Below are 70,116 nucleotides of genomic sequence, written 5' to 3'. Positions count from 1 at the left end.
AGGAGGCCAGAGGGACTGGGTGGAAAAGAAAGGGGACGGCAGAAATATGGGAAATGGAGAGAGAGGAGGGGGGAGTAAAGAGGGAAAGGGTGACAGAAAGCATGAGAGAGAGAGGCATGGTTTAGGAAATCCTGTGCATACTTATCTATGAGCAATTCAGAGGACATCACTTCCAAGTTAACCTGCACAGGATCAGGCAGTAATAAAGTGTTATTAATAAATAATAAAGATCACTTCGCTATAATAATAATAATAATAATAATAATAATAATAATAATAATAATATAAATCTTGATGTGCCTCTTCCAGGTCATTCACACATGTAAATGTACCCACATGCCTATGGAGGGGTAATAGCCAGTCATCAAATCATATCTTTGGCTGATATCATCTGCTTCAAGACGCCTTCTTTAGGTGACCTCCAATACTACTGTGCGTGACAAAAATTATGTATGCAGCTTTGGACAAAACTGCTAGTGGGGTGTCAGTATTAATAGACATGGATAACTAGTAAAAGCCACATGGGAAGGGGAAAAGCCAAATGAAAGATGTATGTCCATTTTAATTTATCATCATGCGTTAACTTGCTTATATGCAATCTGGGACCAAGATCATTTGTTTTAACCTAAGGACAGAAGTAAGAGGTTAACAAATGTGAATTTTTATACATTTGGAGGGGAAAGGCACTTCTTTTCTTTCTTTCTTTTAAAACTGTTTTAAAATTTGTGTATAGTTTCCTTGTCAAACAATATGAGGTTCTGTCTTGTGGTGTTACTCAGCCGTGATCTTACAATGTGTTCTCTGCCTCCTGGCAGACATATGATACTTTGTCCCATAATAGACCAAAGTATCTCACAACCAGCTGAGCTCAGGGTCATTCCCAGGTCAGACTGGTTAAAGATGGCTGTCAACTCATTGCCAGAGTCACAAATGCACTTTAAATCACCTTTATCTCACTTAAAACATTGATGCTTTCCAGCGATGACTATAGCCATAATCATAACATCAAGATGCAATTTAGGAGAACGTTTTGTGGAACTACTGAAAACCTATCCCCGTGTATGTTTATGCAAGGTCCAGCATAGTTAATGTTAGGGTAAAAACATGATATTATAAGTCTCTATATCATTAATAAAACAGCTAAAGTATTTGCAATATGCCCCCACCCCCACCACCAAAAAACCCATTATGGTTTCCAGCTACATTACAAATGGTAGAGATGATCTTAAGAGAGAACAATGAGTGAAATCCATCTTTTTAAAAGTAGAACACTAATTATTATTCTGACAAACGTATGCAATGGAAAGAGTAATGACAACAAAAGACATTATAATCACGGGTCCATGTCACCTGGTGTTTTTATTGTGATAGATAGTCTCTTTAGATCCTTGTGCCTATCGAACTTCTCCATGTTTTTCGCCAGTCTCAGTGGTATACCAGAAAGACAAGCCTTAATTATAAATTTGCACATGCTTTATTAGTGTGAAGACATTTCTCTGGCCTGTCATTCCTGTTAGCTACATTTATGTTGACATGCACCAATCACACACACACACATATATATAGCCCAGAGTCTTTAGAACAATCACATTACAAATATATAAGAAGCTTGCAAACAAAGAATTGGCTGGTTAGTTCAAATGGACATGTGAATTTCAGGCTCCCCATCTGCCCCTGCACTGCTCAGCACATACACAACACATACCGCCCCCCTTGCTATTTTATTATAAGAAGCTGTTTTCGTTCCATTATTATTAGAAGAAGCCCTATGTAACTGGCAGAATTTCTTTGTCATACTTCAGTCTTTCCCAAGCTGGTGCACTCCTTGTATTGGAAAAATCTGTACCCACTGCCTTGCAATACATCTTTGGGAGTAAACCCTACAGAAATCCAGAATGGAGTCCCTAAGATGGTTGGATGGTGCCTCGTATGCCTCCTTCTGGCAACTCCTGTAGCCAAGCTGGTGCCAGCTCTGCTTTCCTTTGGACCACATCAGCAAGGCCGAGAGAGGGGTCTTCCCAACCGGGCAGCCCAGGAACTCCATACACACTGCCCAGGCTTTCACCCTGGGGAGGTCACTTCAGTGCTGCTAACATGTAACATGACAAGTGAGGCAGCAGTTACAAGTTACTAGTCTCTGCAGCCATAGCAGTTTGACTTCACCCCCAGAGGTGTACTCGGTTGTCTCTCAAGACAGATGGATGCTAACAACAGTTCCCATCACCTACGACCATTGGCCAAGCTTGGTGGCACTTAATAAGATTTCAACCATGTCTGGCAGGCACCCAGTTGGAGGTGGGCCTCTCTAGACTGTAAACTAGCAGCCGTGTGCCCCCTTAGCTACCTTACCTATAGCACTCCCAAACATCACTTACCTTGCCCATTTTCTTCTTACCAATAGTGCACAATCCTGGTCTTGGGTTTGTTTGTTTGTTTTGGTTAGTTGGTTGGTTGGTTGGTTGGTTGGTTTTTTAAGTCAGAGTGACATAGTGGTTAGAATGCCAGACTAGGACCAAGGAGACTGGGTTCAAGTGCCCACTCAGCCCATGAAGCTGACGGGGTGACCTTGGGCCAGCCACTCTTTTGTGGCCTAGCCCTAGCTCATGGGTTTATTGTGAAGATAAAGGGGAGAGAAACCCATATAAAGCCACCCTCAGTTCTTTAAAGGACGATTGGGATAAGCATGTAATTAACAATGCCCTTATTTTACTTCTAATTTTGCTTCATTCCTAATTTCTCCGGGGCTTCTCATTTTCTACATTTCCATCACCCCGGGGTCCTCTCTTTAGGCCAGTGCCTAATGCGGTCATCAGCAATGCCTCCCCCTGACTTCCCTACTTATCTCTTAATTAGGTTGTGTTTTATACTCAGAAGTTCAACTAATGGTGTTCCACCCCGAGGGCACTCAGTTCCAGCCCTCCTGCTTCTCACTTCTTTTCAGAGACTTACCCTCATGATGGTGGACAGCAGCAGGGACGACTGGTGTGGAGAGCTTGTAGCAAACATCTCACCTTGAAGGCATGAGTACTCATGTGAGACTTCCATTGCTGCCAAGGAGGCAGGGAATAGTGGTGACTGGCTCGGTCCATTATACTGAGAGACACAGGGAACTCAGCTTCTAAGATTCTCTGAGAGCAATGGATGCCCACATAAATCTTTTAATTTCTGTTGGTGCCATAGGCCACCCCATGCTGCTGGACCCCTTTCTCTATAAGTTTTGAGAGAAATAAAATAAATAAAACATGGGGGGAGTTCAGAAAAGAGGAAGGTTCACTGCCATTAGCTCATAAAATAAAGTACAGTGAATTAGATGTTGCAAAGAAACAAAAACAAACCTGATCTGATACAGAAAAAATAGAAAACAAATGTTATGAATATCAAATAAAGCTATATTTCATTGGAACTTGCCAGCAACTTGGAAGGCTTTAAAAGAGGATAAGACAGATTCATGGAAGAGAGGTCTATCGATAGCTACTAGCTTCCACAATTGGAGGCAGCAAGGCTTCTGAATACCAGTTGCTGGAAAACACAGGAGAAGAAAGTGCTGTTGTGCTCAAATCCTGCTTGTAGGTTTCCCACAGGCATCTGGTTGGCCACGGTGACAACAGGATGCTGAACTAGATTGGCCATTGGCCTGATCCAGCAGGTTCTTGTTATGTTCTTAGAATATGAACAATCATAAAACCTTGAAACTTTCCATTCATCATCCATCCAAATCTACCTCTGTCTATTTTTATTTATCTATCACTAATAGATGGATGTAAGGGACGCGGGTAGCACTGTGGCTTAAACCACAGAGCCTAGGGCTTGCTGATCAGAAGGTCGGCAGTTCGAATCCCCGTAATGGGGTGAGCTCCCGTTGCTCGGTCCCTGTTCCTGCCAACCTAGCAATTCTAAAGAACGTCAGAAGTGCAAGTAGATAAATAAGTACCGCTCCGGCGGGAAGGTAAACAGTGTTTCCGTGCACTGCTCTGGTTTAGTCATGCTGGCCACATGACCTGGAAGCTGTACGCCAGCTCCCTCAGCCAATAAAGCGAGATGAGCGCTGCAACCCCAGAGTTGTCCACAACTGGACCTAATGGTCAGGGGTCCCTTTGGCTTTAATAGATGGATATCCCATAACCTCCATAACATATTTCCAAACTGCTTCTGGCATTGCAGCCCAAATTTGCATTGTGACTTTAGGCTGAAAGAGCAGAAGCCATTTGAAAATACAGTAGGGGCCAAAAACCCCAGAGTGTCGCCCAGTATCAGCATTCCCTACCAGTGGATATGTTAATGTTTACAGAATACATCACCATGCGTCCTAAGGCACATGTTATGCTACTGCACAGGTTCTCTGCTTGGATATTAGCGTAGAGAATTGCTGCTATGTCCCAAAAGCATTGTTTATAGTCAAACGATCTGGGGGGGGGGGGAACCAAGGGTCACACAGAGGTTTACCAATCTTCATACAGGCCAATGATTTCCCTTCAGGGAGCCTCTCTAGCTAGTCTGACACTAGAAACACAGCGGCTTGTTGACTGAGAAAGTTAGCTCTTCTCAATTTCATGAAGTCTAAACAACAAACTCAGTTTTGCGTCTCAAACAAGGGATGCTTTTGAAGGAAACCACCAAGTATTCAGAAACACATCAAAGAATCAAATGCAATCGCATTCAGTTTCCAGGTTCTGATAGTGAAATAAGCAATTTAAGGAGCAAAAGAGGGGGAGGGCTGAGAGTTCCTTCAGTTTTACCCCACAGGCTTCTGAGTCCATCTCTCAGATCCCTCTGCAGAAGCCTGTCAGCTCTCATTCCAACCCCAGCATTTCTATATCTGTGTCTTGACCTCTGCCAGCACAAGCGTGTCTCTAGGGTTTGTGCCCCAAACAGAAATCAAACCCTGTAATCTGTTTACATGCCTAGGAAGTGTTTCTTTCTCAAACTGAAATCCCCAAAGATTCAGAACCTCGAGTCTCCTTGGAGACGTATCAAGGTGTCATGCCCTGCGCCGGGGTGGGTGGGGGTGAGGTAAAAAACAGTAGACCCATGTCCAGATCCATTAATTGCTTATTAGCTGGCTTTCCCCGAGGTACACATATATTTACACGAAATAGACTTCCAAGTCACAGCTGGTTGCAGCTAGTTACAAAGCGAAGCTGGTATATGTCGACTTTCTAGACAACAGCTCCTAATCCCTTGTTAGAGTTCGCTGAAGGCCGAGATGTCACTAAGTGCAATTCCAAGCTTTTGAAGTCATTCTGCCATTGGCTAGAGAGGGCTGCGTCATGAACCTTTTTAGTATTAAGAAGAACCAGGTTGTGGTGATGTGCAATAGCTCCACATATTCTTGAAGGAGATTAGACACCATTTGGCTTTTTCCACAGCTGTGATCCTGAGGACGCTTCCTTAAAAATACAGTGGTACCTCGGGTTAAGAACTTAATTTGTTCTGAAGGTCCGTTCTTAACCTGAAACTGTTCTTAACCCGAGGTACCACTTTAGCTAATGGGGCCTCCCGCTGCCGCTGCGCTGCTGCCATGCAATTTCTGTTCTCATCCTGAAGCAAAGTTCTTAACCTGAGGTACTATTTCTGGGTTAGCGGAGTCTGTAACCTGAAGCGTCTGTAACCTGAAGCGTCTGTAACCCGAGGTACCCCTGTACATTCAAACATATTTTGGACCAAGAAGTCCATATTTTGGGCCAAGAAATGTGCACCAAGAAATGACAGCACTGCAGCATGAAGTTTGTTACTTGGGCATTCCAACTGAAATATTAAAATTACTCACCAGCCCCTCTGCCCTGGGACCTGGAATTCGTGGGTCAAAGAAGCCGTGCCGCTAACCCTGCCTAGCTCCATCCTTCTCCTTTGCCCATAGTTGTGCCTTGCAACTCCTACCATCTCTGCACACTCCTCACTCATCGTGCGACCTGGGTGCCCAAAGGGCTGGTGCTGTTCTCTTGACCCTCTCTTATCTCCCACCCTGCCTATTACTTGGATGGCCTGTTTTTGCAAGACCATATCCTTCCTTTCTTTACCTAAAGCATGTATGCTAAGGTTGCATTCAGAAGGGAAAGTCCTGCCCCTTGGCTGCTGCAGAAACTACAATTCTCCTGCCTAAGGCCAAACCTGAGTCACCACCAGTATGTGCTGTTTGCTAACCTTTGTGACATGATTCAGCTTGTACAACAAAGAATATTTTTATAGCCTTATTGAGCATGCACCCTTCTTTAAATTTGACAGACCTGTTCACAGCCTTAAATGTATGAAATGGATTAACATTAATTACATGGGTATTTCTGCACTCATGTTCTTAAGACTATGCAGTAAAAAAAAAAATCCTCAATGAATTTATAAGTACCTATTTTTGGACATTCCCCTGTCTCATATTTAGTATTTTTTATTTATTAGATTAGATTTAGTATTGCATATTCTATATGTATTACCTATACAGAGCACTGAATGTGTATATATTAAGGCTATGTTTGATTTCATTCATAGGAAGTTCTGCCTATGGCAATTATTTATATCTAAGAATATTCTTTTTTTTTGCGGAACGCGGGTGGTACTGTGGTCTAAACCACAGAGCCTAGGGCTTGCCAATCAGAAGATTGGTGGTTCAAATCCCCATGACGGGGTGAGCTCCCGTTGTTCGGTCCCAGCTCCTGCTAACCTAGCAGTTCAAAAACACGTCAAGTGCAAGTAGATAAATAGGTACTGCTCCAGCGGGTAGGTAAACGGCATTTTCGTGCGCTGCTCTGGTTTGCCAGAAGCGTCTTAGTCATGCTGGCCACATGACCCGGAAGCTGTACGCCGGCTCCCTCGGCCAATAAATCAAGATGAGCGCACAACCCCAGAGGAGTCCACGACTGGACCTAACGGTCAGGGGTACCTTTACCTTTAAGAATATTCTTTACACCTAAAAATATTTGTTCAGTTATACCAGGTGTGTGCACTAGAATTCTATCTAGATACAGATTTTGCTGTCGCCACCAGCAAAACAGGTCAAGACTAGACATCAGGACAACCCTCTGTTTTAAAGCATTTGGTCCATTTATATAAACATGTAGCAATGAAATTCAGTTGTGAATATCTCTCCCTTTCAATTTAACTGTCTCCTTCCTGAACCCACAACTTAAGTAACCAGCAGTGGAGGGCAATGAGGGCATCAGGCTTATCAAGTTGAGCTCCTTTTCTGTTTTATTTTATAGGTTTGACCTTTCTATCAGGAAATATTACAGATGAACTTGCTGCAGCTCTCCACCTGGCTAGCAAGCAGCTAAAGAAGAACCTAGTCTCCTGTGTTTTCTCTGCTCTTATGTTCATGTCACCATCGCTAGAAGACGGCCAAAGATGTGGGAAGATGAACAGTGTGAGGAGAGATGCATCTTCCTTTGGTCTCAGCTTGATGGGAAATGATGAAAAACATCTGGGGCTATGAAAATGTCCAGTCCAAGTCTCTGTTTACTGAACTCTTTGCAAATGCCAGCATCTGTCACCAAGGAACCTCTGAAGGGGTTACCCTATCGCAAAATCCTGATGGCACGTCCAATACCTTTTCCCTAGAGTACATACACTGTTGTCTGAGGCAGTGGTGAAAGAAGCAAAGGAAAGCAGATCCAGTTTGGGCAATCAGCTGATTAGCAGAATAAAGAAATCAGAGCATGAGTAATCAAGCAAGATGCTTCATTCATCTACCAAGATTTTATTTTTATTTTTTTTAATAAATTTTTTATTGGTTTTTCCACACATAATACAAAACAATACAACACAATACATGGACATACAAACATATAAACACGTATACTTTCTTAACCTTTCTTTTCTTGAACCTTCTTTCAGCGACTTCCCCATACCTCCCCTTTCTGCATCCCTGTTATCAATCTTTTCAGCATCCCCTAATTTCAATATAACACTTTCTTTAGATCTTATTTCTCATATCCAATTGTTAATCGCTGCAATTCTATTTTGCATTACCCAAAACATTTTAGCATTCATTAATTTTACAACAGTTCTTAAGATAGATTTTAAATTTCTTCCAATCTTCTTCCACCGTCTCTTTCCCTTGGTCTCGGATTCTGCCGGTCATCTCCGCCAGTCCCATGTAGTCTATTACCTTGGTCTACCATTCTTCCAGTGTGGGTAGTTCTTGTGTCTTCCAATACTTTGCTAACAGTACTCTTGCTGCTGTTGTAGCGTACATAAAAAACGTCCTATCTTTCCTTGACACCAATTGGCCTACCATGCCCAGGAGAAAGGCTTCTGGTTTCTTCACGAACGTGCATTTAAGCACCTTTTTCATTTCATTATAAATCATTTCCCAGAATACCTTAATCCTTGGGCACGTCCACCAAAGGTGGTAGAAAGTACCTTCAGTTTCCTTACATTTCCAGCATTTATTACTGGGCATATGATAAATTTTTGCAAGCTTGACTGGGGTCATGTACCACCTATAAATCATTTTCATGATGTTCTCTCTCAAGGCATTACATGCCGTGAACTTTATGCCGGTGGTCCATAACTGTTCCCAGTCAGCAAACATAATGTTGTGACCAATGTCTTGTGCCCATTTAATCATAGCTGATTTAACCGTCTCGTCTTGTGTATTCCATTTCAACAGCAAGCTATACATTCTTGACAAATTCTTAGTATTGGGTTCCAATAGCTCTGTTTCTAGTTTTGACTTCTCCACCTGGAAGCCAATTTTCCTGTCCTGTTTGAAAACTTCATTTATCTCATCTACCAAGATTTTAAAGAAGAAGAAGAAAGTATTTTCTGCAAGCATAGGGACGATATTGGATTTGTGCAACAAGCATATAGCATGCATTCCCGCCTACCGTTCCAAACAGCAATAACTTGCTTAATTCTCATACGAGTTCATTGCTTTAAGTTCTGTGCAGATTGACTCTTCAATATAGGCTAAATCATTATTCTGTGAACCGCCCTGAGATCCTATGATGAAGGGTGGTATATAAATCAAATCAATCAATCAGTACAATGATCCCTCGTGCGTCATGAAGTGTAGTGGCTATTTCAGATTCTGTTGTAATGCCTAAAAGAGTATAGGTGCTGTCTGTGCCTTTTGACAAGGGAAATCTACTACTTCTCTCTGCCCAAGAGGACCGAAACACTCAGGAACCCTTTGCTCTGTTCCAAAGTAATCCAGGACAGGGACACATCCATAATTTAAAACCTGGCACTAAGTACAAAGCATGCATAAGTGAATGCACCACCCACCAGTAGATCCAGCAGCAAGATGGCTGTGTTAAAAAAAATATCATTTTAATTTCCTTACCTTCCCCATTCTTGTCCATGCAAGAAATTCAACCCTTTGGGTCAATCACTCACTCTCAGCCTTGCAGGGTTATTGTGAAGATAGAATGTGGAGAAGGATAACTATGTATGCCACCTTGAGCTCCTTAGAGAAAAGATGGGATATAGATGCAATAAATAAATGCCTTCTGTAGTTAATTTGTCTGTGGAAATCATAGAATTGCAAAGTTCGAAGGGACTCCAAGGGCCACCTAGTCCAGCACCCACAATGCAGGAATCGCATCCCCAACAGATGACCACCAACATCTGTTTAAAAACCTCCAGCGAAGGGAAGTCCACCAACTTCCTCTCTTTATTTGGTCAGTGGCACTTCCCATTCAGATGTTTGGCCAGTGCAACCTGTATTCTCAATTTATTTTTAAGAGTTCTTGCATTTCCTAGACTGAAGCTAAAGTCCTATACTCGCTTACCTAGCAGTAAGTTTCACTGAACACAATGGGACCTACTTCTGAGTAGGCATGTATAGGAACATATCGAAAGTGGTTTTGCTTTTAAAAAAAAATAAATCATTGAGGTTTTGCAAATAAATGGATTTAAGCTGAGGTTCTTTGGTCTAATTGGTTTGCAAAAAGACAACCTTCTATTTGCCCTCTGTTGAAACGGAAGAGAATGGATACGTGTTGAGATGACCTTTTCAATTTATTTCTTCTCCACCATTTGAAAAACCAGTGATAACCAGCATGGTCAAGTTGATATAAACCTGTACTTGAATCTGGGCACTTGGGTAGGTACATTACGTGGCCTTAAGTTGCCTCCCTTACTTTCTGCAGCTGTAAAATGGGAATAAAATACCAATTTGGCTTAACAAGGTTGCTGACATATCCAACACTTTGAATTATGAGTACCCCTGGGAAGAATTCTAAATCATCATATCTATGTATTTGGGTGAGTGGGATATAGCTAAATGATATGCAAATAAGACAGGCACAGCTATTAGAATCCAAAAGAGTTCCGTCACTGGATCCAGCATAGATTGTAAAACTGAAGTGCAGATAGAAAAATCAAATAGGATTTGAGTGCTGTTGATTTATGGATTAAAAAATGGATCAGTCGAGGCAATTTTATTGGAGACTGCTACATTTTGGGCCGTTTTCTCCGCGATTCTTTTTTTTTTAATTAAAAAAAATCCATTGCAGAATCAAAGCAGCTATTCTGTCTGCAGCGCTGTTGGTGTGGCATCTCTCGTCAAAGTCTGCCTGACAGTCCCCCTCTCCTGAATCATTAGGCGCAGGCCACACATTTCGGCTTGTGATCTCCCTATGAGTACATTTGCGTTCGACTTCAAGAGGATGTGAAATGGATATTTAACCAAAGAAGCAACTGTATTCAAGACGGGTTTTCTACAGGGTTGGTACCGGTGCACAGGTGGCTGGGAACCCGTGCGTTCTAGGGCACCTTGTGAATATGACGCAGGTGTCAGTTGCACAGGGTTATACACTCGTTGGGGATCTGTGATTGACAGAGAATGTTCTGCGCACCCATTTCAACGAGTGCGTTTCCCATACCCTGGAACAGCCTTTTTATTTGCTTATGAAGCCTGAACTGCTCTTATTAAACATAAGGAACCACAAGCAGCTACAGCACCTGAGTAGAACTCTGTTAAAAACTGCTTTTCTTAACTCAGAAACATAAGAAGAGAGCGATTGGGGAGGGGGGAAACCTATCGGAGTTCACGCGGTGTCTTTTTTTAAACTATGTTACCTTCCGGTGATATTTTGTTAATTTTTTAAATTTTCATGTACCGCAATGGTGACTCAATGCAAACACATCCTTTCCGCGTGTTCACTGCTAAACCCGACAACTGTCAAACTTTGAACTTCGAAGATATTTTTCTTTCTCTCGCTTGCGCACAAGTTCCAAATATTAAATTGCGCGCGTCTCGCATCCATAACGACGCCTTTGTCTGCACATGGTCTGCAAAATGAATTTACATTTTTGTTGCGATCCTATATAAAGGAAGGGGCTGCAAAATTTCGTTTCATTTGTAGCCTTGGAGGATTAATACCGAAGTAAGCCACTTGCAATTATTGCCTGTAATTCGACCCATTGGTGGGGAAGCTCTTTAAAGGAGGTCTCTACCTATGTCGGTGCTGGTCGTGTGTGCTTGCACCCATCTCTGTCAAGACCGGCCTTTTTGACGTTACTTTCTTGTCTTCCTTTCTTGCAGTTTTGCTTCAAGAAACGGAGTTGCGCCTGTTTAAAATTAGAGTCTCTGCAGATTGCTAAAGCGATCCCGTGGTTAATGGATGGTGCAGAAGTTTAGCAGAAGACTCTCCCCAGTCTCATCTCTCAGAGGGTTCCCCGGCCCAACTACCGCAAATCCGCCTGCTTTTAAACCCATCAGTGACAAACGCGCATTGTTGAGTCCGATCAGTCGACCTGTTATGGGGGGGGGTGCATTCGGATTCAAACCGATTTCGTTCCATTTAATTGTCTGACGCAAAATCGGGCGGGCTGCAGCGCGGCGTGGATCTGGAAATGCCCAGTTGTTTGCATTTGTATTTCCCGCAAGATAGCGATATAGATTATATCCACTAGCTTTCCCAGGTTTCTCACCCCGGGGGTTGCTTACCCTCCCTCTCCCCCGCCCCGCCCCGCCCTGCACTTTTCTGTGTTTTATATTGATTTAATCTCTTCTGGAGGTTTTCCAGGGGAATCGTGTTCGGACCTGGTTCTCTGGAACTGCCAACGCCTTCGGGAGCAAATGTGCCTTTCTGATTCTCCCTTGACAGATTGTGCGAGAGGATTTCCATCCGCATCCTAATCACACTCCCGCGGAATCAAAGAGAAGCAAAAGGAAGCATCCGAGAAAGAGCAGAGAAACGGGGAAGAGACAAATGCAAGTCTCTTCCCCTCCCCTCTCCTGCTCTGGATTCCCTCGAACTCGAGTGGGCAAACCGGGTGACTGGGGTGAGCTTCAAAAGCCAGGCGCGGGCCCCGCTGGGTTGAAACACCTTCCTCCTGCAGACATCTCAGCCTCGATCGGGTTTGGCCGAGGTTGTCCCTCTGAATTCCTGAGCTTGAGACAAAGAGCGGGGGGCACCCAGGAGAGTTTATGATGCACAAGCCATTTAAAAAAGAAAGGAATTTCAACTGTGAAAGACAGCCGAGGAACATGCCTAGAGGCCACAGGAATGGTGGAGGGGAAGATAGGGAGTCTTTGGGATTTTTTACGATTGACCCCACCAACACACCTTTGTATTAATCGGCTGCATATTTTTAAAATTATTTTTAGTATGCCCAATTATTTTATTTTTAACCCATCTTCTGCCTTTCCTCGTAGGTGAGTTTTTATCAGCATCCACCTCTCTTCTCTTCTTTTTAAATGTGGTTACTAAAAAAAGAAAAACGTACGACTCCTAAAACGCCCCCCTGAAACTAAACCCAGCGTAATATATTCGGTTACCAGCGAGAATCTGAAAGCAGGGGGTCCTGAAAACGCTTGCTTTGGATTAGTTCCGCAGATCTAATATGTGCGGTATGCCAGAAAGAGGGATATCAGGATCAGCGCTTTGGAAATGCGGCTGGATTTTCTTCCCCCAGGAACAGCGCTTAGAGGCGCACGCTTAAGAATCAGTCCCTCTGTATGCCTCTGCCTAGCGAAACGGCGCAGCATCTTTCAACGTTATCCCTGCGTTAGGATAAAACAATTAAAGATGCTCAGCATCTCAAAGGGAAAATGGGAAGCCGCCGAGTTTATGGGTGATAGTTCCTGCTAGCCAATATGCTAATGAAAATTAGATTCTGCCTCGAACGTGATCTGCCCGGAGAAAAAGGCTAATAAATTCCCATTCCGGATGCATTTATGCAGAGATTAGGTGAACTTTGACCTCTGGAGGGTTGTTGCAATTAGACACAACGTGCAGCACCTTCAAATGTTCGGTTTTTGCGCAGTCCCGATGTCCCTTCCCGCTTGCTTTCATTAAAATACGGGCCGGGAGGAGCGTGCAAACACGTTAAAGAACTCGCATTTGTTCACACGAGCAAAGGCGCGCCCGCGCGCACACAGAATTTGAATTGTGCTCGCCTTTCGAAGCGTCTCCGCGGGAATTGTTAAGAGGCTGGCTGCATTATTATAAGGCAAGTTCTGTGCTTTCTCGATTTGGAAGCCCGCTGCCTTGATCTCAGGTAGGGCTTGCTTCAAGGAACATCTGAATCGCCTCAAATGGCCGCCTCTTTCGAGTGCTTCTTTCCTTGAATAATGCCGCCAAAACTGTCCTCAATCCAGTTAAGTCGAAGCAATGGGATCTACGGCTTGGCTGGAGACGGGCGTGGGGGAGGGGGAGGGTTTCCTTTAAATTCTCTGGTTTGTGTAGATACTGCGAAAAAGTTTGATCCAAAAACGCATTTACCGGGAAGAGCATTCTTGCTGAAGTCATCAGGGCTTGCTGCCCAGAAAGCAGATGAAAGGCCCGCGCTTTGCTCTGTATAATTTAAAAGTTGTTGTTGCAAACAATCTCCCTCTCTCACTCGCTTAAAAAAAATGTGCACTGAATTTAACAATGGCTAAAGATCATCAGGGCTAGAACAAAGAAGGACTAGAAGGAGACGAGGAGGAAACAAGATTTTAACCCCACAACTGGGGGAATTTTTTTTTTTTTTTAGTTTTAAGTCAAAGGATCAAGTTTAGCATTAGAATAATAGACAAGAGGCTCCGCTGGGAGATGTGTGTGTGTGTGTGTGTGTGTGTGTGTGTGTGTGTGTGTGTAAATAATTGTTGCCTTTAGCAGAGAGCTGAAATAAACCACTGGGACACATTCTAAAGTGACCCACCGCTGAATTCATTTCTGCTTGAACTTTCGGTGAACCTGAGATTAAACAGGGGTGAGCAGCTAAGCAGTTTGTTGCGAGCTGCCTTTTCAACAACCCTTTTCAGACTGAGTAAATATTGATCGCTTTCAATCTGATTGCCCCAGAGGAAAACACCGAGCATCTCAATGTAGCCTCCAAAAGTAAACTTTAAAGGTGAACATCGAAAATAGATCTCAGGCTTGAAAAAGGACGCTCAATTCCTTGAGGCGTTTGGCTGAGTTGAGGGTAATAAATATATACACAGTCATAAGAGGACCAGGATGCAAATAAGCAGACCAAGGATAGTTGCTGTTGGTATCTCTATCTCTATTTTATTATTTTATTATTATTATTATTATTATTAATAATAATAATAATAATAATAATAATAATAATAATAATAGGTGACCCCCCTCCTCATCCTTTTGCACAATTTGGGGGAAAGGATGAGAAGATTTATCTCAAATTCTTTTGTAAATAAAGAGAACATGAGGCACTAATCGATTCACAGGTGTGATTAATCGATTTGTAGCAGCGATTGACTAATTCAGCCGCGGAGACAGCAGCGTGGGTTTCGGAGAGCCGTGAAACCGTGAAGCTGGGAGCAAGTTACCCCGAAGCATGCGTGCACAAATCTTCATTCACAAGAATGTGCTTGGCTTTGATTTCATCCTAAGGAAGTCCCAGAGCCTTTATATCTCCCCTGAAATTAGGCCACGCTTTGGGGTCTCCTTCCAAATACCGTTCATCGATGAGAGAGTCCGCCGACCACTACCCCATGCTAAATCCGCTTAGGATCGAGATGTCAGCCATGTTATTTGGCTGACAAGTCTATTGATCAAATGTCATATATACGTATATATCTATAGATATATGAGGAGAGCGGCCTCAGCTCCCAGTGAAGGGCGGTGTTTCTGCCTCAGCATAAATGAAGCGGCTCGGGAGGAATGCTTTTTCTTGCTGGTCTTTGTCCAAACCAGAGAAGCTACAATTTCACACACTCTTAGTGGGGAGCAAGTCCATACTCAGCTGGGGGGGGGACAGATTTCAGGGTAAACGTGCCCAGGGTCGAACTGGTTATTATTTAGAAAGCCCTGCTGCGGCAGGCGTCAGTCAAGAAGCCTGCGTCACGAAAAGTGAGTTATTTATTCCTGAATAACCTCCACATGAAACGTTTTAGCAGGAAGGAGGCACTTTCTTCCTGGGGGATTTGGCCCTATGTCGATGTCCCCGAATCGGGGCCCACTAGCGGTCCCCGGCCTGATCTAAAGCGGGTCGCAAAGGCAGCCCTACTAGACGGTAAAATAATACGAATAAGGAATGGGTCTCGAAAGGCATGCTCGGGTGAATAAGGCGAAGATGCAGATCCACACTATAAAGCGCGTTCAAAGCGCATTTCCCCGCTCCCCACAAGAATCCTGGGAGCTGTGTTGGGAACTGTAGCTCTGTGGAGGATAAACTACGGTTCTCTAGATCCTTGGGGACGGGCGCTTAATGTGTATTGAAAAGCAGAAGGTTATCTTAGGACAGCCTCTTCCCTTCACCGCCTGGCACATGCGTCCTCCTTTGAAAACACCCGCCAAACCCTCAACAATATTATTGCCAGCCTTTTGTTATTGTTCTCCCGGTTCCACCGAACGAGTCAGGAAGGGAGGAAAAGCGCAAGGGATGCGGAAGGGTCAGGCGGCCGCCGCGCGCTTGAGGAGGGCCAGCCCTCTCCGAGAGGTGATCCCGATCAGGCCCTCTCGGCATGCAGAGATAGATGCTCTTTGGGTCACGAAAGCCTCTGGCAGAAGGCCATCTGCTGAGTTTGCAGCCTCACCCTAGTCAACAAAATGATTTTATTTTTTTATGGATATAAAAGTATAAAGCGGGCGGGCGGGGGCCAGCAGAGGAAGGGAGGATAAAATGAAACCTGGGTCTCCTGCTTTGAAGTTACAACAAGGCAGTCAAGGGAGCCCTTTGGAGACCAGCCCTGCGCAATAGCAGGGGAGAGGGGCGGGAGGGGGGTCTCTCCTCCTCGCCCTCTTGATATGACCGATGCGCCTGCAAATCCAGGCTGCTCTGCCTTTGACACTTCAGCCGAGAAGCCGCAGACGACTCGCGCGCTCCGGCTCTCTCAAAACCAGCAGCCTCCGCTGTTGTTTTCACAGCCCGGGCTCAAAGCTTGTAAAAGTCTCCTGCAGATCTTGCAGCCAGGAGGGTGTTTTGTTTTGTTTTGTTGTTTTAAATCCCCAAAGAAAGAAACACAGCTCTTCAGACGGGCTGGAGTGGAACGGAATGGAAAGCCTCGATGTTCTTGCTAGAGAGCTTGGAAGAAAAAGCGGGGGCGCGTTAGAGGGTTCTGCAGATCTTTAAAAAAGCAAAAACAAACTTGTTTGCAAGTCTTTTCAGGAAGTAACTTCAATTCACCTGCCAGAACTTGTTTTCCAAATAGAGGGGGGCGGGAATGGTGTGGGGTTTGCAAGAACACGTTGGGTTGAACATACTTGGGTTAGGAAATTGTCTGCAGACCACGCAGGAATCGGAGTTGGATCAACAGGGATCTCTCCCTCAATCTTTCTCCCTCTGTGAACTTTTATCGTGCTTTGTGCCTTCAAGATGTCACTGACAATTTAGAAGGCAGGGAGTGACGCCGGGGGTTCCTTGGACAGCTTTATACCCAGGGATAATGAAATGTGACTCTCTTAACTGGTGGCTTGTGATGTGAGGAAAGACCGGCCGAAGACAGCTTCTGCTTTTGAAGAGGACTCTGTTTACACACAGGTCAATATTCAGTTCGGGGTGAAAAGGTTAGCCCTTGACCCAGGAAGTTCCCGCAAGTATGGTTCAAAAATAGCTCCGCTTCCTTCGCCTTTCTCTTAATTGCAGAAGATAAACATGGATCTTTCTCTTTCTATTGATTAATAGACCTACTTCGTATAATCTCGGGGTACTGTACATAATGTACAGTCACAGGGCGCGAATAATTCGATGTAGGGATATCTGAGGAGGATATCTGAGCAGCCGATCAAAAGCCACTCCAGGGGAACTGGAAAGGGTGCAGAAAGCTTAACCTCAACCCCAGACTCTGCTTTCCAAAAGATACCGAAGCAAAGTAAAAACCTGAGATATGAATATATTTATTACAGAGATTTGTAGGACCCGTAAAATTCTGCTCTGGATTCCTTTCTCTTTTTTTTTTTTTCTTTTTAAACACAGAATCTCAGAACCTTGGATGATTGTACAGAAAAAAAATCAGAAAGTACTCCATCACAAATGACAACTGATAGAACTCAGTGTTATTTTCACTGAGTACATCCAAGCGGTTGTGCATCATGCAAGTTCCATCCACGAATCACATAAAATATACATTCGTTTGGCCATTCATCACATTCAGGAATTGGGCTGAAAAGACTTCAAGTCTAAGGAACGTTTTCTGGGGGTGGGGGGAATCTCCCCTCTCCCTTTTTAATGATAATATTGGGGGTTGGGAATGATCCAGCACAGAGTTCGGGAAGGGGGGGATTTAAAGCGGGGGTAGACACTAATAAGCAAGGTTTATTTTTTTAAAAACCTAGTGCAATTTCCACTTTCTTTTCCGGCTCGTTCAAAGAAATAGTAGCAACCTATGATTTTTGAGGTATCTGATTGAGTTGAACAACTTTTCGTTCGTGACATCCTCACTTTTCGCTATAAAATCGAATCCAGTGTTGAGAATGTAACCACCCTGTTTAAGCTCATCATCTTATCTAAACATTTCTAGAAAATCCGTAAAAAGATAAATCTCTGGGACAAAGTATTTACAACCAACAAAACTCATACACACGAGAAGACAAGAGACATTAAATTAAAGTGGTGAAAGTTCTCGAAGTCGTGTAAACGCTTTCAATAGTGCATCTATTCGTGAATTTGGGTCTGACAGGTCTTTGGTTGGAGGAGAAAACGGTAGCAATGTCTTTGGCAACTCGATTCTGATCTAACAAATTCTCTTGATTGTTCCCACAATACAGTCTTTAGAGAGATGAAAACAGATCAGCTCTGAGGAGCTGAGGCAGGCTTAGTGAGTGATACTGAATAAGCTACTCAGAGTGAGGTTCTAAACTCCTGGGCCACAACCCAGACAACGTGAGCCAGCTCCCATTGAAATCAACTGAGTTTAAAATAGTCACAAAGTCCCATCCCGCTCCTTTTCATGGGATTTAGGGATGATTTAACAACGCAGTCCTGTGGCCTGCCTACTCAGGCGTGTTGGCTTCCAGAGAACTTGCTTGCAGGCCTTATAGGATCTCAGCCTCAAAGTTGCTAAATTTGTGAGAGAGTTCCATTCAAATCAATGAGACTTGTCTCCAGATCAAAGGGTTCAGGGTGAGAGTTTGGGTTGCTCTCTCCGCCAATTGCGTGAGAGTCGGAAAATAAACAAGGGGATAAGTTCGAAACACAATAAATTTACTCTTAGATTGTGCCTTAGAGGGAGAATGAGGAGCAGCGTGTCTTTCAATTCGAGGTAGTCAGAGTGTCTGAGGTAGAGGAGGCTGGCGAAGGGGTACAGGGGGATGGGCTGGACTTTTCCGAGGACTCCTCCGCCTTCTCTTCGCTTCCTGTTGGGGTGGCGGGAGAAATGGGGAGCAAGCCCTCTTTCTCTCGCTTCTTCTGCTTCATCCTGCGGTTCTGGAACCAGATCTTGACCTGAGTCTCGTTCAGCTGCAGCGAGGCGGCGATCTCCACCCTGCGGGCCCGGGTTAAGTATTTGTTGAAGTGGAATTCCTTCTCCAGCTCTGTCAGCTGTTTGGTGGTGAAGTTGGTCCGGACCGTGTTGGGCTGGCCAACATAACCGTACTCGCCAGCTTTCCCTAGAGGGAGAAAGGAAAGAGAGAGAAGAGGGGGAGAGAGAGAGAGAAAGAGAGAAAGAGAGAAAGAGAGAAAGAGAGAGAGAAAGAAAGAAAGAAAGAAAGAAAGAAAGAAAGAAAGAAAAAAAACAGCAACAACAATCCACATCAGAAGCGTTAACTCGAAGCAATGATTTATAGGTGACATGAATCAATAGGCAGGCGCGCGCAGGTAGAGAATGAGCTCTTAAAGTGAAAGGAACTTTGTGGGCCAATCGGAAACCTGCTTATTCCTAAGTAAAGACCTAGCGAATGCACATGGGCTAACTTCTTAGTGTCCGCCTGTCCAGTGAAACAGCAACTGAACTCTCCTAGATCAGGGGAGATCTGACCACCGGCTGTTATGTGATCCACAGCGGGGACACAAACACATCAAACTGAGCATTATAATACGAACCCCAAATCACAACACGACCTTCCCCCCACCTCTGGAGAACCGGTACGCTTCAGGATCCCAGCCATACCTGTTCCCATCGTACCTGGGACCATCAAGTTGATCTGCATCTACCTTAAACGCAGAACTTCCGCGTCCACCTAACAAAAATAATAACAAAAAGAAGAAAACTTCTGGCCCGAACTTTCCAAAGTCCAGAGTGATCCCTCAGGCAGGTGACTCACCTGTTTTGGGAGGGTTCCTCTTCACTTTCATCCAGTCGAAAGTCTGGGCGGGAGGAGAAGTCTCCGACGAAGGGGAACCGCAGCCTTCCTGGTGATTCGAATGAAGTGGAGACAGGGGGTGGCTGTAATTGGTTAGGGTTAGGCTCTGTTGCTCGTCGCCATAAGAGGGGTGGATGTACTGAGCAGAGCCCACGGGGCCCCCAGCATAAACCTGGGGCTGCTGAACCACGGACGACGAGACGTTTCCAGAGTAGAGCGCAGGAGCGCACTGGGGGAAGCCCCCATTAATCTCTGCCTCTTGAGCGAGTGGGTAGTGGCTGTAGCCCCCCGCGCCGAAGTTCTGCACGCCGTAGGTGGGCCCACAGCTCGGGTGGGCGTAGGACATCCCCAGGTTGGGGTGGTGCTGGTAGGTAGCAGTCTGGTGGTGGGGATGGGGGCTGATCTGGACCCCCCTGCCCACGAGGAAGCGGTCGTCCCCGTTGCAGTTGTTGGCACTGACAGCGCAGGACTGGAACGTGGTTGTGGTAATCCCATGGTCGGGGTGGTGGTGGTGGCGGTGGTGGTGGTAAGCCCGGGGTGAGCAAGTGGCGGACTCGCCGTTGAGGATGGGCGGATAATCAAGGAAGGAATTCATCCTCGCCGTGTCCATCTATCACCGGTTGACCGGCTCTTCGGAGTCCTGGGTGACCGTGCCAACTTTCTCACTTCCTCCATGGGGGCCAGAAGAAAAATGATATGAATGTACAGTGAGACGGCGGCCACGTGAGGGCGGCAGCCAATGGCTGCTCCTCCTGCCAAAGTTGCCCTGCTCCTTCCTGGTGATGGATCACCCTGGCTGTGGCATTTAAATTCCGAGCGCTCCTCCATCAAGGTGACGCGCAGCCACCACCACCTCCCTCTCTCCCTCCCTCACTCCCTCTTTCCTTCTCTCTCTCCACACCCCCCATCTCCTCCCCCGTCCCCAGTCAGCGCGTTGGGGTTTGAGAGCCGGGCCGGAGAGGCAGTGCGCGCCCAGGCGCTCAGCCTGAAGCAGCAGCAGCAGCAAGCACAGAGCCGCCGCCGGAGGGGGCTGCTCTTGCATGGATTTACGAAGGGACAGCCTGGGCTTGGCAGGTAAGCGAAGGGACCCGCGCAGGGCGTCCCCAGTTGGGTAGCTGCTCCTGCTGCTGCTGCTGCTTTCTCCAGGGAAAGAGAGAGAGCGCAGCTAGGCTGAACCCTCTCGGCTACAGTTAGATCGCTTGGATCATTATGGTCTGCCTTGGGCAGTCTCCAGCAGTCTGGGGTTGCTGTGTGTGAGAGAGAGGTGGGGGGGAGAGAGAGAGATCAAGGGGGCTGGGGGAGGTTTGGGGGCATGGAGAGAGGTAGGAGGCCGGCGGCTGAACTCTGCCAGTTGCCGATGCGTCCTCAGACAGACCCCGGCGTGCGCGCGCGAACCGGCAAGAGTTAAAATGCGCTTGGTCCAGCCTCTCTCTCGCGGTTATTTGCATGGAAATGAGGCTCTCTGCAACGCCATTGTTGCGGCTGCTGCGGGCAGCGTGGTTGGCTTTAACGCACGGGAATGGCGCCGTTGGCTCCTGGAGACGGGGAGTCAGTGGGGGGCAGTTGGAGCTGGCAGCCTGGGCTGAAACGGAGGCGGTAGTGTGCCTGCCTGGCGACTGGGTGCTGGGTTGCTGTTTTTTTTCGGACGATCCGACGCTGCTGGGCGCGGTTAGAGGAAGGAAGCGCTTACAAAGGTTGCCAGGGAAGCTTTCTCAGGTTCTCTCCGGCAGCTGAGCCGCCAGAGCGCCTGTGCAAACTGTCAGGCCTCTCCTCTCTCTCACCCCCATCCACTTTTGCTCCCCCACCCCGCTTCTCACGTATAACCTTTTCCTCCCTCCCCCCACCCGCAAGGAGTGTCCACGGGTTGAAACCATGAGGTCTAGAAAGATGCGAGTCTTTAAAATAGCAGCCCTCTGGATGGCATGGCCAGCGGTTAGGGGGAGGAGACTGTCTGGAGGAAGGGGCGAGGGGGTCGACAGCGCTCCTCCAGGCGCTTGATCACTAGGCTGCCGCCCTCCTTCCGAGGAGGGAGAGAGGGAGCCGAGGGAAACAAATGGCCGGGCGTTGGGAGAGGCCTCTCTGGATTCCCTCGCGAGGACCGCAAGTGCTTTCTTCTCGGAGATGTAAATCCCTGATTCCGCTCAAGTCCGCGGGGCCAGGAGAGACGCCTGGCTTTCGGTGGGGCTAGACCTGCCCCAGAGGAAAGGCAGGGTCAGCTTAAACCTGGAGGAAAGCCCCTGGGTTGGAGGTGGGGAGGTGGTGGGTCCCACGGGGGCTTCATCTGCACAAAAAGGAGAGGTGAGCAGGGAGGACTCAACAGCACAGAATTCAGCATAAAATAATAGAATGGTAGAGTTGGAAGGGACCCCAAGGGTCATCTAGTCCAACCCCCTGCAATGCAGGAAGGGAAACAGGCCTGACTAAAAGAAGGCAAACTTTGCCTGCCGGAGTCCGGAAATAACTATGTGCACTTCTTATGCTTTCATCTTGCAAATGTCGAAATCAGCCCAATATTTAGCATTAGTGTGTTAATGGCTGTTGTTTCTATGTTATCTACACACACACACACACACACACAATGTATGATTCCGTACCACCCTAGTCCCTCTGAATCAACAATACTATTTTCATTCCTAAAATGCTGCTGATCTGGATTAGGCTGTTCTCCAGCTTCCCCTTTCTTCCTTCTCCCTCTCTCAAAACCGAGGCCCACTCAAAATATTGATAAGCATGCATTGTTTACTAAGACAAACATGCCCCGAATCTGGCTGTGAGACTTTGAAAGTCTCATGCGTACTTCCTGGCTTTCCTTTGGTAGACCTAAACTCGCTCTGAGTGGGACTTTTAAAAACACTTCCGTTTGGCCCTGTAGTCACACCTCGGATTCTCTCATTCTCTTCCTCTCTCTCTCTCTCTCTCTCTCTCTCTCTCTCTCTCTCTCTCTCTGTGTGTGTGTGTGTGTGTTTAAGAGTAATATTTATATATTCTTCAATTTACTGGAAGGAAGGAAGGCTACAGGGTTCCCTTTACGAGTAGCCCCATTGATTGCCATTCTACTCATTGCACGCACAGTCACGTATTGCTCAGGCACGACGGTCTGGGAGTAGATCGCATCGATATGAGTGGCCAACTCGTGGCCCGAGGAGTGGATTCACGAGGAGGCCTTTTGTAAAACAAAAGAATGTTCATGTAGGGATTTAATATTTCCCTAACAGCTTTAGATGTAAAACTATGTTGGTGCATGCCGGCTTTGAAAACAGGGTATAAATCCTGATCTAAAGGAAGCCTTGTTCCCTATGAAAAGTTGGTCATTTCATTTGGGCCCCTATCCTCTCCCTCTCTTTCTCCTTCCTGGCCGCCTTTCTCTGAGCAGAAACCTCCCTCCCGTGCCTGCTGCTCCGTTGCTCCCTTCCACACTTTCTCCCCCATTTCTCCGCCATTGTTCAGAAGAACTCTTTCCCCTTTTGTTATATTGTCTCTGTGGCCCAACGCTTTTGCATTCTGAAGCCAACACAATTCCTCTGTTTTACCAGAATGCAGAAGGAGACACATGGAGGGCGGGGTGGCGGCGGCGGCGGCCGGGGAGATCGGGGGAGGGGGACGCCTTTCCCAGTGTGGCGAAGCAACCACATTTCCCATTCCACGTCTGCCTTCTGGAAAACGCAAGCAGGCCCACAGAAAAGCCCCCTAAGCTCCACGAAGGCCTTTTCCAGAGCAGGCCCTGCCCCCCCCCACGGTCCCCCCCCACGGTCACCCTGCATCCGCCTTTGTTGAATCGGTTCCTCTGGTGGTTCTGAACGTCACCAAACCCATCTCTGGCCTTCGTTACTGCGGCCAGGGCGCATTCTTGGTTTTGCGTTCGAAAAAGAATCTTTCGAATTTCTCTCTTGTTCGTTTTGAAAGAGGATATCTGCAGGGCTCGGCCTAGTTCTGATATGCGGGGGTGGGGAAGAGAATCTGCTGTGGGGGGAGTCGATTTGTATGGAAGGCTTCTTTTGTTCTTTGAACCTGAGGTTCCCCCCCACACACACACACACAACAACAAACCTGAGCGCTGCCTTCTCTGTATAAAAGGAAAACGTTCCGAAATGCACGCTAAGTGGAATTTTCTGTGTCACAAACCAGGCAAACCCTTAGCAAAAAGCGCGGGGGGGGGGAGAGAAAAAAAGAGCGGGGGAGCGCCCGGGATTCCCTGCCGCACCTGAAGCTTAGCCAAGCTGTTGTTTTAACAGAGCAATAAAAATGAATTATGACTAACCGCCTCCTAGCTTAATGGTTTCAGACGGGGATCCCCAGCCCGAGCAAATACGTAAGAGGATTTTTATTTGTGCATGTGTTCCTGCAATTGATCTCTTTGATGACATTCTCATTCACAGAAAGCGTTTGATTTATGACTTTAGGAAGAATTGCATCCAGTCTTTCCAGCTATAACCCACGCAGCTCAGCGCCACCCCACTTAGAGGGGGTTTGCAAAACAGGGAAGCCAACGGCGACCACAACAAACGTGCGCAGAGGAGAGCAACCAGGAAACCCGCGCCTGCAAAGATCTGGGGAAGTTCTTAAGGAGCGGGCTATAAATATCTACGTTGGCATATATCTACATACACACGAAGATGTATGCTAACACCTACTGATAGGCTGTGGGGCAAAAAAGGAGAAGAAACGAGGCATACTGGATTTGCTAACAATCCGAATTGAAATCGGATTAGAGAATACACACAGCTATCCCCGCCTGGTAGCACTTTTAAACGGACCTCATGACTCTACACTTGTTAGTCCAGTTCCAGTAGGACTCGATGCCCTCCAACAGCTTTTGTTCCGTAGACCTAGCGAAAGCCACAGGATTTGAAAGCGATTTTTCATATGCATTGCATACATCCTAACCGCGTGTGCTTGTGTTTTAATTCTCTCCTCTGATTTCCTCTCTTTTAGGTTTCTTTTCTCGGGGCCTTCGGACAGCTGGGAAATCCATCAAATGCCTTCCTTTCTCAGCTCTGGTTCCCCACACCACCATCCCTCCCCCCTTTCCAAGGCACGGGTCGCAAAAGAAATAGTTAAAAATAGCGTTCAATAGTAGAAACCAGTATACACTTCTATCGATTTCTGGCCGTTTATGCAGCAAGGCTTGCTGTAGTGCTTTTTGTTTCCCCTTGCAATAATATGATATATTCTGCCTATAATACAATATCAGTTAAAACGTAGAAGAGAATTTTTATATAATGTTACGATATATTCAACCTATACTATAATAAATCGTTTGCGATAGCACAGAAACATTTTAACTTGTGCTTCTAATGTCTTATGTGCATTCAAGGGAGGGGGGATATATTTTTATGTAAGTTTTGGAGTTATTTTAGGTTTCTTTTTTTCTCTCCCCCCCCCCTATTTGAATATTGAGAACTTTGGAAATCCATCATTTACCGCTGGCTTCCCCCCTAATAAATATATTTCTAACGAAAAAGGACGAAGGTTGTGACCAAATTGTGTTGTTTCTTTTAATTTTATTTCAGGACTAGGGGAGGGGCGGAGATTAACTTCCTTGTATGAAGCAAAGAGAAAGAGAGAGATAAAGAGATAAGAAAAATGCTTGTAGCAAACAAGAATTTATTCTACCAAAAATACTTATGACAACGCATCCTAATGTAATACAAAAATAAAAAGAAAGTGAAGATACAATTTTGATATGATCACTTTCTTACAGGCCTTATATATTGCTTTTCATAGAAGGACCTAGAATGGGACTAGGTTTAAAACCGGACACAACTAAAAATGTCATAGGCAAACGGCAAAATAAGCTCTCCAACACACCGAGAAGGAAAAATAAAAATAATCAGGAAAATACTGACCAGGAAAAGGGAAAGAAATTAAATCAAGTCATCCCCCTCCCCCTCCCGCTCCCCCAAAAAAGGAAAAGGAGAGGGGGAAAATAACCCTTTTCGAAAAAGTTGGTCTCAGTAATTCAGATGCTGCAAGTCAATTGTGGTGAGTGTATCTGTAAAAAAGTCAAAGCTGTCAGCTGAAATATCTACAGGGCTGTCGAGGGACCCTGGCAGACTGGGGGAGACGGCGTCGGAGAGCTGTAGGCAGGAATCTGCGGAGAAAACGCTGAAGTCCTGTAAAGAAGGCACCTCCAGGGCCTCAGGACTGTCATTGTTCAGGCCAGCTGCACAGTTCTGGGCCATTGTTGACAGGCAGTTGGGAACAGTGGGTGACTGATGCTGAAAATGTTTCAGATTTTTCTCATTGCTCGTTAAAGGCGAAACTGGGAAACTTTGGGACTCTCCATTGTGGACAGTGACAGCCTGCTGTTGCGCTAGTGCATTCTGCTGAAAAGTGTAGCCTTCCCTTTCCGAAAGCGCGCCTGAGACATTGTTGAGGGCTTGCTCGAAGAGGGATTTCTCCTCCTCCTCCTCCTCTTCCTCCTCCTCCTCGTCGTCTTCTGCTTTCTCGGGATCCTCCAAGCCTTTGAATTTCCCTTCGCTGTTCTGGTTCTCCTTGCACTGGGTCTGCCTCTTGTGCTTCATCCTCCTGTTCTGAAACCACACCTTGACTTGCCTCTCGGTCAGGTCCAGGAGAGCGGCGATCTCCACCCGCCTCGGTCTGCAGAGGTACTTGTTGAAATGGAATTCCTTCTCCAGCTCCAAGAGCTGCGTGTTGGTATAAGCAGTCCTCAGCCTCCTGGAGCCCCCGGTCCCATTTTCGGAAATCTCCAGAGATTCTGCTTAAAAGGAGACAACAACAACAAGCACCATTAGAATGAGAGATATGAAAGAGGGCGGAAGAGAGAGAGAGAGGAGGGATAATGTCTTATTTTAGGATTTTGAACATCCAAGCCTGGTGGGGGGAAATGAGCTAGTTGAAGCTGGGGGGGGGTTCTTTCTTTCTCTCTTAAAGCATTAAAATTTCAACTGCAACAAAATGGCCGCCCATGAATGCAGTAAATCCATTGTGTTTGCACTCCTGTGAGCCCGGTCTCTTGGACCCACTTATCCTTCTCCCCCCACCCTCCTCGCTTAGCTCCAGGAACTTGATTTGCCTCCATCTCCCCAACCTGCCCATACCCGAGCAAACTTTGATATTAGCCATACAACAATTTATAATTAATGCATCAGCTGCTTAGCTGAGCAAGAGCAATCTATCACTCTTCATTACTGTCAAATATCCCAACTCTAGGACAGCGAGACAAGAGGAGGGTCACCTCCAACTCAAATAAATCATCCCACGCTAAACAAGTTAGGGGAGGAAAAAAAGAAGAAACTTTGTTTGGGGTGGGGGGATTTGGGGGTGTCGGCGGGGTTGGTTTCTGAGGAATCTGCCTGTGGATCCCCCACCAGACCTCCAACGAACCCGGATTGGAGTGCCGTAAGTTAGGGAGGCACCCATCCAAGCGAGAGGGAGTGGGAGAGGAGAAAAGGAGATTATATGGAGATAGAGAGAGAGATCTCTGAGTCCCAGGAAGGCTGAAGGTGCAGCAAAGTCTTTGAACTGACCTTTGTGGCTCAGGCAGGCTGGTCCAGTGGCGGAGGCCGAAGGAGGCGGCAGGACAGTTTTCTTGGAGGCTTTTTTCTCCTTCATCCAGGGGTATTCCGGAGGCTGGAGGGCGCCGGCTGGCACTGGACTGCCGCTGCTGGCATTGGGGCTGTGCTTGGGGCGGCTGCTGCTGCTGTGGCGAGGGTGGCTGCCTGGGTTCAGGCTGGGGATGGTCTGCTCAAAAGGAGGAGGAATCAGTGTCGAGTGTGAAAGCGTCGAGTTCTTGATTGATGAACTTTGAAATGTATCACCGACAGGGGGAAAAGATGTCAGGCACTCAGCGAGCGATGGCTGACTATTGATAAAACCAATCTCTCGCTCAAATTCGAAATTCATGGCCTTCAACTCGCAGCCCCCTTGGAGAAAAAGTTCCCTCTTATTTAGCGCTTCTGGGAGGGGGAGGGGGGAGCAAGGCCCAGGAAAAGGGGGGGAGGGGGAAAAAACCGAGAGAGAGGGAGAGAGAGAAAGGAAGAGGGAGAGAGAGAGAAAAAGAAAAAAATATCATAGAAGATCGCTGGTGGGGTGTTTTTTTTCTAATTCACTGATTACAGCCGTATGGGGACCGTGCTACTATTAAACTATTGAATTCATGGAGACAAGGTTGAAATTGGACCGAATTGGCTGTCACATGATTGCCTCTGCCCAATGACAATTTGGGCTTTAATCAAAAGAAGCCACTGTCTGTTTGATTGATCCAAAAAAGTCGGGAAGGAACGCCTCATTGGGGGCCAGCAAGGCATTATTTATACTTTTTAAAAGGGGGGAAAGGGTATCTCCGCCGCGCGCTCTCTTGCTCGCTCTCCCCCTTTTGCCTCCTAATCTGAAATGATATCTGAGGGGGAGAGAGAGAGAGAGAGAGGGAGGGTGTGTGTGTGTGTGTGTGTGTGTTTGCCTGGGTGGGTTGTCTGAGCTGCTGCTGTTGCTGCTGCCTCTGATGCTTAGCTTGGCCGGGGAGGCTCCTTTGCCCCGCTTGCCTCCCCTCCGCACACTCCCCCTTCTCATTGTTTGGGACTGTCAAGCAAGCGCCTTGCACCTCACAAATCACGGGCGCACCTCCATCGGACGCCCTGAGCCATTAACGAAGTCATCCATTAATCTCCAAAGTTGTGACACAGCGGGCCCCCAACATCTCCACCGCGGCACAAAAAGTTCCACCCGGCCAGGGGATGCCAAGGAAGGGAGTCTTTGCTTATATTTGATTTGGGTTTGTTTTTCCCCCTCCCCCCTCCCCCCGCCCCCCCCATCTCCAACAAAACCCGGACCCAACTCCGTGCTGAGGACTAACCACTTCCTTAAGAAAAAATTAAAGGACGGCAAGGTTGGGGTTTCCTCCCCCTCGATCACGACCTGGCATCCTTTCCCCCCGCAATTCTCTCCCCGTTTCAGCTGAGGGTACAGTAAGGAGAACAATTGGCCGCCGGTCCCTGCCTCCATCCATTGTGTCGAAGGAATTTCTCCAGCAGCTTTGCTCCTAGGGGAAGAGTAAGAGCACGCAGGCTGGTGGGTCGCTACTTTCTCCCCGCAGTTGTCTTGACAGAAGCGGACGGTTCAGAGGAGATACAGATTTCCATTAGACCCTGGGACTGTAAACACAGGTTCCGATCAAAAGAGGAAAGAAAAGCGGGGAGGTGTCACAAAACAACATCCAGAGCATTCACACAAACGACACTGGAATCAGCTGACGCATTTTCTTTCCGTAGCCCCAATAAAATGGGGTCCGGCGAGTATTTCCCCCCCCCCTCTCGATTCCAGTGAAATATGTCAAAAGTCAATGTCAGGGATTAAAAAAAACGAAACAAAACCACAATAAGGCTGCAGATTAAACCAAAGAGCTCTAAGGACTGTGGAACTGACTATCCGTTTCTGCCCTTACCATCTCGTTTTGGAGCGCACGGTTTATTCGATTTGCTCATTCATTCCGCGATGCCGATGGTTTGGACAGGATAGCTCTTCAATCGCCTCAATTACTATTATTATTATCATTTAAAAAAAAAAAAGGTAAATGAGGGGAGGGGTGGACAACGCTGGAGGAGAGAAGAAGACCCAGAAGGACACGGTGGGAAGGAGGCGAAGGTTTCCTCTTCTTCAAAGCAAACCAGGAAAAAGGCCGCGCATCCTCCGGTTTTTTTGGAAGAGGGCTTTCTGCAAGGCGAGAGGGGTGGGATGGAAGAGCTCTCTTTCTATATTTATACATTCCAGTGAAGCCCGAAAGTGCTCCATCCGCTACCTGGAGTCCTTGTTAGATTTCAGAGCAGAATCCTGAGCAGAGCTTGGAAGCGCTTAAAACAATAAACTGACCATTACATCTTCAGGTGGAGTGAAGCTAAGCAAAAAAATAAAGAGAGAGAGAATGTTTTTAAAGGTGATTTTTTTTTAAGCAAAAAAAGCAACGAAACCCCTTTTTTATTTCAAGCAAATAAACTCCCACAATATGGATCAGGGGCTGAGGAAGGGTGGGGGAGGGGCCGAGATATTGCAATAATTTGTTCACATTTTTTTTAAAAAAATGTAGATTGGGGTTGCTATTTAATGCATCTTTGACAGGAAAGGAAGGAAGGAGGGAGGGGAGGGAGGGAGGATGGAAAAGGGTGCCTTACAAATATACATGCTGTTGGAAGATGTAGGCTGGATTTCTTTCCTCTCTCTCTCTCTCTTTTTAATTTTCTTGCTTTTACTCCAAACAAAGATCCGCTGAAGCCTGCGCGCGATCAATCTTCCCGGGCCAAACGCTTTGACAGCTTCTGGCCTTTAAGAACACATTTGAAGCTTCTTGCTCTTTCCCAGATCAAATGTGGCTGAGAAAAGAAGAGGGAAAAGAGAGAGAGAGCAAGAAACGCGAGTAAACAAGGAAAAAGAGGACGGCGAGGCTGTTTCTGCTCCACAAATGGATTTTATTTTCCTGTATTAAGGGTGGGGGATCTTGCTCTTTTTCGCATTACCCTGAAAGACAGCTCCGATCCTGGGGTTTTGTTTTTGTTTGTTTTTGTTTTTTTAAATCTTTACTCCCCACCCCTATAGAATATAGGTGCTAGAAGTGAAATGGGTGGGAGGGTTTGTTCGAGGACCCGCTAGGAGGAAAGGCGAACGTGGGAGAAGGCTGGGGCAGTTGGGTCCAGGAAGGCTTTGTGAGTCAAATCGGCGTGGGAGGGTTAGGGCCAGCATTTTGGGGTGGGCAGCCTAATAGAAAAAACACCTGGAACAAAGAGGCTGGCCAACAAAAAAAAACCCCATGCCCTCCACTCAAAACCCTCTGCAAAACCAAAACAACAACAAAAGCAAAATTGTTGTTTCTCTAAATGAAATCCGAACAGTATGTGATACAGTCGAGGGAGTGCTGGGAGAAAATTTAGGTGACCCCTTTCCTGTTAAAAAAAAATTCACGAGGAGAAAATATATGCTTTTTGACTTCCCCTTCCCAGAAAATTGTCTTAAAAGGTTGGTTTTCAATACCCAAACAGTCAGCTATTCGCCACTGATATAAGGCATCATCTCTCAAATTAATTTTGAACAGGAGAATATCCACCACGATCCATTTTCGCTTCATCTTTCTCTAAATGCTGCATTCCGGAGCTCCAATTTGGGAGTTTTTTTCCCCATTATAAGACTCTTTAAAAACAGATTAATGAGTTTTAAAAGGCTGGGTGCAGCCTTTCTGCAGTCTGGAGCGCGTCGCTGTAAGTATATATGGGACTTGCCTAACTCAAGCTATAATAAGGTTTGTATGGATGGCAAAATAATTACCTTTCTTTGCATTGTAGTTAGCTACGCCTTGTGTTTATTTTTTTTATATTGGGGGTAGCAATGTTATTGGGACAAGAAATCAGGAAGCTTCTTAAGACTGTGAAAAAGAGAAGAGATGAATAATATTTCTACCAAGGTGACCAACATGGCGACAATCTCCTTCAGATTGACATAACAGATGCTGAATGTGGAATCGTTCCCCTCTAAATGCACTATTGTGTATACCGGTGTTTTTAGAATCCGAAACCCAATTGCTACAACAAATAAGCCCCGCAGCTTTAAATTATCTGTTTACTGTTTGGATTTATTATAACTCGTTTATTAGCGCAGATCCATGCATGAGGGTCTTCGAGACCAATTTGCTATGGATATATCAAAAGGTATTTCGGAAAGAAAGGATTTCATTTATTTTATTTCCCCTCCCCCCTCCCACAATAGAAGATTTACATGCGATTGCCTCACCTCGCCCACCCAATCTAGAAAAGACGTGGGTGGGGGTGCAGGATGGGAAAGGACGCTCGATTAACAAGTCGTGCAAAGATTATTAAAGCCCTTCAATTTCTAAGACCGCAGTTGAGCAGCTCAGTTCGTGGAGAAGACCATAAGGAACAAACTCTCTCTTTCAACCCCGGGGATGGGCCAGATCGCTTGGCAAACAGGCCTGATTTATTATTGCTGTATCTGTCCCTTCATTATTAGGGTGATGAATTGTATTTTGCCTGTAAACAAATGTGCTTTTGAATTCGTGCCATATCAAATATGAGTCTAACTACACGAGTCTTCGTTTTTTTTAGCCTTAAGTTTATTTAATTTCGCCTCTTTTTCTTTTCTCCAAATCCCCACCCCTTCCTTTTCATTTTTTTAAAAAAATATTTCCCCCATCACTCAGCATAAACAGTCGCTGAATTGTCCGTTTTGGTTCCCGAGAGGAGCTTATAAGTGTGGGAGTAGCGAGCTGCCGATCGGCTCAAAGGTCCCCAGTGCGGAGGCGAGGAGAGCCTTTTCTCCCATTAGGAACGGCTGGCTTCCTCCAGCAGAGAGTGGACCCAACATGGCGAGAGGGAGAACAGCCTGCAAGCGGGACCCAGCTCATCCTGCGGCCTCAGGAGAAGATTCCCTTCTGCAGAGGCGGCGCAGCCACCTGAGCTTGATTTACAGCATATCGCTCCAGACATGAGGGACACAGTTTCTCTTCCCCACCTCCACCCCTTCCTCCGCTTCCCTTTGACCACAATGAATGCAACAAAAAACGAACAAGCTGCCACAGCTACCTATGGGCTGCGTTTATGAAAAACGTCTGGAGAACTGCAGTCCTCGAGCTATGGTCGGAAAGGGCGGATCTTTTTCCATCTTGGATATTTTCAATGCTCCAATTCTCCCCACTGTTGTTGTTTTTTGAGGAGTGGGGAGACAAAAATGTGTAAGCCTTCTAAGCTTTGAAAGCTCAGAGAAACAGAGGAGACCTGAAGGTTGGATATTGGAGATTTATGTATTTAAAAGCTCCAAGGGCGTCAGTCCTTGTTCTCTTTCTCTCTCGCTTTTTTCCCCCTTTCTAAAATCAAATGATCATATCTTAAGTCTGTATTATTCAGAATAAAAACTTTATTTTTTTTCCAGAATGTGAGCAGCAAGGAATGTATAACTTTCAAAACAAAATCTAGCTTTGTGTTGTTCTCGTTCAGGTTTACACATTTCCCTTTAGTTCGATGTTAACAGGCACCCGCTTCTGTTCCTGTGGCGGCCTGCTGTTTATTTTCCAGATTTTATTGCATTTTTTTTCCTTCTTCTTTTTAAATAAAGGAGTTTAAGTTCCCCCCTTCCAAATGATATTTCCTATGTATGTCATTTAACATACAGCCAGGTAAATATCTCCTGAATATTCAGGGTACAGAAGTTTATTTTTTTTAATATATTTATATATATAAATATGAACAGATGGGGATAAATAAAAAAATTTAAACACTTAGATTATTCAAAGTTTGCAAAAAAATATAAATAAATCTGAAAGTTCACCAGCATACACACGTTGAAAGACGTACACGTATTAATAAGTTCGCTCAGGGAGCCCCTGTTCAAGCGCCTTTTTATTTCTTTCTCGCTATTTAAAAGAAGTGCAATTAAAATAAAAATGCTTCCCCGGTTGGGATTGATTCTGTACGAACAAATTCACATTTAAGAACCATCTGTATAGAAAATTTGTTCATATACCCTGTTTTGATAAAAGTGTTGAAGTTAAGAGTAGAAAGCCTATGTATACTCTCAAAGGGAGAACACAAGGCAAAGAGTTCAAGGAGATAAATGTCCACTATTGAAACTAGGGAGCAATTCACGCAACAGATATTGCTACGTCACATAAACTAGAAAATGCTTTTTTTTTTTTTACCAAAAGAAAAGAAAACAGAAGCAAAACAGAAAGGGCAGGGGGAGGAATTTAAAGTATTTTTCTTTTCTTTTCCTTCTTTTTCCCTTTTTCTTTTTTTTAAAAAAGGCTGGGGGACTTTTATGATCCACTAAGTAACTGGTGGTATATTACAGATGGGTCAGTTTGGGCGCTTCCTGAATTCTTCCCTGAGAAGGATGGTGAGAAGTAAGGTCTGTATATGTTGGGTGTGGGTCACACGGTCCATGGTGATGATTGTTGCCCATTGGCCCACTGTAGTCCATGTTGGCAGAGGAAGGATGAGGGAGGTGAGTCAGACCAAAGATGGAAGGCCCAGAATTTGCCATGGTGTCCACATAATTGCCCCCAACATAGACGGGGCTTCCCTGTATATGTGGATTGCCATAGCCATTCCCTTGAAGAGGATGAGGGTCATATTCAGGAGTCACTGCTGCAGTTCCGGTATATCTCTTTTGTGGAGGCGGGCAGTTATTGAGAGGAGCCGGATATGATGTAGGGATGCCATAGGTGTTCTGATGAGGCTTGCTGAAGGATGGCGGTGACTGGGGTTCATATGGAACACTGTTTACTAGGGAATGCATAGAGTTCAGGTATCCTCCAGCAGCCGGAGGGACAGGACTTCTGCTGGGGGACTGTCCTCCTGAAGAGGTCATCATGCCTTTGCCCTTCTGATCCTTTTTGTATTTCATCCTGCGGTTTTGGAACCATATTTTGATCTGTCTTTCTGTGAGGTTGAGCAAGTTAGCCATCTCTACCCTTCTTGGCCTGCAAAGGTATCTATTGAAGTGAAACTCCTTTTCCAGTTCTACCAGCTGGGCACTTGTGTAAGCCGTGCGGGCTCTTTTAGAGGAAGCTTGCCCTGGGGGGCTTTTATCACCAGCACAACTCTCACCTATGCAAATCACACAAAGAACAAAGTGAGTATGGGGGCACCTGAACACACAACAACCAGTAATCATCAATCAGCCTTGCCTGAGCTAGTACATTGCAGGGCCTAGTGCAGGGGTCAGCAACCTTTTTCAGCCGTGGGCCTGTCCACCGTCTCTCAGACCATGTGGTGGGCCAGACTACGTTTTGAAAAAAAATATGAACGAATTCCTATGCCCCACAAATAACCCAGAGATGCATTTTAAATAAAAGGACACCTTCTACTCATGTAAAAACACCCTGATTCCCCAACCGTCCGCAGGCCAGATTGAGAAGGTTGCCTACCCCTGGCCTAGTGGTAGCATTGTCTCTTCCACACATGAGGTTGTCTGCTGTGACCAAAGATATGCTCAAGTGACAGTCATTTACTGCACCAATATATGCAAATTGCCTGTATCTCTGTAGGATCAGAGACGCGGTCTTTGAAAACCACTAGAAATGCATCTGACCAGAAACCATGCTTTCATGGGAAAGATAAACACCATGGCAAATAAAGGTATGGATTTTGGGGTTACATGTTGTCAGCTCCCAAACCGCTAAAACAAAAGTTGTTTGCTATATGAATTGGATTACTCCCAAGTAATTGAATGAAAGGGCAATTGAAGTGGTAGGTTGAATTATTTCTTTCATATGGAACTTTAGAGAAGAGAAAACTTGACTCTTTTAGAATCAACCGCAAAAGTCCCATTGACTTTGGTGGGGTCAGGATAATGCGGCTGACATTCAGAGAGGTCCAGAGAACTTCAAAAGGTATATTCCATTAAGTATAACAAGATAGGTATCTATGTCAATACGCCGAGAATCAGAATACAAAAAGCCAAAGACAAACATCCATACTCCATCCACTTCCTTCCCCAAATATAAAACCAGCCTGGCTGCCAGCTCCACACACCAGTGAAGAATTACTTGGCTTAAAGCCAGCTTGGACACACTCAAGTGAATGGAATGGATAGGAACACAGGGCCAGCTCTGTGACTGGGAGGGACAAAGGGGCCTGCTGTAGGCAGTGATTTTAGGGTACCATTAAAGGGCAGCAAAATGGTTAATTGTTCAATTCATTGTGCTGGGTTTTTTTACCACCATGGTGGGTTGGGAGTGGGGACACTTGGACATTTTCCAAAATGTATTCAGCCTTCGTTGAGTGCACAATCCAAATAAGTGAAATATTTCTGAAGTCACATCAAACTCCATGAGATTTTGGCTTTAATCCTATACCTTCTTACTTGGGAAAAGTCCCCATTGAACTCAGTGGGATTCCTCCTAGGTAGATAGGTATAGGAATACACTGTTAAGCAGAGTTCCTAAGCCCCACAGAATTCCAGGAATTTGCTTCCAAGTTTAGTATCAAGCCTACATTACATTCAGTTCTGTGGGACTGTCCTTCCAACAGTTGCACCTAGTGAGGTATGTCTGCAGTCCTCTGCATATTTACTAATAAGCAAGGCCTATTAAACTGAGCAGGGTTGACTTCCAGGTTGACATGTTTAGAATTAGGCTGCCACCCTTAGTACTTTGACTGCCCGGGGTTTATGGATCAGAGCCAGGGTCCTAGATGATATAATATGCATGTAGATAAATATACAGTTTAAACCACAGTACATATCAAATAATCAGGCTTGTCAGTGTTGATACACCACTGTAACAGTATTAGAAATGCATCAAATAAAACATTTGCAAAAATTTTAGAATCTATTTTCACAGCACAAGATAAATTGAGGAAGTAAGTGGTAAACAGGAGCCAAATGCCTGGGGAGACTGACGCTAATACTTTTCTCATCGATTTGGGTTTACTTATGTAATAGCACTGTTGATAAACACTATAATCCACCCATAATGTATTTATGGACCTGCCTGCAAAGTGCTAAAGAAACCTAAGCTTTGTTTACGGTGCTTGTAAGGTTGCCAGTCTGTGCGCTAAAATCAAAAGAGGTTATGAATATCAAACAAAGCATTGATCTTGACTGCAGATAATGATGAGCTATTTTATTCTCATTACACTTCAGCAGGGATAGGTCACTGTCTTCTGACTGTAGCACTGTGCCAAAAAAGAAAAGAAAGAGAGAGAGAGAGAGAGAGAGAGAGAGAGAGAGAGAGAGAGGGGCACACAGGTCTTGCCACTGGTTGAAGATAGGCCTTGGACCTTTGTATCTGGACATGATTTAATAGAAGCAGAAAGAAGGAGGGGGCGGGTTGTCTATGGAATGCTGAGGACTCAGAGGTGCCTGTTACAGTCATCTCAAAGTCTGCAAAGAGAAGAGCTTGGAAGCTAAGCAACTTCACATTCTTTTGCAAGAGTTTAACAGAGGTCATGCAAAGCAACCAAACTTCAGGCATCCTCCTCTTTCTGGAGATCAGCCTCTTTAGATGTGTGTGTGTGTGTGTGTGTGTGCGCGCACACACACACACACACACACACCTACCTAAATATGTGCACATGTAGCTGTATGTATGTATGCATTTGCTTATCTATCTTTTGCTGTGTGTATGTGTGATATAGATATAGATATAGATATAGATATAGATATAGATATAGATATAGATATAGATATAGATATAGATATAGATATAGATATAGATATAGATATAGATATAGATATAGATATAGATATAGATATAGAATCTCTGTGTGTAGCTATAGATAAGGCAATTTTTCTGATCTCAAGCCATTTGTGTGTGTTTCCAATTTCCAAGTGAAATATCTGGGGAGTGGGGAATCTAAACCATTCCTGCCAGACTAATGAAACACCTAGAAGTCAAGGATCTGAATAACTTCTGCTTAAGGGCTTGGTGGATGCGGCTGCCTGTAAGTACATCCGCTCGGTTAATCTCTACTAGCCCTCCTCCTTTTGCCATACCTGAACTGGAGCCGCTGTTTTTCTGCTTGGTGTTTTGTCGAGACTCTTTCATCCAGGGGAATATTTGCTTGGACATGGTGGGCGAGTTCAAGATGGAGCTCTTGGTGGCGCTAGGCGGGGCGGCATTAGTGGTGGCATTCTGAGGTGGTGACACAGAGGGGGGTGGAGGTGGTGGTGCTTGCTGGGGGGCTGGAGGCTGCTGCTGAGGCTGCTCTGAAAGGACCGGGGGCTGGAGAGACTGGCTGGTGATGGTCCTCATACAACTCTCATTGATTTCATTGGCCTTGTGGTGGGACACGGTGGTGCTGCCGCCGCCGCCGCCGCCTCCGGGGGACTGTAAAGAGCAGGCCGGTCGATGGTACTCCGTTTCCACCAGCGAGGAAGAAGGAGGCGGAGGAGGATATTGCTGTTGACTAGCATTGTAAGCGAAACCATTTGCTCCTTGGTAAGGATAGCCGCCATAGATCGCAGAGCTGTCGTAGTAGGTCGCTTTTTGCATTTCGTTGTTTCCCAATATTTATTTCACAAACTGACAGGGTCTTGACACCCTTAAAGAATAACATTGGCACCCCTCTGTCACGTGACGTTTTTCCTCCAATGGCCCGTCCTGGTAGACCTAGGGTGTAGGGAAAGCACAGGAGAGTGAAGAAATAGTACAAATCCATCTTACTTTCAATAGCTAAGTGACATGAAAGCCATAAGAGAAAAAGTGGTCAGCAATATTTAGCAGCATGACTTGGCCTGGAGGGCGAAGAGAATTTCGATAGTGGCTGGGATTTACTAGGCAGCCGGTACTGTGTGCTTTACTGCTCCGGGAGAGTGTAGTTTTCTAGGGTTTTCATATCTATATTTGTGTGTGTGTATACACACAGTCACACACACACAGAGACAGAGAGAGAGAGAGAGAGATAAAAATCTACACACACGCACCCCACCCTTACTCTAAGAACCAATTTATCAATTCTCAGGAAAGGGACTTCGTAGGTTATTTAAAGGGAGAGTCTCTAGATAAGAACGACCAGAGTAAACTTGTGGTCACCGTGGGAAAGTGATATTTTCTCCCCGCCCCACCCCCAAAATAATGAGCAAATCCGTAGCTCTTTCCTCTTTAGACTATTTTTTTTGCTCCCCCTCCTTTTTTATTATTAAGCAAACATCATTTTGAATTGCATTTTTTTAAAAAAGCAAAAAAGAAAAGGGAAAGCTAGAAGACCCATAAATAACTGTATCGCATTCCCCGTGAAGGGCTACTCAACGTTCTGGCACTCGAGGGATTCGAACACATGAACTGTTTGCTAGGAAACGTTTGACAAATGCAACCCATAATGGCCCTCGTGTGATGAAACAGCACAACGACGAGGGAAACCCTTCTCCTTCGCAGTTTAATAACCAGCCAACTTCCTGCGCATAAATTAGCTTTAACTGCTGCGCCTTTAGACAGAGACACAAATCTGGCCTCCAGGATCAAACAGCCTCAACATGTAACCAAACATAATAATCCGAGGCGGCCTTTCAGCTAGACCTGCTTTTGTGGGACGTTTCCTTCGCACCCTCGGGCCTGTACTGTATATTATTTCTGTCCGTTGCGTTCTGCGGGAACAGCTAATAACTATTTCGGGGGTATATTAGGCACATATGAACTTTTAAAATATTATCATTCAGTATCTTCACTTCCCCCTCCCCCAAACCCCTTCATGTAATATACCCAAATTCTACCTGCTCAAACATGATGGATTGGGGGAAAGACACACACCAGGAACCTGAAAAACCAGCGTTCATCTCCATGACCACGGATTGAACTTTCCTACCAACTTAACGATAATAGGCTCTGTCTTTGGAACTGCTATGTAATTTGATGTATGAGGGTCATTTGGCTGGGAAAAGGAGAATGGACACACAAAACCGCAGAAGGCTCCTACAACCCAGGCGAATGTTTTTCTGTTCACTCCACAGTGTTTACCTGCATGAGTACAATCGAGGTTAGAGATGGGCTTCCATTCCCAGGAATTTTATCTGCCATCTAAGAACTTTTTTTTTTTTAACAGGCCGGCCAAACCCCGATATCAAAACCCATCTATCCGCACCTTCATAGTTTCCCTCTCCCCAACTCCTTACAAAACACCCTCGGTTCCCTCTTCTACGCCAAGATGGTCTTGTGCCAAGGCTTATATTCTTGAAGAAAACATTACACAGCACCCTAGGCACCCACTCAAATTCATTACATGTGTTAGCATTTCAGTCCACACTCGTTTCCTTAGAAAACAAGGCACATTGTAGAGACAAACTAATTTAATAAACCCCTTACAGATGGCAGCTGCCTTTTGATTCTTATTATTATTTAAACAGTAATCAAGTCCTTTCTTAACCCGGCGGTTAAGAGCTAAAAATGTAGGCAATTAACTTCCTTTGGCTGCAGTTTAGAAACTGTAGCCCCTGAACACAATCCAGCCATAAACTGATTTCCTCCAGTTTGAGAGTGAATCGACTTAAACCTAAAATACCTAACAAACAAAAACAAAAAACCTTGATTGTAGATCCTACAGTTGCTATTTGTCTTCTCATCATTCTGCTAATTTCCGGGCTTCCTTTGCAGAGGCCTGTTATCTTCTGTGAACCACAAATTAGGTGGTGGGGTCTGTTAGGATCGTGGTTCCCGTTTGATCAAATTCATAATATTTCCACGCTGTCCCAGGCATTTAAGTTTTGTTCTTGTAAGCTTTGGCAGAGAGGCGAGAACCAGCTCAGGAGGAGGAGTGTGAAGTGAGAGGAATAAGGCAATTCTCATCCTTAATATCAGCAGCCCACTCCGAGCAAAGGTAAACCTAAGTATTCTCAAACAATGAAAGGAGGGGGGCTAATAAACAACTCCGGTTGAAATCATGGGCAAAACTTCCACGAAAGGACGTGGCTCCGGATCACATCTTATACTGTGTTATCAATTCAAAGTAAAATGCACCCTTCATATCATTTGCCTATTGCTGATGATGATGCCCAGATGATAGACAAAAGGAAACTGGCGGGGAGGAACAGGTTACAAGCAAAATTAGGCCGCGCAGAAGTTTGTCACGCAACCCAGTGACTTGGCCAGCAGACTTCATAAAAACTTGTTTGCTTATCATGGGATCATACGCAGCCCAGTCTTACATAAGCTTACTCCAAAGTAAGTTCCTTGGAGTTGCATGGAGTTTACTCTCGCTGCCTTATAGGGCGATCCAATGTCTATTTAACCGGGAAGTAAGTCCCACTCTATTCGGTTGGACACCCTTAACAGGAAGAAATGTGCGCAGGATTGTACTATCTCAGGATCCAAAAGTGTCCCAAGAGGTGAGCAAGAAGACTAGACCGGCTCTTGCAAATAAAATACCCTCATCAATTAGGACTTTCCTAGCTCCTTAGAAACACTAGGAAGCTTTGGTGGAAACTTTTGCTTGGTTAGGGAAGTCTCCCTATTGCTTCTCCCACCCCACACTCAGTTTTTTTTAAACAACAACAACAACAAAACCCTCCTCCCTTCCACGCCTCGATCCGCAGCTCAGAAAAAGGCGGGTTGCCTGGACATGAGCCGATACAGTCCTGGTTGGAAAACAGGGAGACTGAACGGGCCTAAAAGTTTCAATGCTCCTCAACTGGCTCGTGGAGCGAGCTGCGGCGACCAATCTCGAGCTGTTTCTTTCTCGCGCTCCCGTCTTTTCCCTTCACCCTACTCAATCCAGGCGGGCACCCCCTCTCACCCACCTTCCCTTCGCCCCAAGATTTCCTGCCAGATAAAGGGAAAGTGGAGGGGAGGGGGTGGGCAAGTGGCCTGAACTCGAAGCACCAGGGTCTATCCGTCACTGCCTGGAAGGAAGCTCCAGCCTGTGAACTCTTCTTGAACCGAGATTTAAGTCTCTGGTCATAAATCACCAGGACATAAACTCCGCCATTCACCACTGATAGCAGCGTATTTGTGGCCTGCTTACCTTAACTTCTGACGACTGAGGCGGAAGCCCGCATTTTGCTCTTTGGAGGCTCGGCGACAGTCGCTCCCCGCCAGCCCTGGGAGCACGACTCTTCTCCTCAATCCACTGCCCCCCCCACTCCACCTCGCGAGTCCCCCTCCCCAAGCAAGTCCCCTCAGCTTCTCCGGGATGGGTCCCAGCTCAACTCATCTCCACCAGGACGAGCCCACGAGTACAGATGGGAGCAGCCCTGCCTTGATCAGGAAGAGGGCACGCGCGCAAGGGGATCTTTCTCCAGCTCGCCTCTGACGGAGAGCCACCCGCCCCTCCTCGCCCCGCGCGAGCCTTTACTTCGCTCCAGCCCCTACCTCCACCTCCCCACGCTCCTCGGGGCCTGGCCGCGATCGAGAGCCTCCCCAGGCTACCGGAGCCCGGCTTCTCCCACCTTGACCAGATTTTCTACAGGAAAAAAAAAAAGCAGCAGGGATGTTTCTTCTGAAATCTTTGTGCGCCCAAGGGGGCGTTTGTTTGAAGGGGGGGTAAGGCAGCTGCCTCGGGAAGTCCGGGGCAGGCAGGCGAGCAGAGTGGGGGGTGGGGAGCGGGAAGGGAGGGAGGGCGAAGAAAGAGGGAGGGAGGCAAGCGCCGGGGCGGCACTGAAGGCCAGGGAAATTATGCAAATGAAGACAAAGGATGCTCACAAAGGGGTCACCCTCCCTAGACCGGATTGTTGATATATATGCGCGCGCGCGCGTATTTCCACGTTATATGAAGGTGCTTATGGTAGATATGGACTCTTTTGGACGTGCAGAAGGGGCCGAAAACCTGGAACTCCTGCAAGGCTCCGGTGCTCCCCTTTGTAATAAACCAGGAGCCCTCTGATCTGTCTACCACCCAGGCCAATCTAGACAGCGTTTCAAAGGAACGATTAAAGTAATGACATTTCGGGATGATGAACGGGCGCGCTCACCCGAGATAGGCAACCGCAGCCAGATGCCCATGTAAGGACGCATCTACACACACACATGCCCTTCCCCTAGGCTTACATTAACGCGCGCAACTGGATGCGGGATACCCACGCGACCGTGGTACGCAAACAAGCCGCAAAGATTCAACACCGAGGGGCGATTTCTTTTTTTGCCATTGAATCCCGCGCAAATGGGATGTCACTCCCATAAAGACTCCGTTCCCAGTTAGAACCGAATTGCTGGCATGTTTGTCTCTGTTCAGATCAATGGAACTGAGACAGGCAAACCTACTCCTAAAGGGTGCTTAGGTGAAAGCCGATCGAATTGAAATCGACGGGGTTTACTGGCGAGCAAACATCGTTAGGATCGAACGGGGAAGCTGCGCATCCTTCCGCGGCAGAAACATATAGGACTCGGGTTCTAAATAATTTGGAGGGGCTCCTAGACTTTCTGAAGCCTAGGTGTGCGTGGAGGACCTCTGTAAATGCGTTCAGAGAGGCCACCATGAAAGTCTTTTCATCCATAAAGACACACCTCTCCGTGCGTATTTATAAAAATACGCACACAGACATATGTAATGTTGTGGTTGCATGCTGATGGGCGTGGATGTTTGGTTCTGTGAACTTCAGTTCTCTTCCGCCGCCCCCTCTTAGTCTTTGTCCTAGTCTCCCTTCTCCTAACCATTTCTTTATTCCCTTCCAACCACCAAACCAAATGTCGCGAGGTTTAGCCAGCAGAATGCTTCTGGGTTCCAAAAACAAAACAAAAAAAACCAAAACCAAGCTGGACCTACGGAGAGCATCAAGGCTCTTCTAAGGCAACACAAAGGAGCCGCTCGGCGCTTCAGACCTTCCGCGGTGCCCTCGGATAAAGCCTAGGTGTGAATCTGACATGCCTTCGATAAAACCCAAGGTGCGAGAAATACAAAGGGCTCCCTTTAAACCGCAATGTCACCTTAAAGCAGAAACAAAGCAAAAGGAGGGGAAGAAAGAGGATATTTAAACACATGCACACACAAGGACTCTAAGGCCAGGGTGGCCTCTTACGCATACCAATGGTTTTTGTCATTTATGGCTAGGCAAGATTTATGACTCCGTGCGCCCAAGCTGTAAACAGAGCTTCACAACAGAAAACACTTGCTCCTCGTAGCATATCGCGGCGGCTCCTAACTTGAAAGGGGAAAGCTGAGCGGCGTAGGAGGGGCCCCCAAAAAATTCACTGGTAGGCAGTTTTTTTGCTACAAACAACCCCTTGAAAGTTGCGCTGGAAGAGAAAACGCCTCTTTTGGTCAATAATCAACCTCGTACTTTTCTTCTGAGAACTGCTGATGCTACACTTTTCATTTTTATTTTTTTTAGCCACCAAAAAAAAAAGAGAGCAAGATGCCGGCTAAGAAACTGGGGGAGGATTTGCGTGGGGAGCAAGGCGGGTGGCAGAGAGAGAAACCCTCTCCGGAACAAATTACAGAAGACGATCCGGGTATCCACCGCGCGCGCACCCCACTTGCCACAAAGACAGTCTTGGGATTCCGAGCAGCGATGGCGAGGTGGGAGCGCCCTGTCACACTTCGGAAATACTTTAGGATAATTTTGTGGCGAGCAATGTTCTGATGCAGAGATAACATATTTCACCTTAGAGGTAAATCAGATAAAGGATCTGTGGTTGGAAGCGGGGGTGGATTTCTAAGCCCTGAATATTTAAATTAAACAGGCTATTTAATTTAATAAGTGAAATTACCCCCCACCCCGAATTCTGTTCTAGGCTGTGTATCTTTTCTCTATCCAACCTGATCATTTAAAAATAAATAAATCTTAATTTTACTTTATATAGCTGCAGTTGCTTAATACTCCCCCTTCTAAGAAACCACGATGTTTGGATTTATGCCATTGGGAGGCAAGCGGCATAAATATGTTTCCAGTTAACTGGACTATACTGGGGAATAAATTAATATCTCAGGGTGCCCCTCCCTCCCCTGAAAATCCTTTCTGCAACCTGGGGGTGGGCTGCTCACCGGAAAAACAAACAAACCAACCAACAGATACTACACTACATTTTGAACCAGGAGCTGAAGTTTGTAAACGAAGATTTTCTCTTCTCTGGGTAGAAAATCCAGGGGAGTTTCGTCGATCATTTCGGCAAATAGCCCAAAGATTTCGGAATGCATTGTGAAAGAAAATATAAATATATATATATTTCCTGGGAAGAGAAAATTATTCAGAACTCCGGAATAACTATACTGCAAGAAAGCACCGAGAAGAACTACTCAAGTGATTTAATTGCAGGGAGAGAGGCTTGTTTGGTACAGAGTCTTGATAAAATGCAAATCTGAGACGCTTAATACGCCGAACCTCAGCTTGGTTACTTGGAAGTAAGTACCATTGGCTTTTTATGGCATTTGCTTCCCGGTAAGGGTGTTTAGGATCTCAATCCCAGAAGTGTATCGCTTCCAACCTTAGACAGAAGAAGCCTCTTTGGTCTCTTATCACTGCTTATCTTATCAAACCCCATATAACCGCTATTGACACTTCGTTTTGTATTTACTCAGCATATATACTGAGGATTTTAACCGGAATCATTATTATTGTTATTATTATTATTTACTTACTTTCCAGCACTTGTCCACGATAGCCCTTTTTCATATCAGGTTCAGCACTCCTATTATTTATGACTGTTTTAACTGGGTCAAAATGCACCAAAACTAGGTCATAAATCATAAGAAACCGTGACAAAGTAATTGAGCCACAATTAAAACTTACATTTTATTTATTTATTTTCCCAAAGAGGTTTCGGCCTATTTGAAATCTAATTCCCCTCCCCCCTCCTCACAAAGAAAAAAAAGTTCCCCCACCTCTTTCATATCTATCTGAAAGAGTGTATAGAGGTGCATATGTGTAAAGAGATGCCTGGACAATTTGGATCCGCTTACTTTTCATTTATTAATTTAGCATCTGGTCGGTGAACAGATCAGGGAAGGGGGGAAATATACAATATCCGCAAGACACATTCTAGAATTAAACAACCATCATGTTTTAGATAAGGGAGTTTTATTCATAATAGAAGAAGAAGAAGAAGCAGCTTTTGCTCCTTAACCCCCAATTCTAAAATCTAACCCTGAATTGAATAATTGCAACTGGGCATTAAGAAGGGAGAGGGAGGAGGCGCAGCAGCGTGTAGGCGAGCGCTCTGCCCCTAGCCCACTGGCAACATAAATCAAAAGTCAGCACTCTGACCTTTGGCAATGCTGGGACTCAGTGGTGGATGTAATTTTATATAACATTTGTCCCCTTGTATAACACAAGCAGGGCTTTCATTCCCCCTCCCCCTTATTTTCGGTGCATCTCCCTCCATAAAACTGAATGAATAGCTGGTTAAGAGTTGGTGAGAGGTAAAGGAAATCTAACTGCGAATGTAAAGCTTTTGGAGAGAAAAATAGGTTCAAGCGCCCTCTTTTCCTTTCCAGATCCTTGCTCAATCCAACCACAGCTCCCCGCTCCAATATTACCATTGATTATTATGGGGTATGGATGGATGCTTTTATTCCATTCTCACAGAGAGAGAAGACAGGGAAACAGCTTGAAAATTGAGCAGGGAGAGCAGGAAAACCGCCTGGTTTCTTTCTCCTGGAATGGTGAAGATCCCACCAGTCGCGCGTTAAGTGGGCCACCAGTCAACAAAATACCAGTAAGCGGCATAAATAAAATGGTAGCTGAATTGCATACTCATCGATTTGAAGGTCCAGAATGAGAGAGGGGGGAGAGAGAGAGAGAGAGAGAGAGAGAGAGAGAGAGAGAGAGAGAGAGAGAGAGAAAGAAAGAAAGAAAGAAAGAAAGAAAGAAGGCTCGGATCAGGGTCGCGTGACGCTTCCCAAAACACACTTAAATCAGCATCAGAGGTATATAATAAACAGGACAAGCAAAAGCCTTGACTCTGTCCTCTCCTGCTTCTGTTGGGCGATTTAAATAACAACGGCCACTAAAGCATCCAGACCACAACAAAAAGCCACAACAAAGCCCAGCCACAAGAACACGCAGAAATCCAAAACCTTAGTGGGGGGGGGCAAATATTCTCTGATCTGTTTGTTGCAAAGCTCTCTCTCTCGCCCCCCTTCCACAAGCCCAGGGAAACAAAGGGGGAAACGAGGCTTGCCTGGTGTCCATATACACCCTTAAGCTTTTTCTCCTGACCTTTGCCTCGCCCAGCCATAAGTCACCCACGGTAAAGGAACAATCGGCGGAAATACCTTAAAATAAAATCCATCCTCTCTTTTTTTTTAAGCGAAGCATCGCGTCCTAACAGTCCGGCGATAACCTTTCCATAAGGACCGAGCGCCGTAGCCCAAGTGGAAGCTCTCTCTCCGAGGGTGAGCGGGTGGGTTGGTAGTTTGGGGGGGGGGAGGCGGCGGTGGCGGCGGCGGCGCTGATGGTGGATAATAGAAAGCAGTTCTTGCTCTGAACAGAAACGGAAAAAACGTAATCACGGGCGAAGCCAGTCCGGGTCTCCACTCCAAATGCCACAATAATGCGCTGTATTATGTGCTCACGTGGTCATACGTCAACTTAAATCCTTTTATTTGAAATAGGGAATCACTGAAGGAACAAGGGTTGGAAGCGCAAGCTTCGTGTGTGTGTGTGTGTGTGTGTGTGTGTGTGTGTGTGTTTCTCCTCCTTTCTTTTCTGTTTCTTCTCTCACCCCTCCTTACGCTTTAGCCAAGAAGGGGGGGGCACAGATTATCTTTTATTTTTTTATCCCACTCCTCCCACGAATATTTTTCTATATACGTTTCAGACGGAAGATAGGAAGAATCAACAATTCCCCCCCCCTCTCTCATGTGATTACCCATAACTTTTTGAGGCTAACCAACTGGCCTCGTTCTGAAGGAGAAACTCTCCGCTGACCCTTAGAGGAAAAAGGGCAGCTGGCTCCATCCGAGATGAACTTCTGCCACTATTTCCATAAGGAAAAGCCCTTCAGTATTAAAGGGGGGGGGGGTAATCCGCCATCCCACGGGCTCCTCTGTACTTCTATTGAATGGAGCTTGCTGAACACCCACGTTACAGCAGAGCAGTTGTAGGAACCCCAAAGACCCGTAATTACCTGACAAAAGGCCCAAGGATCCTCTGGTATAGAGTTGGTGGGCTTCTACACTTGTTAACACCCTAGGAGGAGGACGACGACGAGGAGGAGGAAGGCGTCTGCTGGCTTTGTGGTGGATCTACATTTTGCAAACTCTGTTGGGACCTTCTCTTTCAACCTGCGCTTACGTATTTCCTATGCAAGTACTTGAGTGATGTACAAAATTATAGGGTTCTGGAACGATGAAATATTTAGCGCGGAATAATGATCTAACTGTCCGGAGAGGGAGGGTTTAAAAAAAAAAAAGAAAAAGCAAGCAAGAATTGGGGGGGGGGGAGAGAGATCTCACACAGGTCCCTGAAGTGAGCCTCAGAAATGAATTAATCTTTCATTTGTATGCAGATCTAAAAGCTCTCTTTTTCTTTCTGTTCAGTTTCCACAAGCTACATAGTGCTCTAACAAAGTGACCATGTCTTACAAGGCAAACGTCGTTTCTACCTTAAATGCACTATGGTCCCACTTAACCTATGGTGGTTCTGAATTTCTTGCCCGGTTTCCTATGTAACATCCCTCTCAGCTGTTCCTCCAACCAACTCTAAAGCAAGTTTCACTGTATTCTATTTCTTTCATCACTTGCATTAGGGCTCGGGGCGGGGAGAGAACCCCATTTACTATGTGTGAGCAGATGAAATGTATCGTCTGCCAGCCTTCTGATCAAATTATGAGCCGTCCTCTTCCTTTGACTGCAACTTAACTTTTAAGAGGTCGGTGGATTTAACCACACTAGTAACCTTCATCTCGTTCCACAACCGTGTTAAGTGGAAATGCGGGGATTTCTGCGCTCACACAAAAAGCTCCCCTTGTCACCCAGAAGCTCTCTAGGCTCAGAGTTTTCATAAGCTCAGAGTTCTTCTGAAAGCAACTTTCTTTCTTCCTTCCCACTGAACTCAGTGGCAGAATGCCCAAAGATATATTACTTCGAAGCTACCTTTATACATTTTCCTTCCCGGAACATAGCCTTTAATGGAACCAAATTACACCGCTTGATAGGACTAGAACTTGCAGAGCTTAGGCCACAAGCAACCTTAAAAAAGAAAGCGAGGGGAGTATTCGAGGGAAACTTGTAGAATAGTCATAGGCACGTCCATCACTAATAGTTCCACTGACAAATGCTAAACTTTAAACAGGGAGCACCCTTATCCAAGAGATGGATTCCTAGGCATTTAAACTAAAGTGCCTTCAGCGCAGTCAAAAGAGGCCTTCAGAACTTCTTCAGCAACAATGCAGCCAAAATTAATGGATAATGGAGCAGATGGGGGAGGGAGGCACAGCAAATCTTCCTGAATCTCGAGTAAAACGTTATCGACTGCTTTGAGTCAGAAGCAGAAAGATGACTTTACCAAATAGAAACTACAAAGCCATAAATCATAACTCTGGGGTGCAGATTCAACTTCCACGCCTTAACGCCATCTATGAGTACATCCTTTCCCCCTTTCCTTTCCTTATTTTTAAAAAAGGAAAGGGCCCTTTGCTATGTAGGTCTGTATTAGTTTTAACGATCAAGTTAATGTGAAATCTGCCGTTGAACTATTAACTCCGGTGCGTATTGCATGGATAGTGAATATGTGGGGTGTTTTTTTCTCCTAAAGAAAAGTAACTTCTTGGTGATTTATGAGGAGCTAATTCTTCAGGCTGTGCTTTATAGGAGACAAGCTTGCTTCACTGGAGTCCTGGTAACTCTGCTTATTATTTCTCCTTTTCAAAACAAAAACCCACCAAAAAGCTGACCTGGAATTCTTTTACTTGGGTCGAACTTCAGAGATCTTGAATTTTGAGAAATACAAATGCGAATGGACAGGAAGGCAGCAGCCTCGCCACCCATTTCGCCTTCCTCGCGGAGGTTCTCCGTTGCCTTCATCTCTTACTTCGAGGACTGGGAAACCTGAACGCTTTTGGGAGAGCTAAAAACGCTACATTTCATTTTAGGGAACAGAGCTAGGCTGCCCCGCCTCTTTCTGCACACATAGCAGTGGAATGCATGCGGAAGAAAGAAGGTGCGGAGTAGAGATGAGGTCGAGATCCAAGACACAATTACTTGGAGGGAGAGAGGGAGAGCGCTGAAATCAATGGACGTCGTTTTTCAAATGATTGGTTAGCATCCAAGTGCAACTAAGCTGTAAAGTCTCCACGAATCTGAAAGCTGCAAGGCTTAAGCATATTTACTCAGAGGTAAGTCCTATTGATTTCAGTGGGACTTTCTGCCAAGTAAATATCCTGAGCAGAGAATCCTCCGAAGAAAGTGGGACTTCCCTTCCGCTATCCATGCTTAGATTAAATAAAACGATTTGTGCTTTTTGCTTTAGATGAATTGAGTTTTGGGCTTAGTTTAAAGTCCCGTTCCGCAATACGCCTCATTCAAAACGAATGTTGATTATTAACGTTAACCTTAAAATGTTGTGTACACGGAGAAGAAACCGAGTGAACTTCTCTGAATATTTTATGTCACGTTTATGTCTGAAAATGCAAAGCAAGGTAATCACAACTAGGAAATGACGTTCTCATAGAGACTCTGTTATTATCAGAGCCTGGTGTGAGTTTTTTATGTCACTAGGTTTTGGGGGGTGTTGGGGGTTTTTGGGTCCCCCTTAAATAATTTTATCTTTTTCGTTTAAGTACTAGGACAGCTGCGCTGCATCACATCTATTATCTTTTAAAGTTTGTCCAAATTTCATGCATCCTTATCAGAGAAATGGGGACGAGTGCAAAATATATATATTTAAGCATTGAATACTATTCTTAGAAAAGTCTAGGCTATTTCTGGGAAGATACGGTCAGGCTATATTTCAGACACTTGGAAGTGTTTTGTATTTTAAAGTAATTTGCCCTCCCCCCCCCCTGGAATGTTGATAGTTTTAAATCAACATTTTGTCTTGAAATGGCTCAGGAAGGGGCACTTGCAGCGCCTTTTAGCAGGGAGAATTTCAACAAGCTGCTAAATCAACACAACAAGCCTTTGTAGGCTTGTAATTTATGCCTGCCGTTTAAAAGGTAGTAAACTAAACTAATTGTAATTCAGCCTCATAAAAGCAGGTAATTCTAGCAGGAAATTCAAGCGGCTCTACAGATCCCTTGGTCTTCTAACGCTGGCTAATAAAAGGGGAAAAAATCATATGGTGGCGTTTTAAGCGTTTTCATCGATTTTAAGAACTGAAAGGAGAGAAGAGTGCAAGGCACCTCTATCAGGATTAAGAGCAGTTTTCAATGAATAGATGCCACCAATGAATATATTTCGTTTGCCTTCAGCTGGGTGTAAACGAGGCCACCTAGAGAAAATTTTAAATTTCACTACAACAGCAGGTAAAGCAGATACGATATTACTGATTCCTAGTAGTAGTTGCTAGCAGCCATAGGGAATACTCAGGTATTCTAAGTTGCAAAGGTGACTTTTGTTCTCATGTTCTAAACAATCTAAAGCCATCCGGAACAGCAAACAACAAGCAGGCTATCCTAAATGCAGAGCTGCTCTTAATCACGAGCCTATCCTGAGAGAGCTGGATTTTATAAGCAAAATGCATTTTCATTAAAGACTCCATTGGCTTCTCTAGGTCTTTCCAGCCCCTATGCAACCCTCCCTGTTCTGAATGGCTCTCAAAGAATTGCTCTTACTTAGGCTCTATGTATTTCTTTGTTTGACAAGACGTGCATTCACCGACGACGAAAGATGAATTGGCGCAGTGCAGAAAATTCCAACCGATTTAGCTATTTATCAAACCCAAAGCTCACAGTAACCTTTGTAACAAGCGCTAGCAAACCGAATCCTCTTCTCTGCAATATGAAACTATTTTAAACAATTGGACAACAGATTCCTTTCTTTTTCTTCCCCCCCCCTCTTTCCACCCACAGGGTTCTTACCTCCTCGCGTTTCCAACCACCGGGCAGAATTGTTTCCAGATTGTAGGTGTCTTTAAACCGTATTTTCCGGTGCACCGGAGTGCTGTAAATAAAGAACAAGCAATAGCTAAATAAGAGAACTATAGGGGATGAGCATTATTTTCGAGACAAGACGTGGGTCAGCTGCTGAGTTGTTTTAGCAGATCCTCGGTGGGTATATAATCATTAAAAGGACGCTGTTGAGTTGCGTATTTTTTTCTTTTAGAAAAAAACACATGTAAAAATATTGCGTTTTGCAATCGTGTATGAAATTGAAAGATAAGCTCCTTTCTTATGAAGACAACTATTCTCCCTGTGAATATCTTATAATTCCTCTTTTATGAAATGTAAGCTTCATATTCCTCTGGGAAGCCTTCGTTTAGCATCATTTAATCAAGTAAGGACATTAAATACAACTGGCCACGTTCATCTCTGTTTAATGGCATAAGAATGTGACTCTCTCCTTTAAATGCAAGGCACACTTCGGTCCAAACTAGGCGCACACTTGAATCTGTGGGCCTGATCTGCCGTCCCTGAACTGTCTCCCATTGGCTGCAATTGACTTAAAAATCAGACTAGGGACAATAGCAATAAAAATAGTGTTGAAACGGGGGAAACAGACGTGTGTTGTGGGTTTAAATGGCTGTTCTTTGGTCCGTTGGCAGAAAAGTAGCCTGAAGATAAGGATATTGACTTTCTCAAAGCAATAATAATTTTATTTAAATATATTTATTAATCATTTATAGTAACAATAAGATTTTCGCCCTGCTTTCCGCAATCCACTGACAGGCCTCCCCCCCCCCTTTTAAATGTCCCGCTGGATTCTCCTTCGCCTGGCTAGCAAAAGTGACTGCTAATAACTGCTTAGTGCCGTTTCTTGGAATAATGTCATCGAAGGCTTGGAAAAAAAAGTTTTAAATCTCATCTTGGGAGAACTTGGCATGATAGAATTTGCTTTTGGTAATTGGATCGTTTGGTAATGACTATTGTAATTTTAGATTTGGTGCTAAGCAGGCATCTAGCAGGACAAAAGAAAGGAGCAGCTCTGAATCGCTTACTGGGGGTTTTATTGCACTCCCACATTAGTAAGATGCTTCGATTTCTGGAACTGCCCGTGGATTTTGCCAGACAGCTGCTTCTATACCAAGGAGTATTTAAGGGTATAATAATATAATAATATTTCTTGCTCGCTCTCTATCCTACCAGTTCTCTATTCTGGGAAACTCCTTTGGTGTTTAACGTTCAAACTACTTCCTAAACAGCCCATCGCGTGGCAAACTGTAATACAATCGAAAGCAGTAGCATACAGAACCACTTAATGTGCTTACTATTAAATCAGCATCGTGCTACTCAATAGCTTTTGGTGGTATATTTGGGGACGATTAAACTACATGTTATGATATTTTAGAGACCTCTTGGGGTGGGGGGGAGGGAGGGCTGCTCCTTTAGGCATCTTTAAAGTTAGAAAGTAGCAATGGAGCACTTAACAAAACGCCATGAGTTGAGGGGGGGGCGGAACCTTATCACAAAACTCTGCTATTAATTGCGGTGCTTTAAACTGGGTACTAAATCGCGCTGCTTAATGATGAGTCATAGAGAAATGTGTCCATGACTTCTGTTGTCGTCCCCCCCCCCTCGCCTCGCCTGCCTCTATTCCCTTCCTCACAATGCTTGCTGCTGCCGCCGCCTCTCCGGTTTCCCTTCTTGGCCCTGCTCTGCGAGCCGGTGATTTATGAACGCCTGGCAAATTGGGGGGGGGGGGGAAACACACACACAAAAAAGCCAGGACTCCCGCACTGTGGCAACTTTCCACAGTGTGTGAATTAGTACTCGAACGTTATCAAATCGCCTCGCCTCGCTTTAGGTTTAATCACCAAAAAGGCATAATGCGACCACAAGGCAGCTTCGCAACAAAGATGGAACATTTCGTAAATCTCCCCGTCGCTTAAGTCAAGGCTCCCCAATCAAAAAGGAAGGCAAGTGCAAACAATGAAAGGCAATCCAGGCACACGACCGGCCTGCGCATACTTACCGACCTCATCCCCCTTATTGCTCGCTTAAGGAGTTTAAGGAGCCTTGCAAAAGATAAACCAGGTAGGCATGCTTTTTGGTTTTTTGGTTTTTTTTTGTATATATTAAAAAAAAAGAAAGTCAAAGAGGAAGTTCCCTTTCACTTCGGAAAGAATCACTCCTACTAGTGAGAACTGACCGTCACAGATCCATTCGTGAAGATCTGCATTAATTATTTAATGTCACGTGACATCCCATCCTTTCTCTCTCTCTCACCCCCAACCCTCCCCTCCCCAACCCGGCCAGATTAAAATTTCAATACCCGAGAAGAACAGACACAACACCTTTATCTACCCTCGCAGTGCTTCTCTACTGCTTATTTAGGCCTCATCATCTCGCCGGTTTTTGACAGCTTTTCAGTTTCTGGGGAGATCGTTTGGGCATTAATAACGCGGGGCTTGTCAGGCCCAGGCAGAATGAAGCGGCCGAGCCCCCGAATCAGTCATTTGAATTCGACTTTTTATTGTCAGTGGCAGCAAGTTGGGGCAGCAGACATGATTTGGAACCCACGCCTTTCATCACAACAGGGACCGCCTGATAAAAAGTCCAGGCGATAGGGATGTCAGGCAGGCGAGTCGCTAAGAGAACGGCCACGGCGTGGGCCAGAACCCTATTTAGTCAATATTCCCTTTGAACTGGTCGGATGGGGTGACAACTTGATTCTTCTGAGGTCAGCAGGAGTGTTGCCACCCAGTCCTGGGAGACAAAGGTGTTTCACACCTTGGCCAGTTCCAGAAAGGAAGCGAGGCAGGCGGAAACGACTGGATGAGATGCAGTGAGGACTGGCGAGCACTTTAGGCGCGGTGGGTTTAATCTAGAAGGAGCTAGTTGCATTTAGGGCCCACCGGTTTCAGGCATTAGCAGAGCAATCCTGGCCACGTCTACTCAGAAGCAAGCCCCACTGCATGCAAGGAGGGTGGCTTCCAGGTAAGTGGGGTTAGGCTTGCAGGCTTAATGTCTGACTTGTCGCATCGATTTCAATGGCATCCAAGTGCAGGTACCTTAGGTTGGATTCAACCCAGATTTCAACGCGCCTAACTTACAGTTGCCTGAGCATCATATAATTAAAGCACATCCCCGCTTCCCCCAAGAATCCTTGGAACCATAATTTGTTAAAGGTGCTGGGAACTGTAGTTCTCTGGAGGGGTAAACGACAGCTTTCAGGATTCTTGAAGGGGGGTAATATGTGCTTTTAAACGGGGGGGGGGACTACTGCTTATTATTCATGAAGCAGGCAAAAGCACCAATGAGCTCAAATGGGGTCAAAGTATGAAGTTAAGAGAACTAATCCTCCTGGGCCGCAGCATGGCCAAAGGAGTGAGTAAATTAAACTGCTCTGGAGGGAGCTGGCAATTAGCAGAACTGCAAAGCTAACATTTCCCTCAAAGCAGGGCAAGAACAATATCTTCACACCTACTCCTCCTTCTCAACCTAGCCAAGCCTGCGCGTCAGAGATTGTCTCTGCCCGGAGAGTAGCACTTCTGTCTTAGGTGTCCATCTGTCTCTCTTGTAATGGAAGTGTAGGGAAAAAACACTACTTTCTCTTTCTGAAACTTTCTCTTTCTGTCTGTCTTTTTTTTTTTTAATGTCTCTTCTCCGCATACTATAAATCACATCCAAAACCTCGCAGTTCTTGTTTATTGGTCTTCCCGGTCGGTTCACGCTGAGGTTGCCCGGTGAAATGGTGTCACCAAGATATTGATCTGTATATTTCTGTAGTGAACAAGCTAAGCAAACCGAGGGGCACTTCTCTTAAAAGGAAAGTAGGGGGGGAGCAGAGTTTCAAGCTAGTTCTGTAGCATCTGTTGGGCATGAAAGACTTGGACCAGGAGTGTTGGAGCTTGTAGAATCGTCTGGAGGCCTGCGGCGATCATTTCACACGCTCAAAGTTAGCAAATATGAGCCTGAAGTTTGAAGATGGGTTGTGTGTATTGGGGGCGGGCGGGGGGGGGAGAGAGAGAGACGAAACGGTCCTTCGCAATCCTCTAACCCTACACAGCACCACGTACACACACACCCTTCTGCTTACAAAATTGGGGAAAATCTAGACAGCATGAGATGGAAACCAGCCAAATCCCAGTCTGGGCCTTCCTCCCTTCTCGTTCCCTTACATACGCAAACCCATCTCGTCCTGTAGCTGCTGCAACCCAAAATGGCCAGTCCCTTCTCCAGGAATCCACGTGGCAATCCCTCTTCAGCATTGGATGGTGGCCATGGGTGAATCCCAAAGGCAGCAATAAAATAAAAACGCAAACAAACAAACCTGCGCCGTGCATGCCACATCTCTGAGTGCATGCCACATCTCTGAGTGGGAGGAAAAGGCAAGCAACACAATTCTAGCCCTCCTCCTTTGCTTGTTTGTGGTTGGGACCCCTTAGAGCTTAGACCTTTACGCCCGACTGTTTCAAGGACTGGCATTTGCATATACTCTGTCTGAAACATGAAGGCGCTTCCACCTTTAGGATCCAGAGCAGCTTTCTTTGGTAATATGCAATAAGTGTGTGTGTGTGTGTGTGTGTGTGTGTGTGTGTGTGTGAAACAGGGCAAGAGGAGCAGATTAAGGTCCAGCAGCTAGAAAGAATCCTGCCTTTAAAGGTCAAGGGTTTGATGGGTCAGTCTGCTTCTCTTAAAAAAACAATTAATGGGATAGAAAATTTGTCCTTTCGGTGAACTCTCCCCATTGCCCTCGCACAAACCAGGACAATGGTCGGGTGTAGTTTTCGAACTTATTGTTACATCGATTATGGCAGCCAAGCTAAAAAAAATTAAAAAATCGACACCTACACATCACAGTGAAGCGCACTGCGTTTTCAAGGGGAAAGGCATAAACAAAAAAACAACCCCAAAAATCAAACAAAAACATTACCTTGAATGATGGTGATCTGCCACGTGCATTTTCCAGTCTTCGTTCGGTTCTCCACCCAGAAAGTATACATTTTCATGGCACAGCCAAGCGACTGTGTCTTTCTACATGAACCCATTTTCCCCAGGAAAATCCTTCGTGTCTTCTCAGACCTTTTTCCAAGAGAATGCCTTTCAGAATCGCTGTTGAATTACAAAGAAGTATTTATTGTAGGAGGTGATTAATGATTCCTAGTAAAATTGCTATTTTCAGCGTGATTTCATTTCGGGCTCTCCCCCCCCCCCCACAATGGAGAAAGAGGGGGAGGGAAAGGGGGGTGATCCAAGCGTAAGACTACGGAAGTCAGGGAAGATCCGCAATCATACTTCAATACTAATCATTGATTTAACAGTTTTGGGACACTCCTCTTGATTTTCGAGCGTCAGTGGATTTAGCAGAAGAGAATTCTCCAGGGCAGACCAAACAAAGACTTTAGAGGTCCATGTTAACAGGGAGGAGAGGGGGCGATATTGTTTTCCAGCCTATTCTCTTTTATTTCTTAACAACAAACAAACAAACATGCGGGACAGGGCACTTCAAGGATATAGTAAATAAGAAAGGAAGTCCTTTGGGGTAGTTCAGTTCGACGCACACTTCCAGATTATTCACAGCAATGTTTACTTCTCTTCTGCACGGCAAGTGAGACCATAACTTTTCAAATGGCGATGTCACCCTTCCCAGCCCAATGGACGAAGGATACATTTAAACTATCTGCTTATGCTTCCACGGCAGTTCTGTCTGAGCTGTCTACAGGCTTTTGGACTCAATGAGCCATTTAAGTCTCCAATATAAACCAGCATCGGATTATAGTTCTGGATATTAGAAAGGGCCCAGAACTGTATTCCACTCTCCAGGGGGAGATTGAAGAATTGCTACTTATAAGAGTGCAATCCTAGACACACTTACCTGGAAATAAGCCTCACTGTGCAACAGTGGGACTTGCCTCGGAGTAAACATCAATGGGGGTGTAGAGTTAAACTAGCAACTTTCACCTGTACTTATTGCATGGGTTGGTTAAGTTGTTCAGAAGACACCCCCCACCACCACCACCAATGAACCTCCATGTCAAGGGCATCATCTGGCTTTACCATAATGTTTTGGGTATGCGGCTTTAACGCTTCCGGTTTGTTCCCACGCCAAAGAGCGGTGGGCCATTGCATCTCGACCCTCTTCCCCCCTGTGGAAAGTTGCTGCGGCTGGAATAAACCAAGGGGTCACTACTGAAGCTGCAATATGTTTAAGCATTGATAGTGCGGTGTTACTATTACTGTTATTATTCCCTTCATTCTACTGGATTAGCCCCGTTTCTCTTCACGCAAGGCGGGAAAGAGCTATATTTCCCCAATGGTGTAGGCAGAGGACACATGTCATGAATGAGAATTTGGGGGGTGGGGTGGACGCCTTTCTTGTTCTACACACAGTGGACTGTATCCTGTAGAAGGAGTGGCTAAGCCGAAGCGCCTCCTTAGGGAGATGGGCAGGCTGCGCAGGCCGATCCACAACTCACTTAAAACTGGGTATTTGGATGGCAGCCTATTCAGCCCATCTACAAGGACACCCCCCCGGCAACCTGTTTCAATGGGAATTACTCCTAACTCTCTGGTTTCCATAGGAGCTTTGGTCTATGGTCCTATGTGGAAGCCAGCGTCATCGAAAACGATGTGACTTCCTTACACATAAAGTGGTAAGGGTGTTTGGGAAGGAGAAACGTTACTCCTTAATAAAACTCATTCGACTATAATGCAGGTACTCGGCCTCTCCTAAGGAATGGGTTGAACAGCATGTACACATGACATCCTCGAGAGTTTTCATGTTTATGTCAACAAAGTCACATTCTAGGCAAATGCACGCTTCTCACGGTGTGTCTAGTGCCTTAAGTTTTATTTTTGTACAGAAAGGTGTGGTTTTGTTTTATTTTATTTTATTACCAGCACTGGACATTATATATACATCACACATTCACAAATGTGTACACATAGATTTCACAAACTGTACACGGACGTTTGACTATGGCAAGACACGAAGACAGAAATAGCTTTTATAGCAATATTGGTGTACTTTTCTTTTTCTTTCTTTTTTTATAAAAAAGTAACAAATGCACCGTCGGGGGAGGATAATGTATCACGACTACAGCAGAGACTACACTTTTTTGTTCTTATTACACAGAAAACATACTTTCTTGGTCGGTAAGGGCTGGAGGGTGCTGGGGTCTCTGGGCATCGTCCCCGCTCCAACTTCCAAAATACTTCCACGTCAAAAGATGGCTTTGCTTCTGTCTGCAATTGAGAGTCCACGAATGTTCCACGAAACAAGACAAAGTCTATGATTTACACACACACATGTCACAAAGTCACTTATTAACATATGTTGACACCTTAAAACATATCTGCAAAGGGTCCTTCTTAGGTACAGGATCCATCCTCAACTCTTTAATGATGCTGCAGGTGGACCGTATTTCCATAAATAAATTAAAAAACGAAACATGGTGGGAATGGAAAGGTCATATTTACAGAAGGTGAACACTTTGTCCAAGGTGTTTGGTTTTGGTTTTTGGTTTAAACACACGTGCCCTGTGACTGGTTCTTGTTCTGCATTTATGCCCCTTAATATAGTCCCTATGGCAAATTAAATCAGGCAGGAGCGGGACGTGTGAACGGTTAGGGTGTCCCTGCGTCTGTCGGGCCATCAGAGCGCTGCTGAGTTTGGGGTCGCCCTACCCCTGGGCGGTGGTGTCTGATGGTGCTGTGCTGACGCTTTGGCTTGCTGGCTAAGACTGGAGGGGTTGGAGGAGCGCATCTTGGTGTTGGGCAGCTTGTGGTCCTTCTTCCACTTCATCCTCCTGTTCTGAAACCAAATCTTGACCTGGCGCTCGGAGAGGCAGAGCGTGTGCGCGATCTCGATGCGTCGCCTCCTGGTCAGGTAGCGATTAAAATGGAACTCCTTCTCCAGCTCCAGGACTTGCTGTCTGGTGTAGGCAGTTCGAGACCTTTTGGGCTCGCCTCCAGTGTAATTGGGGTTGACTGAGCGTACACAGGCGCGCACACACACGCACACACACACGCACGGACACAAAGGAGAAGAAGGCAACGGAACATTATCATTATTATATAATAACTCGACACTGGGTTTAGATTAGCCACAGAAGCGGGGAAGAAAATGGTTCACAGGCTCGTGACAATAGGAGACAATTGGGGAGCCATAAAAAATGGTGACGGGCATTTGGGTTCAAGAAAAGCTTCAAAGAGACGTGGCCCAGAGCCACAGGCAGGGCGATTAAATTTATGGGGACTATAATTACTGCCCTAACAGTTTGGCGTCTCGTAAATCTCTTGATAAAGGGCCCCGAGTACAAAAGGCTTCTCACGTGTGCGTGCGCGCTTTTTTAAAATTAGGAAATGCGCCAGCACACACACACACACACGTATATGCACACAACCTCGGAGTCCAGCCTAGCCCAGCCTCCTCCACCTCGCCACGCACACAAACACATACAAGCCATCCCGGCTCCCCTTGGAAGAAGGTGGTCAACTCACCCGTGTTAACGTGGACCTTCTTCATCCAAGGGTACACCACCGGCTCCTTGCCTTTCAGGCCCGGCAGGCTCTTGTCCGGCAAGAGCGGGCAGGCAGGGATTCCCCCGGGCGCTGTCGCCGCCGCCGCTGCTTCGCAATGGCGCTGGAGGGGCTGAGGCGGTGGCGGGACGTGGCCTTGGAGCAAGGGCTGGCTCGGGGCATGGTGGCCCTTCCGCGCGGGAGTCTGTGGAGCGGGCGGTGGCGGGGGTGGCGGAGGAGGAGGCAGGGGCGGCGGCGGAGGCGGTGGCGGCGAGGCTCCGGGAGGCGGCTGCTCCTGGCCCGGAGTGGCGCTGAGGCTGCTGTAGCTATAAGGCGACTCCGGGTAGTGGTGGGGTGGCTGCGCGGGGTACAGCGCCTCGGGAGGAGGAGGCGGAGGAGGCGGCGGCGGCGCTGGCGGCTGGTATCCGGGCTCCCTGCTCGGCCGCTGGTAGTAATCGGGGAGAGGCTGGCCGGGGTGAGCCTGGTGGTGCTGCTGGCGCAGGTGCTGCTGCGGTTGAGGGTGGTGGTGATGGGGCTGCTGATGGTGGGGCTGGTTCTGGTGGTGGTGGTGGTAGCTGCTCCCGCCGCCGCCGCCGCCGAGCTGCGAATATTCCTCGCAAGGAGGGAATTTGGGCTCGATGTAGTTGGAGTTTATCAAAAACGAACTCATGGTCATTAATTTGTGAAGTGCAAAAATACTAATTTTTCTCGCGTTGTCGTTTTTCTGGGCTCGAGGAGGCCCCTCCCCTCCTCCCCCTTCTTCCTTCCTTCCCTCCCTCCCTCTTTCCTTCCTTCCCTCCCTCCCTCCTCCTCCTCCTCCTCCAACCCCCCTTGCTGCTGTTGTCAAGCGCCTGCTGCCAAAGTTTGGGCCTCCGCTCCCCCCTTCCTTTCCAATTCCCACCCCAAGAGCCTGGAACACGCGCGCGCGCAAACACACACACACACACACACAAACCAGTGCCACCCCCACCACCTGACCGGCAGGGCCAATTGCTACGCGGTTGGCAGAGCCCGGATCAGGAAATGAAAGGCTGGTGGACAAGCCCAGGACGGTCCCTGCCTGCCTGTCTTGCCTTTCTCGCGGCAGAGGCAAGGAGATGCTGGAGATTCCTTTCTGCGCGCTCCAGACAGCGGCAGTCAGAACCGAAGTCGGCGCAAGCGGCCTAACTAGAGAATTAGGCCGAGAGGAAAGCCTCCGAGCCATGCAGATGTGGGCGAGGGGGCTGCTGCTTTGAGCGAGTTTCCCCAGTGAAAGCAGCGAGGGATCCTTGCTTGACATGCTAGGTCACATAAGACTAACCACGCACGGTCGTTACCCCTTAAAACAGCTATGTGCTACTTAGGGTCAAGGTGGTTTAGGCAGTGATCTGGGGCAGCCGAAAAGTGTATGTCGCAGGAGACGTCCTTGTGCGCTATCATGATGAGGGAACCAAGGGTAGTCCTTATTCCGGAATAATATATCCTCCTGAACACAAGCTGGGAGTTTGCGCATGTGTGCTATTTCTGACCACAAGCCTCAGGCCGTGGGTAGCAACAGTGTGAGCAAAGTGACTGAGCGCCAGCATTGTATATGTATCTGAAACCGAACATCAAACGCAGCGTACGGTTTCGCTCTCTGTATCTCCAGCCCTTACCAAGTCATGGAAAGCAAAGGAAACGCAGTGTCCTCCCGAGACATAAAAGGGCACCCGAGATCGCGTGGTTTCGGGGGCATCAATGAGTGATTGGATGGTAGCAGTGCAATCAATGAGACCAGTCGATCCTATGAAAACAGAGACCACCTAATTGCAACTAGCTATTTGTTTCTCTCTGATACCTCCCGGGGGCTTTTAAATGTTGCTCTTTTACGATAATTTAATTATTTTTTAAAATCTTCCACCCCGTGGCAAATTTGGAGCTGCGGGGGCATATCATTAAGTAGAGAGGCCAATATAAAAATACTTTTTTTAAAAAAAGGTGAATAGATTTTAATCAAAACCTCCAGCAGACTAAAGAGGCACTTAAGATCAAGAATTAAGCCCATTCACATGCCTAAATAAATAAATAAAGCTATCTAGTGCCCAGGAAACAGTATTTCCCTTTAAGAAAGCGAGAAAGGAAGAGGAATTGGTTATTTAAAACAGAATACACTGTTATCTTTCACAAGTACCGTAAACATTGCGGTTGAGCGTCGTGAATAGTCTCTTCGACTTGCGTTATGATTGCTGGAAATTGATCCGTTTGCAAGACAGGAAGGAAAAGGAGGCGATGGCCTGACCTAGGGGGGTAATTGAAATCTGGACGTTAAACTAGCCTTTATGATAGTATATATTAATTCAACCGCTTGGTAGGTCTAGTGACCCACCTTCGTTTTTAATATTTGAGCCTTTAGGGACACACCCATTTAATATAATATTAATATTAGTTAAAAATAATAAGAATTTGGAACTTGATAAAATGCTGCTCAGCCCTCTTCCCAAAGAACCAGTTTAGTTTTAAGAAAAAGATCCATATAATAGGAGTGTTCATTCTCATCGTGATTATTTCACTCGAAGTGTGAACTGATGACTTTTTCGGTTGTATCAACCGCTCATAGCGCTCATGTGGATGACGATTGCATCTAGATTAACCAGCTACAATTCTTTGTGTATAAATGTGTGTCAGTGCGCTCAATAGGTCCTGTTTTTATGCTCTCGTTGAATTTCTCTTCCTCTTCTCTGTGCGCCTCCCTTAAACTGCTGAGACCTTGTTCCACGATAACAACAATAGTAATAATAATAATACTATTAATAATAAGAAGAAAAGTGCTGGTTTCCAGATACTATCGGAAATACCTCTGTCCTGGAAATGGCAAGAGCCCTCCCCACCCCCGTTGCACATCTCCAGTGGATATTCTATATATGCAAAGCTTTCTCGAATGCACCATATACACTGTGGAAGCAAATATGATGCCACTGGCGAGTGGCAGGCCGTAAAACACTCGCAGACAATGCGGAAGTCAAATAGCAGGATCCAACACTTGGCTTTTTAACGCTGATCGCGCGCCTGTGACATTTGTAGGAATGACAACCGGCTCCAGTCCCGTTTTATGGTTTCACGGAATAGTAGACCGGGATGCAAAGCTGCCCCTTTGGGGAGGTCTTTTGCCACTTACAAACAGCAACAATTAAGCCCATGGTTGGTGTTAAACGGCTAAAGCAAAGGCGCAGGGTTTTGTTTCGCTTTTCCCTCCCCCTTTTCTCGCACACGCTGAAATGGACGGTGCGATTCTGGCACAGAAACACTGCATGATGCACCTCTGACATAAACACTATCAATTTCCCTTGAGATAAAGCGGTGCCCTTGCATCTGAGGGCGATAGTAAATACCAGAAAACCACCAAGCGTCAAAACCGCAGGGTTTTTTTCCCAAAACAAAACAAAAAAGAAAAGAAACCACAACAAAACAAGGAAAGCAGGTACCTTCTCTCTCTTTTTGTCTGCTGATTATTACCTTCGAAGAACGTCCCAGGGGCTGTTTAATATTAGCTCTTCTGATTGTATCTCAGAGCCTGGTCTGTTTCCCCCTGGTCAGCTTTCCACTGGGTGTCTCCTTTGCTCAGTTGCAACAAGCAATGAATACGATTCTAGAGCTGGGGCTGTAAATCTCCAAGGTGACCTAAGCTGCTCAGCTGCGGGAGCAGCCAGGGTTTCTCTCCCCCACCCCACCTCCATGGGATTCTATCAGGCTGCAGAGATGGGCCTGTTCCTCGTCTTTGCGGTTTACATATCATAAACAAAAGCCCAGCCAAGACCACCAAGTTGTTATCTCATATGCGGTGGTTTCCACGTTCAGCCTCCCCTCCCGCTCCCTCCAGAGATTTATGGCTCCGCGGAGCAAATCCCGGAACGAACCTACACCGAACCCTGAACCCTGGCCTCCTGAAACTGCTTCAGAGCATCGCCTATCTTTTTTTTTTTAACCACACACATTTCAGTGAGGGGGATTTCAGCACCAAGACCTCATCATCGCAGATCAGGGGAGGCTGAAGTTTAGCAGCTAACCAGTGAAGAACGTGGAAGATTGACCGAAATGAAAGTTGATGGCAAGATAAAATCCGAGGTTCCCAAGAAACAGGAGCCTGTCTCAGAACTGGAGCAAACCAAGTAAATGTATAAGCGGAGAGTGCCAACCCCGACTAGCAAGTTCAGAGTGTAAATATAGATGTGTGTGCGCGCGCATCGCAATCTTAGCTTGCGCTTTTATAGATAATCTATGCAATTAAACTTTCCAACTTGCCCACGCGCCTGGGAGGGAGAGAGGGAGCGAGCAAGCAATAGAGACGCGGGCGGGGGGGGGGGAGGCGGGGTGGCGGTGGAGAGCGACACCCGGCAGCCTGGCTTGAATTTGATTCGAGGCATTTTGAATATATTTAACCCAGCTTTCACTCTTGAATGCAAGCCTGCCCCAAGTTTCAAAGTGACCGAAAAGTGACACCGGGCGCATTTTGTTTCTTATTAATCTTACACATTGACAGTCTTTGTTAAATAACAAGGCGTGCCCTTCACAAAGCGACATTTTCATATTTGTTAGACGCGCTGACCTGAAGTTCACCTCGGCCTTGGACTTAGGGGTTTTTTTTCTTCCCCTTCCGAGGTCTTTAAGAGCGTCTTTAAAAAAAAAATAGCAAGGGGCAGAGGGAGACTCTGGGCAGGTCACTTATTCGCAAATGGGGAAGGAATCTTAAGGCGGCCGTGCGAGAAAACATGTAAACGTTGTGATAACGCAGCGGCTGCGTTTATCCTAAACTTCCTTTGAATCAGCAAAAGGTCCTCCCAGGGAACTGGATGGTGTGATGGAGTTCCTATGGAGTTCATTCTTGGGACAAGAGGTTGGGATGTTCTCCTTCCCCACCATTCCGAAATATTGGTGATTTTATTTATAAGGATCTAACTCGTGTGTGTACGTGTGTGTGTATTTGGCAACTGGACTTTGAGGTCCTGGTCGTCCAGGACCGTAAATAAGCACAATTCTAAAGAAGGGGAAGATGGGGCGATTGGCATCTACATTTGAGGCTGAGAAGGCTAATCTTTTCAAAGGTCACGTTACGCACCAAGTACCAGCGTCTGTGCTGCGCTAGAGGTAGGACCCTCCGACTATATGGGTATGACTCCGATCAAAGCAACAAAAGCCCACTGTGTCTTTTTTATTTTTACCTTTTAAAAAAATGAATGACTAGAAAACGACTTGAGAAGGCGATACGTCTTCCAGATGCTCTTTGAAGCCCTTCTGGAAATATTCTGTATTTGAAAAAACTTGTCCCCACTCCCACCCCCCGCCCAAAATTCCACCTTAAATGGAAGCAAAATAAATTGGCACTAGGAGTCCTTGGGAAAGAAAGCCAGGTTTCGCTTTGCTGCTTTCCACAGAGATCTTATTCTCTCTCTTTTTTCTCCCTCTCTCTTTTTTTTAGTCAAGTTTTTCAGGACAGGCGGAGTAAAAGAAGTGTTGTCTTCGAAACAGTCTCCCTGGTCCTCTGTATATAAAAGGGACGTTTAGGCAAACATTCCGCCTTGCAATGTTCATGCTTCCTATAATTAAATTTCCAAATAGGCAATGCAGTATTTCAAGGGCAAAACAGAAATAGCAGAGGCGTGTTTTTAACAGTGTGTTGTGAATAGCATCCCCCTCCACCTTACAGTGGTAATTTCAGTGCAAAAGCACATATAGGAGACACGGGGGGACGGGGGACGTTGCAAGAGAATTTTCAAGAGAAGGTCGCTGATGAAAAACCAACATTTATTGCAAATATATTTCCTGGAAGCCCAACGTCCTCGCCTTATAATTAAAACTATTTCTTGTCGAACGGGGAGGTGTTCCCTAGTTCTTCGTGTATTTTCAAAGCATTGATAACGCCTAATAATAACTTGCTTACTTTCTCCTGCACGTTATCTCTGTTTCGACACCTCTGCAAGGAGCAATCTCTCCTATGTATTTGCTTAGTAATAAACCACTCACTGGATCTCTGGGAAATATTCTGTATTTCTTAGGACTGAAAAACGCACCTTCTCGGATTTAAAAAAAATACACAAAAGAAACAAAACACCTGGCAACACAGTGAAAACGGAAAATCCATCTCAGGAAGCAATCCTACTCATAGCTAAATAAATAATCCCTACTTCCCTATTTGAAATAAATAGTTATTCAGATACAAACACGCTTTGAAAAAAGAAGGGGAAAATAAAGCTTCATTGTGGCTAAATAAGGCGACGAAAAGGGTGAAGCTATATATTTTTATTAAACGTATAACCCTAAAGGATGAGTGGGTAGCATGCAGTTTGCATAGGGTCATTCCTTAACTCAGAAAGACAGCATATCTGGACTTCTCCAGTATTGTCATGCTTGTATTTTATACTCCTGCGGGATCCGGCAGTGAGATGGTCATCTCAGTCTACTCGTTTCCTCAGATATTGCTATCACCCAGCGGGCAGTCTTCTGGTACCCACTGGGCAGTTAAGAACTCAACTGGCACCTCATTGAGCCTTTTGGAGAGGGCTAGCTGTGTTAGTCTGTTGTAGCAAAGCCGAACAACACAAAAACCAGAGTATTGTGGCACTTAAAAGCCAGACAATTGTACTATGGCGTACGCTTCTGTGAACAAGAGTCCACTTCGCTGAGATTCAGAACTATTAAAATCCAATGGAAATTTCCGGTGGACTCTGATAGGACTCGCACGAACCTTTAAAATGCATTGGTGGTGGTGCGTGTATGCGCAGTTGCCGGGGGGGGGGAGGAATTTGCGCCCGCATTCACCTGATGCATCTGCCAGCCAACGATATTCAATGGGGGAAATGTGGTTGATAATTCAAGATGAAATACAACGTGCATTACTCTTTGAAAAGAGGGATTTTCTATCCTTTCCTCGGTAATTGAGGTCATTCAACCACTAGAGTTCACCTGGAGTCCATACTATGATACACGCCTAACTCAAAGCTATTTTATCTTTTGTGTTGATAGTCAAGATCTTGGCTATAACATTGACATCAAACTCTGTCTGGGCGCATGACTAAGAGTGGCGCACAACGTAAACTTTTGACCCTCAACTTTTTGACCTAAAGTTGTTACGCCCTAACCACAGAGATATACAAAAGCGGAGCAGCTCCTATCTCCTTAAAAGAATCTCCAGCTCTCTTGTTTGTTGCCATCAAGCCTTGACTGTTTCCCTTTTCGCTAAGATTTTAAGGGAATGCAGTTTCTGCATGGCTGTTTGTTTGGGTTTTTTTTTTTAAAAAAGAGCAGCCTCAACGGCTTCCATCACTGAAACCGAATTCTAAAATCAAACGCAATGCCCAGACACCAGCGTGGGAGATTAACTAGATTATACTGAAAGGAGCGATGCGCTTTCCATTGGTAGATGTGTAAATTCTGGATGCGAAGTGGGGCGCAGTGACCGAGCAATTTATCCAGGCTGGCCATTGTGCCATCTTATTTATTTAATAAAGACCCTGATCCAACGGAGTCGAGAAGCCTTGCCCACGGAGAGAGCAAGTTGACTGTGAACTTGGTCTAAAGCGAGCTCTGCTGGCGAGTTCTGGAGTGTGCAGATTTATCTTAGTTTCTGCATTTACTTAACCTGGCAATGAACTGCGAGGGCTGCCATTTATTATCCAGAGACAGACTTCACCTCGAGCAAGGACTGTTGCACAAAAACTGCAATAATTACCCAATAACCTTCATAACAAATATTATTATTGAAAAGCCCATTTCAGAGGGTTATGTGAAGGAAAAGAAGGGGACAGGCTCCCAGGAAAGAGACGCCCTTTGGAAAACATGGTGTCTTTCTCTCTGAGATCACAGCGCATTGTTTGCGTCCAATATACAAACCATACAGCCCTGTGATTGTGGAGGAGCTGTTTCGGAGAAACGCTAGCCGCCAGGGAAACTACTAGGATTTTGGAGAATCGTGAAAACAAAGCCTGCGAAAAATAGAGGTTATGTGATCAGAGTGGATAGAAAGAGCAAAAAACTCCCGAAGGCCGAATTATACAGATCAGAAAATCAGATGAAAGAAGGGAAGAAAGATAGGGACTACAGGAAAGATGCAATCCAAGTGCTTATGTTCTCAATATTAGAATGTAATGCTGAAAGCTGGGCAGATAAGGTAGAAAACACTTGCAATTTCACTCTTTTGAAGACAAGGAAATTAATTCGTTAAGATAACGCCACTAACAATTTTCCCATGGTGCTTTGTAGTGAGGGGCACGCGCAAACCAATCGAATCATGTGACTTAGAAAAGCCATCTTACGCTTTAAAGAAAGTGAAGTCTTCCGACGCCCTTGCTATATACACACACCCTTGTCTAACCTTTAATGGCGCTGGTGCTTACATCTGGCCCAGCGAAGTACTTCTAGGGTTCAGAATTGCTCGCGGTAATTTAAGTAAAATAAACCATACAGTTGTCAGAGAAAGAAAGTAACAGTGATACGACAGTCATCACCATCAGATCTACTTGCACTAAATACACATACAATATTATTTTAAAATGGGCTTTACATTCCGGAGTTTCGTGTGGATGTGTTTTGCCTAGGTTATTCGGTAGAGTGTTTCAAGGTGGCATGACAGAAAACTAGAAATATTTTTAAATAGTGACAATTCCCATAGTTATTCGCATGTTCAATGAATTCATCTTGTGTTTAGGGGTTGGCTTTTTTTGTTTTGTTTTTTGTGCGTGGGGAGTTTTGCCTACTCATAAGAAAGTCTCGTTGAGTTCAATGGGATTCACTCCCAGGGAAGTGAGTAAAGGATTGCAACCTAAATGACATTGTTCACAAAGCTGTATATGTTTCACTGGCTAGTATCCATTCAGTCAACTGGCAATCAGAAGGCTGGATCGCTAGGTAGCCACGGTAAGAGTTAACTAAGCATTCAGCTCAATGAATTGTTTTCCCCCAGTTACAAAATCAGACGGCATCAGGATTTCCCTACTCCATTCCTGAATTCTTTTGAATTAAATCCAGCAGACTTCAGTACGATTTTCTTCTGCCTAGGTATGGAGCAGAATGACCACAACCTTCAGATCGTCTCATCCAAGACGATGAGATCACATCCAGCCCCGAATGAGCTTATACTGGACCTTGTTTTTCACTAGGAAACAGAAGCTAAAGTTCAGTTCATGTAAACTGAAGTAGATTAGCACCTGGATTTCAGTGATATTTTACTTGGGGAAATATCCCCTTGAAAGCCTGGACTCGAATTTCCCAGTAAATACTTTAGGAGTCCAACAATAGTCCCGTTGGATTTTTTTTTTAAAAAAGTGTAAAATCAGGTCCTTCCCTTAACTGGATTATGGATTTGTAATTCAGCCGTCTGTTTCTCTTTAGCAGATATGCATTATATTTAAATCCTTATTTTTTCTACTGAAAAAAGTCTAGCCATGTTTTCAGACACGTGTATACGCATTGCTAACTATTTAAGGTGTAGGAAAGTAAATACAATGAAAAATGCCAGCTAGTATTAGCATTCGGTTCTGTGTGATTAATTCTGCCACATAGGCTTGGACTAAATGTGTAATTAAAAACTGCTCCTCTCCACCCAGCATTGCTAGCGTATCCATCTGTATTCAGGGAAATGTATAAAAAATATTTGAAGTGTTAAGATATAACTTATTGCTGCAAGTTTCTCAACCTTCTAATATTACCCACCTATACACAAGAAAAAATATCCTTCATCAGAATATCTCTTTCCAAACAGCCACTAGGACAGGGCACGCTTATGTTATATTACGCTATTATATCTTCTGACAACACTGTCTTTTCCTCTGATGTCCAAAGCGATATAAGAGTGGAAAAGCATATTCTAGAACCCCACACGCTGATAACAATCTGTTGTTGTTTTTTAAAAGGCAGGAATTGGGGTGAGATCGTTTCAAACCTCACGTGGGGTCACCTCAATGTATGAACCCATTTATACGGGCCCCTCTTACTTTCTTTTTCAAAACGAGTAGGGTCCTATCTTGCCAATTCTTAGTCACCTGCATGGCTTTTAGCTACAAGGCGCTCCAAAGATACAACTGATAAGACTTAAAAGCTGCTCGTGTGAGCAAAGATTTCCAGGATTTGGCTCTGGCGGTACAAAGAAGCTGAGAAGAAAGAAAAGGAAATAACAAAACAAAAAGAAGAAGGGCAGTGGAAAAAGGGATGCTCTTTCACGCTCTCTTTCAACCCTGGAAATTCAAAGACTTAAAGTTGAATCCGGTCATAAAGTTTATTGCTGAGTAATCACACTCTAGTGAGAAGGGTCTACTTAAATAGAAAAAAAGAATGTTGAAATAAACAGGCAGCTGGGGCCTACCCTGCAATTCCCAGCCAGTAATGTGTGTATGTAGATATATATACGGATATCTATATAAATGGGGTTATTTACTATCGCCTATAAACCTATGCGTATTGTCCTTCATAATTCCAAGCACTCCAATGGCGCGTAGAATCTCCTGTAAAAGTTACAGTCAATTTGTTCCTTCATGGGAAGGGATAAAGGAACCAGCGGGAAATGAAGACACTGGGGTTGTGGGGAATCTACGGTAAGGGTGTAAATTGCGTATATATACACTCTATGTACACACAGAGAGGGACACACAAGAGAGATGT

At 45.6% G+C, this 70,116-nt stretch overlaps 4 protein-coding genes and 2 long non-coding RNA genes across 11 annotated transcripts; 2 read left to right on the top strand and 4 right to left on the bottom strand.

Moving 5' to 3' along the window:
- Positions 1–17,209: 17,209 nt before the first annotated feature.
- Positions 17,210–20,238, bottom strand: HOXA1 (homeobox A1; the record flags this gene model as incomplete). The annotated part of the gene is made up of 2 exons (XM_083578860.1): positions 17,210–18,935; positions 19,590–20,238. The coding sequence occupies 2 exons, from the start codon at positions 20,236–20,238 to the stop codon at positions 18,580–18,582; spliced, it is 1,005 nt and encodes a 334-aa protein (XP_083434986.1). The 3' UTR covers positions 17,210–18,579.
- Positions 20,239–20,583: 345 nt separating this feature from the next.
- Positions 20,584–25,092, top strand: LOC310745835. The gene is made up of 2 exons (XR_014540355.1): positions 20,584–20,702; positions 24,005–25,092. It is a non-coding gene; the product is annotated as an uncharacterized lncRNA (long non-coding RNA).
- A 123-nt stretch (positions 25,093–25,215) lies between these two features.
- HOXA2 (homeobox A2) lies at positions 25,216–29,510 on the bottom strand. The gene is made up of 3 exons (XM_083578817.1): positions 28,587–29,510; positions 27,119–27,547; positions 25,216–26,346 (listed from the first exon to the last, which is right to left on the bottom strand). The coding sequence occupies exons 1-3, from the start codon at positions 28,594–28,596 to the stop codon at positions 25,580–25,582; spliced, it is 1,206 nt and encodes a 401-aa protein (XP_083434943.1). The 5' UTR covers positions 28,597–29,510; the 3' UTR covers positions 25,216–25,579.
- Positions 29,511–29,543: 33 nt separating this feature from the next.
- On the top strand, positions 29,544–32,512 carry LOC310745853. Its single transcript, XR_014540387.1, has 2 exons — positions 29,544–30,832; positions 31,789–32,512. It is a non-coding gene; the product is annotated as an uncharacterized lncRNA (long non-coding RNA).
- Positions 32,484–51,052, bottom strand: HOXA3 (homeobox A3). Of its 5 annotated transcripts, none has more exons than XM_083578809.1 (3): positions 50,971–51,052; positions 37,083–37,698; positions 32,484–34,192 (listed from the first exon to the last, which is right to left on the bottom strand). In XM_083578809.1, exons 2-3 carry the CDS (start codon positions 37,579–37,581, stop codon positions 33,429–33,431), a joined length of 1,263 nt encoding a protein of 420 aa, XP_083434935.1. In that variant the 5' UTR covers positions 37,582–37,698; positions 50,971–51,052; the 3' UTR covers positions 32,484–33,428. The 5 variants fall into 5 exon arrangements, with proteins under 5 accessions (XP_083434935.1, XP_083434939.1, XP_083434938.1 ...); XM_083578813.1 differs by lacking the exon at positions 50,971–51,052 and adding an exon at positions 48,847–48,983; XM_083578812.1 differs by lacking the exon at positions 50,971–51,052 and adding an exon at positions 47,080–47,349.
- On the bottom strand, positions 50,971–61,138 carry HOXA4 (homeobox A4). Of its 2 annotated transcripts, XR_014540324.1 has the most exons (3): positions 59,494–61,138; positions 55,925–56,103; positions 50,971–51,052 (listed from the first exon to the last, which is right to left on the bottom strand). XR_014540324.1 is itself a non-coding variant. In XM_083578794.1 (2 exons), exons 1-2 carry the CDS (start codon positions 60,185–60,187, stop codon positions 58,646–58,648), a joined length of 1,029 nt encoding a protein of 342 aa, XP_083434920.1. In that variant the 5' UTR covers positions 60,188–60,285; the 3' UTR covers positions 57,865–58,645. The 2 variants fall into 2 exon arrangements, 1 of the variants encoding a protein (XP_083434920.1); XM_083578794.1 differs by lacking the exons at positions 50,971–51,052; positions 55,925–56,103 and adding an exon at positions 57,865–58,980 and having other exon boundaries at positions 59,494–60,285.
- Between the last annotated feature and the right edge of the window lie 8,978 nt (positions 61,139–70,116).

Source organism: Podarcis filfolensis (genome assembly GCF_964270895.1).
Source record: "Podarcis filfolensis genome assembly, chromosome: 12".
NCBI classification, from domain to species: domain Eukaryota; kingdom Metazoa; phylum Chordata; class Lepidosauria; order Squamata; family Lacertidae; genus Podarcis; species Podarcis filfolensis.
The sequence above is the reverse complement of the archived record's forward strand: the minus strand, read 5'-3'. Positions and strand labels throughout refer to the sequence as shown.

Bases quoted from the DNA above. Each gene is read 5' to 3' on its own strand.
- HOXA2 (XM_083578817.1), bottom strand. The intron at 26,347-27,118 runs GTCAGTTCAAAG...CCTTTTAAGCAG, and splicing joins AGCCTGCCTGAGCCACAAAG to AATCTCTGGAGATTTCCGAA.
- HOXA3 (XM_083578809.1), bottom strand. From the start codon at position 37,581: ATGCAAAAAGCGACCTACTACGACAGCTCTGCGATCTATGGCGGCTAT. The intron at 34,193-37,082 runs GTATGGCAAAAG...TGATTTGCATAG, and splicing joins AAACAGCGGCTCCAGTTCAG to GTGAGAGTTGTGCTGGTGAT.
- HOXA4 (XM_083578794.1), bottom strand. From the start codon at position 60,187: ATGACCATGAGTTCGTTTTTGATAAACTCCAACTACATCGAGCCCAAA. The intron at 58,981-59,493 runs GTGAGTTGACCA...GTGTACGCTCAG, and splicing joins GAAGGTCCACGTTAACACGG to TCAACCCCAATTACACTGGA.